The sequence below is a fragment of the Mya arenaria genome, chromosome 1 (genome assembly GCF_026914265.1).
Source record: "Mya arenaria isolate MELC-2E11 chromosome 1, ASM2691426v1".
NCBI classification, from domain to species: domain Eukaryota; kingdom Metazoa; phylum Mollusca; class Bivalvia; order Myida; family Myidae; genus Mya; species Mya arenaria.
In genome coordinates this window covers 3,734,256-3,806,344 of record NC_069122.1, presented here as the reverse complement: position 1 = coordinate 3,806,344, position 72,089 = coordinate 3,734,256, and the positions used below count along the sequence as shown (strand labels likewise).

Here is a 72,089-nt window from a genome sequence, read left to right as displayed (position 1 = left end):
TAACAAATCATGATCTGATAAACTAACCAAAGGTTAACAGATCATTAACTGATAAACAACCCGAAAGTTAACAGATCATTAACTGATAAACTGACCGAAATTAACAAATCAGTAACCTATATAGTATATACTAACCGAAATTTAACAAATCATGAACTGGTATACTATCTGAAAGATAAATAATAGCAGATAATTAACTGATAAACAACCCGAAAGTTAACAAATCATTTACTAATTAACTAACCGAAATATAACAAATCATTTACTAATTAACTAACCGAAATATAACAAATCATTTACTGATTAACCAACCGAAATATAACAAATCATTTACTAATCAACTAACCGAAAGTTAACAAATCATTTACTAATTAACTTACCGAAAGTTAACAAATCATTTACTAATTAACTAACCGAAAGTTAACAAATCATTTACTGATTAACTAACCGAAATATAACACATCATTTACTGATTAACTAACGGAAAGTTAACAAATCATTTACTAATTAACTAACCGAAAGTTAACAAATCATTTACTTATCAACTAACCGAAAGTTAACAAGTTATAAACTTATCAACTATCTGAAAGTTAACAAATATAAACGTATCAACTATCCGAAAGTGAACAAAACTTTATCTGATACACTAACCGAAAGTTAACAAATCATGAACAGATATACTAACCGAAAGTTTTTTTTTTTTTTTTTTTTTTTGAGACATCAATGAAGTCCCTTTTATTTTCCCCGAAACATTTGTGCTTCCAGGGATCGGGGCACCCCTGACAACACTTACAATTATACATAACAAAAATAACCAAACAGGAAATGTTTTAAAGAAATATATCAGATATACATGATTTTTATATATTTTATCAGCAATACATCAATGCAGTGGTGGAATAGATATGGTGTAGTGTAGCCCCATTCACGGGTTACTTCCCTTATCTTGAACATTTCTACTTCCGTTAAATTTACATGTGCTTCGAATTTATACCTTATTCTTTTTGTCAAGTTCTAGATGTTATTTTCGTTTGTCATGCAAAGATTCAATTGGAATACGCAGGAAGAATATTTGGATCTACTTCATCCATTAAAATCTACTGAATATCTTTGTGAGTAATGACTTTAATTGTAATACGAAATGTATCAACATTTAACAGTTTAACATTATCATATAGAATGTACATAGTATTATTAAGACATTGATATTTTTCCAGCTATAATAAAATATTTACAGAGTATCATAAATATGTAAGCTAAGATCAGATTTTGTGGCTTTGCATCGTTTTAAGTGTTAAATTTTATTTAAATTCATTTTTTCTGTCTTTCAGGAGAGTCCCAGGGATGTTTATCTTTGATTCTTTTCGCCATTGTCTTAGTTATCTAAAACAAAAGCAATGGTGAAATTATCAAATTTACTTCATGGAGTATTGACACTTGTCGCTGCCTTCAGGTGTGGAACGAAAACAAAAAAAATGAAAGCGTTGATGTGTGACTCTTAACCTAAATTTAATTGTGAGTATTTAAAAAATTATTTCATTAAAGAAAGAATTTTTACACTCATTTTCTTAAATTTTATTTTTTAGCTTATGCTTTTATCTTTTTTATGAGTGTACATAAATGAATTCTTTAATCTTTGATATTTCGTATGACTTATTATGCATGTACAATATTCTAATATTCCACCTTATTTTTTTTAACACAGCTTCTTCTGATATTCCTGTTGCCCCATTAAATTTACATTCATTTCTCTGTTTCCATATTTGCAATTTTGTTTCAAAAATAATTGTATTTATAATGTCTTTTATTTTAGATTTTTCAACCCCTAGAACAATACAGTCATAGTTCAGTTGAATACTGTTTTCATTGTTATATTTGAGTATCTGATTCACTAAGTTGTTAATTTTGTTCCAAATTAGTTTAACAACTGAACAATCTTAAAAGAGATGAAATAATGTCTCTCTATTCTTGAGACATATATTACATAATCCATATCTTGCTACTTTCATAAGAGCAAGGCGATGCTCTGTGAAGATTATATTTAATAGGTACTTCCAAATTTTTTTCCTAACCAAAAGATAACAAATCAAGTAACTAATATACTAACCGAAAGATAACAAATCATGAACTGGTATACTAACCGAAAGTTAACAAATCATGAACTGATATACTAACCGAAAGTAAACAAATAATGAACTAATAAACTAACCGAAAGTTAACAAATCATGAACTGATATATCAACCGAAAGTTAAAAATCATGAACAGATATACTAACCAAAAGTTAACAAATCATGAACAGATATACTAACCGAAAGTTTAGAAGTCATGAAACTGATATACTCACCGAAAGATAACAAATCATGATCTGATAAACTAACCAAAGGTTAACAGATCATTAACTGATAAACAACCCGAAAGTTAACAGATCATTAACTGATAAACTGACCGAAATTAACAAATCAGTAACCTATATAGTATATACTAACCGAAATTTAACAAATCATGAACTGGTATACTATCTGAAAGATAAATAATAGCAGATAATTAACTGATAAACAACCCGAAAGTTAACAGATCATTAACTTATAAACTGACCGAAATTAACAAATCAGTAACCTTTATAGTATATACTAGCCGAAAGTTAACAAATCAGTAACCTATAAACTAGCCAAAAGTTAACACATCATTAACTGATAAACTAACCGAAAGTTAACAAATCAGTAACCTATAAACTAGCGGAGAGTTAACAAATCAGTAACCTATAAACTAGCCGAATGTTAACATTTAAGTGACATATAATCTAGCCGAAAGTTAACATTTCAGTCACCTTTAAACTAGCCGAAAGTTAACATATCAGTAACCTATAAATTAGCCGAAAGTTAACATATCAGTAACCTATAAACTAGCCGAAAGTTAACAAATCAGTAACCTATAAACTAGCCGAAAGTTAACATATCAGTAACCTATTAACTAGCTGAAAGTTAACATATCATTAACTGATAAACTAACCGAAAGTTAACAAATCAGTAACCTATAAACTAGCCGAGAGTTAACATATCAGTAACCTATAAACTAGCCGAGAGTTAACATATCAGTAACCTATAAACAAGCCGAAAGTTAACAAATCAATAACCTATAAACAAGCCGAAAGTTAACAAATCAATAACCTATAAACAAGCCGAAAGTTAATAAATCAATAACCTATAAACTAGCCGAAAGTTAACATTTAAGTAATCTATAAACAAGCCGAAAGTTATCATTTAAGTAACCTATAAACAAGCCGAAAGTTATCATTTAAGTAACCTATAAACTAGCCGAAAGTTATCATTTAAGTAACCTATAAACAAGCCGAAAGATAACATTTAAGTAACCTTTAAACTAGCCGAAAGTTAACATTTAAGTAACCTATAAACAAGCCGAAAGTTATCATTTAAGTAACCTATAAACTAGCCGAAAGTTATCATTTAAGTAACCTATAAACAAGCCGAAAGTTAACATATCTTGAAAAATACCATTAATCACGGCCCTTTACGTCCGTTCCTTTGTTAATATTTGTAATTGGCTACGTGGCTTCAAATTCCACAGTTACAAAAACGCCAGAATATCGCTTATATTTTTATCAACACATAAATCGTATGTTTTTGTTTTGGTCATTAAAGTCAAATGAGAAATACATGATAATGCTTTATATTTGCATCAACCTCAATTGTTCGCCTTTTATTGATTAAAGACGTAAAATGAAGTTATATTTTCATCATACTTATGTTGTATGTGTGTGAATTTATCTTTAGCTACTATTGCAAATAGACACAAACAAAAGGTAGTTCAATTAAAGGTAGTTCTTCCTTGCTAAATATTTGTTCTTGAATTTATGCTATTTGTTCTTGAATTTATGCTCTTCTTATACTACATTAATGTCAAATATGTTTTATATTGCCACCGTGAATGTATACACATGCGTTTGGCTACGATCATGTTAATGTTTATGCCTAATAAAAGTTCTGTTCTGTTCTGTTCTGTTCATCTTGTTGACATAACTTACGGCGCTTCTGCAGATTTTATTCAAATTGTGTCTATTACGACCGTTGATGGTGTGACCCGATTATCCTTTGCTGAAATGTGCCCATGTGCCACATGTGCCACGGAAGAGCCATTAGAATAGTTTGTTTTGCATACTGCACTGAAAAAAAATACAAGTCCGACATTTTATGAGCAGATCGTCTTAAGAAACCTTTTAAATAAACAGATTAATAAAAAAAACTTCTATTTATTATTGAAAAGAAGTGTCCTTGCTATTTCAGTCCATTTGTCGTGTTATTATTTATTTTATGTTTAAAATGCATTAAATAATTTGAACTGGTAACATTAAAGTGTTTTTCCTTTTTCTAATATGACAGTTTTCAATATTTTACAATAATGAACCAATTTGAAAAATAACGTAAGATCATTTTTCTGCAATTTTAAAGTTTATTGGGTTATTAACTAAACATTATTTATTTATTTTTCGCGCATAAAGTTTAATAAAAGACGATATTATGTATAATTTTGATAGAAATATAACAAAAAAAATGTTCGAATAAAATAATTAAGGTCTTTTAATTTTGAATTGAAATTCAGAAAAATATAAAACAGCCCAGAATAAATAAAAACTACTGGCCATAAACTTCCGAACCTCATAAATTTTCAACTTATTTGCACTTTCACAGAGGAGCAATGTTAACATTCTTTCCGAACGAGGAAAACAGTTGTATCAGATCAGGTAGCAACGTCGTCCAGAGAAATCGCCTTTGGTTTCAAGAACTGAACACAAAAGGCAACTCCATCCTATATTTCTCTGAAACTAACCGCCATCAATGTAAACTGTTTGTATTCTGTAGTGTGTTTCATGTCCGCATAGCTTAATTATATAATTGTATTGTATAATTTTGCAAATTTGTCTTTGTTCTTGTTTATACATTAATTCTCATATTACAGTCACAGAAGGGTAACTAGACATCATGACCAACCTCACTTCAAAGTTTGGTGAACCTAGATCAAAGCATTCTCCTGATATTGCACGGAAATATTTTTTTACATTAGAGGTCACAGCGACGTTGACCTTTGACCTTGTGACCCCCCAAAATATAGGAGTTTTCTAAACCTCATGATCAACCTCCCTACCAAGTTTGGTGAACCTAGGTCAAACCATTCTCAAGATATTGAGCGGAAATGTTTTTTACATTGGGGGTCGCCGCGACCTTGACCTTTGACCTAAAGACCCCAAAAACAATAGGGATCTTCTACACCTCATGACCAACCTCCCTACCAAGTTTGGTGAACCTAGGTCAAACCGTTCTCAAGATTTTGAGCAGAAATGTTTTTTATATTGGGGGTCGCCGCGACCTTGACCTTTGACCTAGTGACCCCAAAAACAATAGGGATCCTCTACACCTCACGACCAACCTCCCTACCAAGTTTGGTGAACCTAGGTCAAACCATTCTCAAGATATTGAGCGGAAATGTTTTTTACATTGGGGGTCGCCGCGACCTTGACCTTTGACCTAGTGACCCCAAAAACAATAGGGATCTTCTACACCTCATGACCAACCTCCCTACCAAGTTTGGTGATCCTAGGTCATGCGGTTTTCCAGTTATCGATCGGAAACGAAGTGTGACGTACGGACGGACTGACGGACTGACGGACTACCGGACTACCGGACTACCGGACTGACGGACAGGGCAAAAACAATATGTCTCCCCCAGAGAGGGGGAGACATAATAAGAAGACTAAGCATTTACAGTTCAATATTGAGCGTGCGGACAAATTACGAAGTCGAAATATAATTCATAAAATGTACTTATATGATTGTAACATTATAACTATGGTCTCTAATGAGTTCATATTAATAAATTTACGCTGGTCAGCAGTGTAGTAAAACTGGGACACTTCTTACATCAGCATTTTTCAAAAGTGGGGTGATATACAGAAAAACATCTTACATAAATTAACACAAAGGAATGACGTAAAGTTTGGCCTGTCAGGCCGGGATAGCCGTCTTGCTCCCAGACGAGCTGCCTCCACACCCCAAAAACGGCAATAGTATATAAGAAGCGCCCACTCTAGATCGGGCGCGCTTCATGATTTGGCAATACCAAATTCGCCACGGTTTTGCGGGCTCTAGGACCTGGAGAACAATTATGGAAATACTACATTTTGTTTCTATTGGATTTGAAACTTTAAGTAAACATTTTATATAAAGCTATAAGACAGTTTAAGTATTGTGTTAAAAGTTTTAACACTAAGTTTATTTGAAACTTGACATCATTAGATTATTTTACTAAAATACCACTATTCAATCATCGGTGCTAGGTGAATCGGTATGTATGTACAACTTAATAAATGTATACAAACATACGAACATACATTAGTGTGTTGTTTTCATTCAATTATACTCAAAAAGGACACATAAACGTAAGGTGCTGCTACATGGTGGAACGTGGCAACAATCTTTATAAAGACAATTTACTAGTGACAAAACATTTAACGGCATACTTTAGATTTACGACAAATAGCTTGAAATTGAAGTACGAACGCTTGTGAACTAAAGGCGATTCTAGTGGCATTCCTTTGAGGCACGATTTACATAAAAGCTGAGAACCCGGTGTTTTTTCGCGATAATGAGAGACACCATTACTTATAGCATTGGTATTTCATCGTTTTCTCGTTATAACAACTGCCTAGCTCGGGCCATATTGCTTCGTATAGGCTTGCGCATGTCTACGCGACAGATCTCTGACATTGATACAACCATTAATAGCTTTGTACTGCTATGAAATTGCGTTATATAGGTTTAAAAGAAAACTCTTTCTCTATGTCTATAAAAGTTTTCTCCGACTTCAGGAAATCCAGGGCAACACAATACCTCCAACGTGTTCATAGACTCATACTCAGTCTCTCTAAATTGACAAATAAATATTCCTTGTTTAAATAAGAATATTTAAGATAATATTTTAGCCGTAGAAAGACATTTTCTAAATTCAAATGTATAAACAATAGTAGTAGAAATAAGTGGAATCTTGCAATGGATGTTTCTATGACTTTAATACCCTGTTCTTTGTACCTTATGCATTTTATTCGCATTATAGATCTTTGATTATTGAAAGTACTGGGTTGTTAACGTTATGTGGCTGTGAATGTTGTAGAATTTAATACCAAATTAAAACAAATAACATGGACGATAATGTCTAGATGTATTTGGAAATAATATTTTAACTGTAAACTGTATACCAGTCGGTTTTCATTGCTGTCTCACGCAAGCAACTACAAACCTTTGTCTTAAATTGTTACCTAAATCATTTATTTCTAACAAATATCAACAAGATGAGGAATTACATGCAATCGTTGCGTTTAAAAAACACTCACTAACAAATGTTGAATAGGCAATAAGACAAAGCATACGAAGACTTCATTGATGTTTAGCTAAATAGAGACATTTATTGACATCAATATTTATATGAAAAGCTCACTAGCCTAAAGTTTTAAACATAAATACTGTTTAATGGCACAGGTTAAACACCAAAGACATAGAACACAAAAACAAAAATCACAAACAAAAACACGGAACAACAGCACAAAACTCCATAAACAGCACAGTGCACAAATTATATACTATATAAAAACTAGGTGTGTTTATCAAAGATTGTTAGGTACCGCCTTGGAACGGTCAGTAAAATAAATTTACTGGGGGTTTTAACCAGTTTGTGTGCTCAACCTCACTCTTATCCCAACAATCATGAATAAAGTAAAAACGCAAAAGGTAGATCTTATCAAAGTATGCATTAAATTTAGGAAACTTAATAATAAAACAAATAATAATAATACACAATAGGTAAATCCCAAGTACTTTAATGATATGGGATCCCAACTCTATCTGCAGACGAAAGAATACAATTCAGAGTACCTAATGCGAACTTTGATACCTAATATCAAACCTTTTTCTTTCGTCAATTTTGCTTAAAGATAATTATTTTTATGCAGATTCTATCATGCAATTGCAGTATAGTAATTGTTTAAAGATGGACATAAATCAACACCAACACTATTTAATCAACCCCTGTTTCAAACCATGGACATTTGCAAGCTTACAAACAGGGTTTGCACAAAACCTCATATCAATTATAAATATACAATGAAATCAAGTTAAACTCTTCTGTTCTATCATAGTTTCAACAAAAATGCAAGGCATAATGACCTTATTTGCTGCACTGCAGTCGGTCAGGCACAAAAACCTCTATCCATTGATGAACGGGGCTAACAAAATCTACATTTGCATACTCCTAGCCTTGTTTGTTAGAACATGCATGGCCGAAAATTAACAATTTATTCGGAAGCACTTTTTGTCTGGTTGTCAGCTAGTGTCTAAGTCTATACGAATATTAGCATAAGACATTATTCATTGTTTGATTAATTACCAAGTTTCAAGATATATTGGCAAACCAGAAATCATCACGCAATGCAACATTACAAACAATAACAATTTTCACACAAGGAGTCATAAGAGATAACCCTAAGAGGCAATGACAAATTGAAATAAAACGTATTTGATTGTAACTAGAACTGAGCAGACAACATAGCACCAGCATTCATCTAGTTATATTAAAACGGTATGAAAGCTCACAACATCTGGGTTTTTTAATGATTCGACTGTTGAAGTGTTTTATTCGATAGGCCCAAAATGGAAAGCGGTGCATATAAACGATGTGCCATATAATTAGAAATACATATTCAACACATCCAAAAAGGTTAAGTTCCCAAAATTAGGTCCCGCAGTCTAGATAACAAACTACTTTCGACCTTTTGTGGTTCTCTTCCTTAATTTGTGTTTTGCCTTGGTTTATGTGTCTTCTAATAAGAATTTGGTGAAATCAGGGTTAACCGTTTTCCCTATAGCGTCCATTGATGTTTAAATGTATCATGTTTGCAATCATTATACATTCAGGACTTAGTCTTCAAGACTAACTGGACCATAATCAGACTCATCAATTTCATATCAATTGAACTGTGATTCAATCATAATTTTATCCTATATGACGGTGCTTACAACTGGCACCAACATTAAATCAAAATGACTATTTTTGTTTATGTATAACATGTTAAAATCACTAATTTGTTTTTATTTACGTGTCTACACAGTTAAAAAGATCACTGACTTGTTTGTCAACAGTGTTATGACGCCTGCATTAGATTCCGAGATATAAGCAGAAGACCAAAAACGATATTTCCTGGTTAACAGTGTTATGAAACATGCAGTGGGTTCTGTGATATAAGCAGAAGAGCAAGGAGAGTATCTCCTGGTTTGAAAATCCTCGTTTTAACAATATCTTCATACATCACATCATTTTTAAAAAATAAACCGAACGATACTGAGAAAATAACATGTAATTTCCGTGCTATTTAAACATATTTTTTATAAACTGTATTATGTTCCGAATACATACATGTGCTGTCATTTTGTTTTAAATGTTTTTTTGTTTAATAAAGAAGTATTATAACGAATTATTTGTCAATTATTAAACAATAAATATTTTTGTATTCGAAAGATAACTCAAACCTAGTGTTATATTGGTAACGTGTAACCGACATTGCAATCATCACGACTTAGTATTTCACGTCATCTATAATTTGCAAATATTGTTAATCCGAAACACCGCTATTCCGAAGTTATTTGTTGGGTCCCTACGATTTCGGATTAGCGGTGTTCAACTGTAGTTTTGTTTAATCTTAGTCAGTAACATTTTGGGATTGCATCGTTTAAACCTCACATGCTTTTGACAACTTATTCCTAAAGTCAGACGTATACTGATAGAACTTTACTAAAGTCTCATAATTGTTTATTAGGAACTTCTCGTTCAGAAGTGCAAAGGGTCCACTGATAGCAAGGCCATACAATCTTAGACAACCTGCATAGATTCACTTATTACAAATACTAGGAAATAAAAACCCTTGACCTGGTCTTTAGTGCTCACGTCTTAGTATAAAATAGTTTAACCGTATTATATTTTTGAATGACTGGTCAAATCTTTCTAATTCATCATAACTTTCCGGGTGATTGACTTATGACCAATACTTTTTGACGAAATGTTTAAGTCCGAAGTACGCGCTGAAATGAGAATCAAACATGCTGGTTCAAAAACTCACTTTGGGGAAAAAAACTAGCATATAAGGTTAAATTTCTTTGTGCATGATCATGCTTTCAAAACAGCAAGTATTAAAAGGTTAGACGGAGTAAAGATGAACACAAATATTCATGGCATGCAAGGATCAACAGACATTTATTAAGAGACACAAGGCATATATCATATGTCTCCCTTGATTTTGTCCATGTTTAAACGCACCGCTTTGAGGTTAAACCAACGAAACTGTAAAACTACTTTTCGACAGTTCCCGGAATATCAATGTCGGGAGTGACGTAAAAATTCGTCGCATGTATGGTTTTGTGTATTTTTTAAAATAATTTAAACCTTATATCAGCAATTGAAACATTTAAAAAAAAAAGAGACATAGTACATTCCTAAAAAGAAAGTTACTGCAAAAATATTACTCGTCGCATGCTTAAAAGCTTATACGGATTTTGAAAACGACAGAAGCGTGATACGGATGGTTTAATACGATGTACGGTATATTCACTGTTCAATACGGGAAAGAAACTCGAGCATAGACGAAATTGAGTGTTCACGGGGTTTTAAAAATTATCTGCCGCTTCCGTTGTATGTCTAAATGAGAATGAAACATAAAACAAAGCGCACTTGCGGACATTCCCTTTTATTTTTTTGACAAATGAATCATCTGGTGTCTAGCCCCTTTAAGTGGCCAAGGACGATTCATGTATATGTATGTAAGTAGAAAAAAACTAGTCAAATTTCAGATTTTTTTAAACTGGCCATCTTTGGACAACATATTGCTAGCCGAGTTGCCTATTCAAATGTGGAGGTCTGCCCTACACAGTTACGAATAAAACAGCCGACTGTGAACAATTTTAGCAAAAATGTGGCATTTCAACTGAATAATTAGCATTATAAAATTTGTGAGAGACATTTGTAGTTGCCCTTCTCTTTATTGCAATTAAATTTGGAATTTGAAATTATTTCCCATAAAATGCCGTGATATAGAGAAAACAAGTCAGTTATTTTCCTGTATGCGGTAAATATAGCAAAACTCAGTAATCGGATGATTGCGTACGTTACAAAATACTAGTAGGTCAAACTGTATATCTAGTTCATATTTTGAAATTTATTGAATATGTCACGGCGCTTTTAACGCTCGCTTTTGAGATATTACATAAATTTCAAAAATGAACAATAACTATAGAACATAGTGCCTTAATTGATATCCATTGAGTTTAGCCAGAAGTTTGACATGTGCAATTCGAAACGTCCACCATCCTACTGTTTCGTTACCATAAAACAGTCAAATGAATAATGAAATGTGACGTTCTACTAATAAACTGATCCTAAATTAACTTCCCCTCAATACCTCAGATGATTTAAGCAAATTTGCTTTATTTTTTATTTATAACAAACGTCAGCTTGATGTTCATCGTGTTTTTAATGTATTCAATTCATATAGTTTTGTTTTCCCGTTGACAATACTTTTTGCTAGCCTTTGTGAAGTGGAACTTTAGAATAATACATAATATGAATTATTTACATGGCAACATGCTAATATTACCCGTTGATGAAGTGGCTCTATGAAAACATTGCAATAATTTAAAACTATAAAATAGCTCTGACAACCTCATACTATGGAACAAGTTTGAAATAAGTGCTCATTATGTTTACCTCATTTGATTTTAATGATCAAACAAACAAAGCACATGACATGTATACAAATAGAAACTATCTTACCAATATTAATGGAAAATTTCCCAAAAAGAAGTCCAGACATCGTTTTGCAAAATTCAGAAAATAAAGAAGTTTTTGTGATATGTAAAGAAAATCTGTACAAAAAGCCAATTCGCAGTTTGATATTTTATTAAAATAAACAGGTTTAAATGGCGAGATTTCTGTGACTACACATTCTTCTTGAAACTGCCTCAACTTTAGTTGATTCTACAGTTCGTGTTAGTCATATTATTACAGAAAATTTCAAAATTGAAGAAAATAGAATTTTGAGAAATCTTTTAAACGGAGGTCCTTAATACCGAATATTAATTTTGATACCTGCGGTGGTATTTGATATCAATCTTACCTGGGTCTAAGAATGATGTAGCCAATCGGACTGCGTGGTATAATTAACGGACCAATCCCATGAAGGAAATTAATACTGAATGGCCATAAAATGAATGAGGTAAGAGATGTATTACCATAATATTGACGTAAGTTGTATATTGAATACCAGCCCCTTAATAGCCAAATTAACAGATACTTTAATGAATACTGCACTAGCTGTAGAAAAAGAGGTTATCTAATGAATGCTGTGTTGCCCTGGTTGAAGGAAATATCATTATTGATAGAAACCAAATAAATTACTTGTTTTTCAATAATAACAATCCGCTGGTTACCCAACAAAATCTATAACATTTCCCTCTAAAAATAATTACAGATGTTAAAGCTGCACTCTCACAGATTTGCCGTTTTTACAACTTTTTATATTTTTTGTCTTTGAATGAGCAAATTGTTGCGTAAATATCTGCGAACGTGTGATAAAAGACTGCTGACATAAGGTCAAATCGCAGATTTTCATATTTCCGTTCGAAAATTGATGTTTCATGGCTAAAAGTGTTACTAACGGTTTAAGAAAAATGCATAAATCATCATTTTTTTAAACCTCAAAATAAAAATCTGTGATCTATTTTTTTTCAGCAAGCTGTTCAACGAAATTGTTCAGAAATTGTTAAGGCGTCTTCATTCCTCTTAATTTTCGCAAACTTCGTGGACACTGAGCTGCTCTTCGAAATGGACGTTACCATGATTTGTCATTCGCTGCTGCAGCTCGTTGCCTTTGCAATGGGTACTCGTTTATTTTCCAATGTCTACAGGAGATACAGTGGAAGTACAACCTTAATTGGCAATGCTTTGGAATTCACCACCGCACCGTCGGCCGTCCAATGTCTGGCGCTGTGCTCTGGCTATGAGCACACGTCCAGCGAATCTTGTGACGCAGCTCGGTACAACGAAGTTACTTGCAGCTGTGAAATGACGACACGCAAAAGCACGGGAGCGGTGCAATAGCAGGTCGGGAACCAATGGGAGGTCTTCGTAAGCAAGGTTTGATGATGTTTCCATATGTACGTGCGGGTTTTCTGGTTATTTAAGTAAATGGAATGTAACCTTCCATAATTTGAAGTTATGAAAACAGAATTGTTGTTTGCACATGGTTTTGAAAGCGATTTAAAGCAGATATATTTATATTGTTTACAAACTTGTACATATCAAGTGATGTTTTTTTTTCATTGCTGAAGTTTACGTTATGTCTTGTGAGATGTATGTTTTGTGGTTCCTGTAAATGCTAGTTCAAAATAGCAATTTTGCACCCTATATTTCCAATTACGGCGCTTATGGCTTAATAACTATGAATAGTCTTTAATATGTAAAGGTGCAGATTTGTATTACTTTCGATGGTGAAAGGAGACATGATTGACCGTGAATCCTTGATAGAACTCCATGTAATAGATAAAAGTAAATAACTAATTTTGTAGAACACAATCTAATGTGTAGAAGAAATTAATGGGCTATTTTTTCATTGCCAAAATTAAAACCTGGTTTCGTCGCAATGCCACGTTTAATTTATTATTTTTGCATGCTTATGAACCTATAATATAATTCATGACCATTTTCTTGATTTTTTCAGCATGGTAAATGTAAAACATAGAAAATGATAAATACTAAGTCTCAAAATTAAAAAATACTTAGTAAGTATTTTGAATAAGGCCTTAGGTTGAAACGACAATAAAAGATTGAATACGGCATTATACTCCCTGAGGAATAATTATAGTGTTATAGCAATCAGGCAGTTTGAAAAGAAACCCATTTCAAAGAAGTATTGACACCGGATGAATGCCAACTACATGCACCAGCTATTGAAGACTTCAAAACTAACGTATGAACTCAAAGAAATCAATCATTAAACAAAAAATGAACTGCATAATTTATTGTAGTTTGAATACATGAAAACACATTTGTGGTTTGATCTATATCCGCGGTTGCCAAGGCTGCAACGAATCGCCATACACTGCTGAGGCGGGTTGTCGCTTTCAGTTTGGAGCAAGCTGTTCAACGAAATTGTTCGGAGATTGTTAAGGCGTCTTCATTCCTCTTAATTTTCGCAAACTTCGTGGACACTGAGCTGCTCTTCGAAATGGACGTTACCATGATTTGTCTTTCGCTGCTGCAGCTCGTTGCCTTTGCAATGGGTACCCGATCATTTTCCAGTGTCTTCAGGAGATACAGTGGAAGTACAACCTTAATTGGTAATGCTTTGGAATTCACCACCGCACCGTCGGCCGTCCAATGTCTAAGGCTGTGTTCTGGCTATGAGCACACGTCCAGCGAATCTTGTGACGCGGCTCGGTACAACGAAGTTACTTGCAGCTGTGAACTGATGTCACGCAAAAGCACGGGAGCGGTGCAATGGCAGGTCGACAACCAATGGAAGGTCTTCGTAAGCAAGGTTTGTTAATGTTTCCACATTGTGGTACATTTCAATAGATAAATAAACGTGAACACTTTATCAAAGTAGGTGTAGTTAATATGACGGTGACAGAGGCAGTGCTCATATTTTCCTCTAATGATATTGTTCGAATTCATATCAATATAATGACACAAACTATCTATATACGGTGCAATATATGTACTTTAATTGCGACATGAGTGTTCGGCTATATCCCTATCAAGTTTTAATGTCTATGCTCTTATAACTTGTATGTTTTGGAGAGCATACGCTTTGATATTGACGTACAATCATTCAAAAACTAAATGTTAAACATTTTTTACAACGATTGAGAAAAAATTATGGCAGTAGTAGTAGCGGCATCAGCAGCAGCATTAGCAGTTATAAGAGTAGTAGCTAAAACGTTATCGACCATAAAAACAGATGATAACTAGCGCCCTGGCAATTCAGAATTTGAAGCTAAGGATTTATACCTCAACGGAAAAGGATGTTTTTATTAAAACATACAATATATAACTACAAATGCAATCTAATAAGATCACCGTGTATACTTTTTTTACAGTTTCGAATCTGTTCCATATCTTTTTTATTACTTTTTTTTAAGAAAACATAATTCTAATTCGGATCCCGAAATATCCAACACGAAATGGAGAGCTATCAATTACGTCGTCATTATGTCATTATGTACAACTACATGTATATTCGATTACGTCATTATGTCATTATGTACAACTACATGTATATTCGATTACGTCATTATGTCATTATGTACAACTACATGTATATTCGATTACGTCATTATGTCATTACGTACAACTACATGTATATTCGATTACGTCATTATGTCATTACGTACAACTACATGTATATTCGATTACGTCATTATGTCATTATCTACAACTACATGAGTGTTCGATTTATGAACTCAAAACTATTGAGAAAATTGACATCAATGAATAGCGTTACAAATGTGCGCGTTTTATGCAACGTTTTTATGTATTTATGAAATAAGTATTTATGATATTAATATAATATCACATATGTTGTAATTCAAAAGGAACTTTATTACTCTTTTTATTAATTATAAGAACACGAGTTTAATAAATGTCGAATTTAATGTCCACTTAATATGTGATATCCTCGATTTATTGTATTAGTTTCCGAATTAATCTGAATTGCATTAAAGATGCACTCTTACCCTCAGATAAGATTTACCACAATTAATACTATTGTTTTAATATTCCAAAAAGGATTGATATATGTCGAAAACAATTGTTCTTATGAAGGATACCGAGTTTAATTTGAAAGAAACGTGCATACAACACGGTATTTCTACCTTATGGGACTATAGTAGATCACAGTAAATATTTTAGCATTCACCAATCAATTAATATTTTTGCGTTTTCTGTTATCAAATACATGGTTTCATCCTTTTTATAGGTAATCTGTTTTTTTCCATAAATGCATTATTTAGTAAGTAGTTAAAGGTTTATCAGTCAAAATTGATGTTTGTAATACATGTGTATGATTTTGAATAAGAGTGTCACTTTAAGTAACACTTTGACAACTCACGTTATACAAATGGAGAACCTAAAATATCTTTAATATAATGAAAAACGAAACGAAATGCTAGATTTATTTGAAATACTGTAAACATAGAACTCAAAGCAGAACAAGAGTACTGGGGTTCGAGCTTATGTACGATGAAATGACAAACTACCGCCCAAGTTCTCGTTCCTGTGCTATAACCATTACTCTATATCTTCACATACCGATTTGGATGTCACAATTATTTAAAAGAATGCAAGCTTAACTGTTCAATACAGTTTCAAAACTGATGTTTCTCATTAAAAGTTGACTTTTACAGCTAACCTTATATCGTTCAGATCTCGTAGTTGGACTAAAAATATTGTGTGCAAGTCACCGGGGTAAGCAAAAAATACAAGTTAAATTAACAAACAGTATTGTTTATTAATTGCTATTCATGAAATAGTTGTATGCACTCTATTTCGTTTATTAGCCTACTAAGTCGATTCCTAAGAACGTGACTGACGTAAAATTAAATGATTTACTTTTTTGAGTGCCAACGCTAAACCATAAGTCCTTTATAGGTTGATGCAAAATATATTTTGTTTAATTTATGGCATAAGTATGTTTAACTCATTGGTAATTATGATCGAAATAAAGAAAAAAAAACACTCATATTTATATATGTGGTTTTTATCTATTAATATCTTCGTTGCCACAAGTGTTTCAATTAAAAAACGCCAACATATCCCTTACATGTTTTTATCTGTACACACAGTTTTTGGTTTTTTCTGTTATGACCATTAAACTGCATTCTCACAGATTTGCCGTTTTTACAACTTTTTTAATTTTTGTCTTAAAGTGAGCCATTTTTTTGTGTAAATATCAGCTAACCAGTGATAAAACACTGTTGGCAAATGATCAGATCGCAGATTTTCATATTTCCATTCAAAATTTAATGTTTTATGGCTTACTTTCGGTTTAAGAAAAATGCATAAAACATCAATTTTTGACCTTGAATATAAAACTCTGCCATCTAATTTTTGTCAGCAGTCTAATATCGCTAGTTTGCATGGATTTTCGCAAAAATTGGCTCGTTCCAAGACGAAAAATAAAAGTTGTCAAACGTTCAATTCTTGAGAGTGCAGCTTTAAAGTCAAATGAGTTAATCATGCATTGTAACTTAAAAAAATGCATTAATCTATGTTGTGCGCATTTTAAGGGACTCGCTCAATAGTCTGTAAAATAGACTATAATTTTGAATGACGAGATAAAGTATGGCAAATCAACTAAAATAATGACCGCTGGAGCTCTTCAAAAATGTTGATATATGCTTAAATATTTTCTTTGAAGTCCACGATTTTGAATAGCGTTAGTAGGCTTAAAGGTTAAGATATCCTTATTTGTATGTATGAGTCCTTGTGGGCGTGTGGTTTTGTTGTTAGTTTTCTAAAGTTTCCTTGACTGTTCCGGCGTGCGTTTGCTCCCCTCTAAAATCAGACCTTTTATACTTGTATTTGTTTTTGCAATATTGGTATCAAAGAGTAAAATATTTATAATATAGGTGTTTTCAGATACATTACGGGGAAAGCAATATGGTGCGAAAACATGCGCGAGTCCCAACTGCCACTAATAAAATGTAAAAAAACAACAACAACTACAGGCTGTGCTTGTAACAAACAAGTTTCGCGATCAGTTACACATATAAATATTTATTTTCTCGTTTCTAAAAGCGTGAGGCGGGGCGGACTATGTTCGACACACCATGCTATCAGCTATTACGGACCAACACTAATTGAGACTTATTGACTAAGTTTTAATACTAATTTACATCGTATCAACACGACTTGACACTAATTAATTGACTATAAAAGACAGCTTGCAGTTAACCGTGGCACTGCGGCTGATCTGTGGTCTAGTGGTAACAGTTAACTGTCAATCCAGGGGTCGTAAGTTCGATTCCCCGCCGCATCTCTAAAATTAATTCAAAAAGTCTTCCGGGATAGACGCTTAATGGCGGCCTATGGGACAGTGCTATATACTGATGCATGTTAAAAAACCAGGGTAGCTCGGACCAGGCTTACATTTTATCTATGTACTATGCTGAAACAACATAATATGACTAAAATCCTAATCGTGGCACTCGCCGAATGGGCCTTGCTCGAGTGCGAGTATCAATTTAATTTAAAACCACCACCGTGGATAAACACACACTACAAATAGAAAAGCCCAAACAGTAAAGTTGATGGGTTGCTATCCGGTCAAGCATCCACTTAGGTTAGGGTTACGGACATAGATTTGTTTTGTTTTTTTCGTCTCCAGCTAACATTCCATAATCATCGTAAGACATTAGTGAACATATCTGTATAGTGAACTTAACTTATGAAAGGCAAAAAACTTGGGCAATTTTGATGCCTTAATTAGAACGTGATGTCATACTTAGTTATTTATATACACCAGTGCCGTGATATAGCACAAATCAGTTACAGTTCATTTGTTACAAATTAAACTTCCACAAAAGCTCATACATACACATCTATTTTTTTCGTTTCTTATAGTGTCAAGTGGATTGGACCATGTTCGACGTATCCTGTTATTACCTGTTTCATATTGGCAGAGTCTGGGACGCTGCAAAACACGCATGCGAGCAGATTAACGCATCGCTGGCTTCGATAACAAGTAAGGAAGAAGACGACTTCATCAACGCAATGCTTTATGAAATAAGTGGTTATATCTATATCGGAGCTAAAAAGGGGGCAGTAGGACAGTGGAAGTGGGAGTCAGGTGAGGTCTGGGCGTATGAGCATTTTGCTGCGGGACAGCCGAATGGAGGCACGTCTGAAGATTTCATTGCAATTCTATGTAACAATGGATGGCATGACGTGGCTGGCTCGACTAATTATCAGTATTATTTATGTGAAAAGGGGATATGGTTTTAATTATTCTTCATGCTACGCTTATAACATTTAAAAGCGATTTTTTTCCCGTAATAATGTATGTCTTCAAAAGTGGTTTCAATATTAAAACTGTTTTTTTAGATTGAAACATTTCTGTTAGTTCTAAGGGAAAATACAAAAAATCTTAATCATAGCATTGTATAATAACGTATAAGGTTGTTTCTAAGGTTACCGTTCTTAATTAAAATAAAGTTTTTTATAACATTGTAACTACTTGAAAATTAAGCCGGCTTTAAAAACAAATGGACTTTATTATTCAAAGGCTCAAAACCGTGTCAGAAATTGATGTGATAAATGGAATGATAAATCGCTGAGTAAATTGCTTTCATACAACCTAATCACTGGCACCGGATTTTCAAACTCAAACATTTTTTTAAAAAATCAAAAGAAATCTTATAATTCCTCCCTAAAAATATATATTTTTTTTAAAATATGCACTTTGTACTACAGTGCGTATTAAAAAAAAAAAATCTTCAATAGTTTTTCACATATTCGGTATTATAATTTTTAGTGAGGAATTACAAGATTTTTTTGGTTTTTTAAAAAAATGTTTGAGTTTGAAAATCCGGTGCCAGTGAACCTAATTGCTGATTAACAAAACTTTGCAAATATCAATGAAAAAAAAAAACACTTCATATCAAATGTGTATATACAGAATCTCAAGTGAGAGGCACAAGTGTGTGTCTGAATCTCAAATGAGATACACAAGTGTGTATCTGAATCTCAAGTGAGAGACAGAAGTGTGTGTCTGAATCTCAAGTGAGAGGCAGAAGAGTGTGTCTGAACCTCAAGTGAGAGGCAGAAGAGTGTGTCTGAATCTCAAATGAGATACTAAAGTGTGTGTCTGAATCTCAAGTGAGGGGCAGAAGTGTGTGTCTGAATCTCAAATGAGATACTAAAGTGTGTGTCTGAATCTCAAGTGAGGGGCAGAAGAGTGTGTCTGAATCTCAAATGAGATACTAATGTGTGTGTCTGAATCTCAAGTGAGGGGCAGAAGTGTGTGTCTGAATCTCAAATTAGATACTAAAGTGTGTGTCTGAATCTCAAGTGAGGGGCAGAAGTGTGTGTCTGAATCTCAAATGAGATACTAAAGTGTGTGTCTGAATCTCAAGTGAGGGGCAGATGAGTGTGTCTGAATCTCAAATGAGATACTAAAGTGTGTGTCTGAATCTCAAGTGAGGGGCAGAAGAGTGTGTCTGAATCTCAAATGAGATACTAAAGTGTGTGTCTGAATCTCAAATGAGGGGCAGAAGTGTGTGTCTGAATCTCAAGTGAGGGGCAGAAGTGTGTGTCTGAATCTCAAATGAGATACACAAGTGTGTGTCTAAATCTCAAGTGAGAGGCAGAAGTGTGTGTCTGAATCTCAAATGAGATACACAAGTGTGTATCTGAAATCTCAAGTGAGAGAAAGAAGTTTGTGTCAGAATCTCAAATAAAATACACAAGTGTGTGTCTGAATCTAAAGTGAGAGGCAGAAGTGTGTGTCTGAATCTCAAATGAGATACACAAGTGTGTATCTGAAATCTCAAGTGAGAGGCAGAAGTGTGTGTTCGAATCTCAAATGAGATACACAAGTGTGTGTCTGAATCTAAAGTGAGAGGCAGAAGTGTGTGTCTGAATCTCAAATGAGATACACAAGTGTGTATCTGAAATCACAAGTGAGAGGCAGAAGTGTGTGTTCGAATCTCAAATGAGATACACAAGTGTGTATTTGAATCTCAAGTGAGAGACAGAGATGCAGAAGAGAGTGTCCGAATCTCAAATGAGATACACAAGTGTGTATCTGAATCTCAAGTGAGAGGCAGAAGAGTGTATCTGAATCTCAAGTGAGAGTCAGAAGTGTATTTGAATATTAAGTGAGATACAAAAGTGTGTATCTGAATATCAAGTAAAAGACAGAAGTGTGTTTCTGAATTTCAAGTGAGAGGCAGAAGTGTGTGTCTAAATTTCAAGTGAGGGCAGAAGTGTGTGTCTGAATCTCAAGTGAGAGCAGAAGAGTGTGTCGGAACATCAAGTGAGAGGCAGAAGTATGTTTCTTAATCTAAAGTGAGAGGCAGAAATGTGTATCTGGATCTCAAGTTAGAGGCAGAAGAGTGTGTCTGAATTTCAAGTGAGAGGCAGAAGTGTGTGTCTGAATCTTAGATGAGATTCACAAGACTGTATCTGAATATCAAGTGAAAGGCAGAAGAGTTTGTCTGAATCTCAAGTGAGATACAAAAGTGGGTTTCGGAATATCAAGTGAGAGGCAGAACTGTCTGTCTGGATCTCAATGAGAGGCTGACATGTGTATCTGAATCTCGAATGAGAGGCAGAATTGTGTTTCTGAATCTCAAGTGAAAAGTTTAATGAACAAGAGTTAACTTATTGTATAACTGTCTCTTGAAGACTGGACCTTAAGGTTTCATCTTATGTTTCGAGGATGAGCTATTATAAGCATGCTTTTAACTTTCCATCTTAATACGCCAATATCATTTTAAGCATTTCAGATTTAATACTGGTTTAAGCTCTTGGGCAACCACATGATATGTACACGTATAGTAAAACAACACAATGATAATTATATTGAAACTAAATAAAACGGGTATTAATTTTAATTCATATAAACATCATCCATGTTAAATAACTTATATTCATGTTATAAACGTATTTCTACCGATTCATTAGTAAATTTCAAAACAAAATATTTAACTTTGAAATACACGTCGACTGCACACAGCTGAATGACAGTTACACTTAATTTTTCGTGCACGAAACCTTAGTCCGCCACCTAGCAGATATTACGCTACCGTAAAACGGAAATTTTATTTTATACTAGTTCATAGACATTCAAACTTAGAAAACAAAACTTTCATGCCTTATCGCCCAGCTATCAGTTCTGAATCAATCCATACTTCGGAGTGTAACAATGTATTGTATGCGTCACACCTAAATCATTCATTGAAGATACTGATGCTATTTTGACCATTTATCTACTAAGGCAACATGTTGCAACAGCTCGGACACAAGGTCAGAATATTACATATGCGGAGGTTAATCTTTATTGTCATACAGCATTTAAATAAATTGGTTAAACTTGGACTACATGTTATGATCATTAAGACTACACGAAGCACAAATGTCAATGTAGGAACCGCTTTGGTTCGATGTTGATGACCTTGCCCTAGGTCCAGGGTTTTAATATTTGGTACCTCTCAACATGTAATCTTGGTTAACATAACATAACATAACATAACATAACATAACATAACATAACATAACATAACATATCATTATATAACATATCGTTCCTTAGCATTAAACGGCATATGCACATTTATAGCTATACTAAACAATGTAAATACAACATAGAACAGTGTACACACAGTTTTTACAGAGAGGTCAAGCAAGCTTTCTAATTAATAAACGTAACGTTACGAAAATATATGGTAACAATTTACATATTCAAAATCAAATAAGTTAAAATTAACATTTTGACAACTGATCAATTTACTGACGTGGTCAACTTTTCAAGGCTTCAATAAAACATATTGGAACCACACCTGATCAAAGTCAAGGTCACAATTCTCTGGTTTGTCCGTTTCATATCACTGAAAATAATGATACGCTGGTTTTCTGCTTAACTCATACTGGCGACTTGAAAAACCCATTACAAGTAATAAGGCGATGTGAATACCGCTAAGCTGTGTGTTAGCAGCTGAGGCTGGCCTTCCAGATCCACTCATTATATCTTTACATTCACCGACGATTATATATTTAGGTTATAGTCTTATATATAATATTGTATGTATTAAACGAAAATACTGAAAGTAAGAGATATGGAGACATGATTTAGATGTAAAACATCGTTGTTTTTATTCAAGTATTTATTGTTTATTGCCATGCGAGTGCGTGTTTTAATATATTTAATGTATCTATTGCAAGATATTTGTTAAATACACATTTCGATTTATTTCACCTTGTTTCTTATATCTTGATCTGCATTTTATTGATGTTGCTATATAGTGTAAATCTATGAATTGTTTACTTACCTGTGCGTGCCTAACATTGTTTACATTGCTGTGAATATTTTATTTCATTACTATTGAAATTTATAGTTCTAATACAAATATACTTTTAATGTTATTAAGTAAAAACACAGTTTGTTTGTATCTTGGCTGCATTACATGAAATATGAAACAAACGGTCTAGTAGTGAAAATAACTTGTTGTGTTTTATACTATATTATATATAAATAGAGGATATTTGTTTATTTCAGTGTAAGATCGTATTTTATTTCACGAGTGTCATAGAAAAACATATTTTCACGAGTAGCGAAGCCACGAGTGAAAATGTAGTTTTTTATGATCACGAGTGAAATTAAATACGATCTTACACTGAAATAAACAATTTTTCTGTTTCTTTTATGCTTATTTTCGGAGTTTTATTTGTTTTTTTATTTATTTCTGAATTACCCCCTTTTTTGAAAAGGGTGGGCTTTACGCCGCTACCCGTGGGGCGCCCCTCATGCATAATTATAGCTGTCAACTTTTCTACTTTCGGTTTGCTGAGAAATAGTTCTCTGCTATTCATTCTTATTGCTTAATATTCGCTCGTTTTTTTATTGCAAAGCTTTATGAATAGTAAATATGAAGTATTATTAGTGCACTAATGTTCCAAACAATAATTAAAACACTTTTTATTTTAACCAAATTACTACGCCGCTATTTATAGAATGAAAATTTGGAAGGTCAATTGTGTTAGCAAAACAAATGTGGATACTCATTGGATTTTAACCATTCTTCTTAGTTTAAGACTGCATATACGCGTGTTTTTAAAGTAAGTTAATATTCAGTCATCTTACTGTCAGAGACCAGTCTGTTTCGCTTTAAAATGTTTGTTTTCCGGAAGAGTAAATTCCACGCTAGTTTGATGACACATTTTGAGATGTGGGTGGGGTAAAAAATATCGGATCTATCGGTAAATTGTTGTGTGAATTCTCCAGGAAGCTCATTTTACGTACTACAACGGTTAACAGTTCAAAATACATTTGAACGATGCTATAAAATTTTATTTATGTTCGAACAGTTGTTTTTGTCTGTAATTTGTTTGGAATGAAAGCAAATGTTCGAACATTCAGCTTCAAAGATCAGTAAAATGTTTGATAAACGGGATAACCGGTAATAAACGGTAAGTTGTTAATTTCCAATTATATATTTATTTAAATTTATAAAATATTTCTTTATTTTTTTAAACATTTTTTGACATAATTTACTGAAGTCCAGTGTTCTGTTTTGACCAAGGCAAGTACATGTAACAACAAAGGATTTTAAAAGTAGTTCTGAAAATTGATATTTTCACTCCTTATTTTGCAGTGAAAATATCAAATTGATATTTTCACTGTTGTTATTTCACTGTTAAAATCTCATATTTTATCGTAAAGCATGAAAGAATATGTTTTCGTTTACATAAGCAATGTTTGCATATGCTTATATACTGCACTTTTTTGTCTTTGACGCCACATACAATGTACTTGTTTGGTTATTTCCTTGTGAATAAAAGTTAAGTTCAGTGTTCTGTTATGTTTAGTTATAGGTATGCATACTCGGCCTAGGTGACGTAGACAAACAAGATGGTAGAAATGGTTCAAAATCGCTCCCCTGATATAAAGGATAATAAGTTTAAAATTCGTGGAGAATATTATTATGCCTGGTGTGAAATGATGTTTAAAAATTAAATAATCCTGTAGCTTGCTGTAGATTTAAAAAAAAAAACACCCAATATATATGAATATGTTTGAAGAACTTTATTGTGATACTATCAAATAGATAGGAAAAGAAATGTAAACTTGACATGGTCGAGGTCATCGAAATGACACTTTCGAAATTTGTTTGTAAACTTAGAAAGTATTACATATAAGTTCACGGTCAATGCCACCAAAGGCCAGTTAGAACATTATTTTGCAAAACTGGTCACATGGTCCATCTATTATTTATGAATCGTTGCAGCAAAACGTACTCAAACGTTCAAGTCAATGTGATAAACAGAAAGAACAGTTGCAAAATTGTTTACATTGTCCAATCAACTATACTGATAACAAAAGCTTTGTAAATAAGCTTTGGCTTTTATTGGACCTAGTGACCTCTATTTTGGCTGGACATGAATCATATTCAAGTCAACATGATTATATATATCAACACGATAAACATCCTGATTATGAACATAGAATAACAGATATAGTCCCAAGAGATTATATTTACACCCCAACTTCCATTCCTTAGATGAACTGCCTTTCGGCAATTGCGTTTATCAATCGATGAACGCAACATCTTCGGATATGTTCGGATCGTAATTCATTGCATAACAATATACATGTACATGAAAACTATTGATCTTGTTATTGTTTGTATTGGGTCAGCAGGTCCCGTAAAATATAAATCAACATTTATAAAAGTGTTAATTTATTATATTTTAAATGTATTGTTGCAAGCAGTGTTTCAATTTTACGTTTTAAAGTGGTTTCAAGGGGTTGATCTTTTCCCGCGTTATTGTGACGTCATTTGAAAAAATGTTTCCGGTTACAGTCGGGTCGTTCTATTTACAGAATGGGTAAGAACGGATTACTGAAAGGTTTTCTTGAATGAAATGAAGTATTTTTTAAACAATTGTTGAATGAAATAATGAATTATTGGTGTAAATATAAGGAATGAATTGCGGAGTTGATGTCATTATCGGGGATATGAACTCAATTGGGTTGGTCAAAGTACGCGTGGAGTCCTTCGGACTCCACACACATTAACCAACCAAATTGCGTTCATACCCCGATAATGACATCAACCCCGCAATTCATTACTTAAGTAATACACTTCATAGGGTAAACTCACTGCCATCGTAGTAAAACATATTCCCTGATGAAGGTCGCCCAGTATTATCATGACGTCTTATTTGTAAATATTGCAAGAAAAATATAATTATGCAATTTAAAGGAAACTTACAGATAGCGTAGCATAATAACATTTGTATAAACAATTTGAGATATTTATATATCAATATTACCGTCATCTCACACATAAATAAAACTCTATGATTACTGACAACCAGATCTTGCTTTTTCTAGCAAAGATAAGAGATATAACTTCAGCCCAATGACAGAATATTTTATGTAAATAGCTCTTGAAAACTGTTCTTACAACACATACGAATATGCATTATTGTATGTTTTGGATACTACATGCGCACAATATAAGTTGATGTAAGATGGAAATAATTGATTTATAATGCATTACCATGTTTAACTCAATCGACTTTAATGATCAAAACAAAAACGGGTATGATTTGTGTACAGATTAAATAATCAGCTTTGCCTTTATAAATGGGAATTTTGAATCAATAGCTACGTCGCCCCAGATTCCCCCGTTTAAAACGCCAAAAATACTTTTTATCAAGACACAAAACCATATGTATTTTGGTTTTGATCATTCAAGTCAAATGTGTTCAAAATGATAGTGGATTAAAAACTTGTTTTTTTGCATCAACCTATGTTCTGCGCCATTAACATTTAAAGCAACACTAAAATGAAGTTACGGTGATAAATACTTTGAACGTAATTTAATAGGCTATATAACAGTTCAATTCAAACGAATGTTAAAAATAATCAATGATTATGTACTTAATAATTACCATATTACCTTGTCACCGAGCAGGACACGTTAGCATACGTGCTTACCTTACAATTCTTGTTTATTCAATGTCTAATATTAACATCTCAACTTCCATTCTTAAATAAACTGCCTTTCGGCAATTGCGAATACTTCTCGATGAACGCAACATCTTCGGATATGTTCGGTTCGCTAAATAACATTGAAAAAATTGTTATTGTTTGTATTTTGCCAGCAGATATATAGAGAAACTTAAATCAACATGTTTAGAAAATGTTAATTTGTGGTAGGTAAAATGAATTGTTGTCATTTGCGTTTCATTTTTTTTAAATGATTTCCCGCGTTATTGTGACGTAATATGATACTGTTTCCGGTAACAATCGGGTCGTATGGATGAGTTACAAAAACTGTATTGTTTTGTTAATATATATCCTTCATTTGATTTAAAGGCCTTCTATAAGTGACCCCCATCCAAAAACAACAACAACAACAAAACCCCCCCAAAAAACTGTGTACAGTACACAACCCCTGTGTATTGATCTAAATTTACTTGCCTTGATCCCTCTTGATAGATCTCCGATCTGAGTATCCTGCTGTGCTATTTTGGAAGTTTTATTATAGAAATAGACCCTAAATGGCCCTCGAGCCAATAAACGAATACACAGGAAATTGGCCCCTACTATGACACCAGTGCAATTAGCAGGACATGCACAGCAGGGGATTATCATGCACTCAACTCAACTCAACTCAACTCAACTCAACTCAAAAACTAAGAAAACATTACAGTTCAGTAAAGAGCTACTCGCAATGTTCGATATATGTATATGTGCGCTGAACAAGTGAGATACTTTCCACATGTTTTCGTGATACAGCTCGTCAGGCAACTTTTTATCGTGTGAATAATAACCCTAACCCCGTGATAAAGATAACAAAGCAAAGGGGTGATAAGTGTTGGCATTGTCGGAGAAGAAAAAAAGACAACTGGTCTACAGGTTCCAGCTGGAAGCCCTTTAGAAAATGATAGTATAAGGGAGGTTCTTTCTGCGATAGGCAGATATTTTGTTAAATGTTACCCGAATAAAAAATAATCAGCTGAATTACGCCTCTTCATCTCCACAACCGGATAGCAAAATATATATACAATTTTTTTTTTTAACTTTCTTTCCTTTTCCTGTGAATATAAAAATGAAATCTTAAAGGTAAGTAAGTCGATTGTGACGAGGCAATTAGCTTATAAAACATGTTCCAGTCATTTTCTTGGGTGAAATCAAGAACAATTTTTAAGGGGCCATGAGAGTGCTTCGTTGGTGGGATTGGAACCCATAGTATCGAGGGTGAGTGGCTGACACCTTTATAACAAAACCTTTCACATGCTTTTGATAACTTTTGCTGCAATTTTGATAACACTCCGCTGAAATAAATAATTCTGTTTTAATATACAGTCAAACCCCGTTGGCTCGAACTCGTTTGGCTCGAATTCCTCGTTGGCTCGAACTAGATTTAAAGGACCGATTTCTATAAACTGAAGGTAAACCATCCCGCTTGGCTCGATTTTTCTGAGGCTCTAAGTATTTTCGCCGGTCCCTGTGAGTGCGAGCCAACGGGGTTTGACTGTATCATGTCAAATTTTCGCATTTACATTCTGTCTTTATCGAGTGGCTAGCACATTGGACTACAAAACTTGACGTCGTGATTCCGTTGACACTTCTTTGTTTCTTTTTAAGTCAGCGAAAAATCTAACGGTATAGTTGTTCGCCTCTCATCCAAGCGGTCCTCACCCGAGGTGCGTACTTTGTCGATGGCATCACAAAATAAGCACAAGTACTGGTTTTTACCCAGGAAGCGGTACATTGGTTCAACACTATTAAGGTCAAAACACTGCTTGAGACCAGGATTTTCCCCAATGATATAGTCTAAAATGAAGTTATTATAGCTGACTTGAATTAGTCATGGCAACAGACCGCCGGATCAATCATGTTCTTTTTGGGCACACTCTGATGAAATATTTCCTTTCAAGACTTATTTAGCAATTATATTTTCCTTGCAATATTAACAAAACTAATGTTGCCTACAATCTCCATTACAATATTTTGTTACTTTTTGTATGACCCTTGTCTCTTGGAGTCAGCCAGTGCGATCAAACACTACAAATGTTGATATAATGTTCGTTTCCCTAGATTCTTGTTGTTTGTTTAATAGCAAAATGGCCACATGCCTGCTTTTCCTTAGTTTTCTTACCACTGATATTTCCTCAAAATGTTCGACTAGGATAGCTATCATTTTGACTGTAGATATTGAAACTTTTTGAATCCTTTTAAAATAAACTTACATAAATGTTAGTGTATCGATTTGGTAGAAAGTATTTTGTTGTAGTTTTATTGGAAAACAACTCTAATCTGATGTGAATTTATTACGTAGGAAAGAGCCAATGCTAGGGTCCAATTTGAAAGTCTAAGGAAACGTTTCTTTAAAGGGTTCGAACACTCGCTCTTTATGGATTATGGATTTACCTATCTTATTATGAACCTTTAGTAAATTGGTGTTTACTTTAGCTTTTTTTATTTATGAGTATAAATAAACCCGATGCATAACGGGTGTCAACTCAACATTTAAGAAAAGCATAAATAGATACTGATTGTCCCGATATAGCACGCGACTTCATATCAACGGTAACAATAAACATTTATAAATGTGTAAACGCGTTTCCCTGCATACCCCGAGAAATAAAGTGCAGTGTATGTTCAAATTCATTGATCTTTTGACTAGCAAAAATGAGACTGTATAACTCAAACTATTAATTTTGCTTATAAAGGTTTTCTACGTCAAGTGTAATGTTGCATATTTTAGATAAGCAATGAATATTTGTTACTGTTTGAAAACAAGAGCAAATTTCAGTTCCTGGTATGCACATGCAGAACTTTTTCTTATGAAAGCTGTTAGTTAATTGATAGATACTCTCCAATTTGTTAATAAGCCCCTTTAAACAGCATCCATTACCTAATGCACTGAACAATGCGTGATACGTGTAGCAAGAAAATATCCTATTGTAATATTTCATGTATTATATGTCTCCTTAGACTGTTTTCATGCTAAAACGCACCGCATTTAGTTCAGTGTGATGCAGATTGTTGAATACCGCGTTCTGTATTTTCACTGTCGGATACGGAAAAGGAAATCGATACATATACTTATACATATACTTAATAAATACATCTCGAGGTTTCCAAGTATTAATTATATGATATTTTAGTTGGATGTCTTTATGAATATTTAACGTTAAAACCAGGCGAAGTTGCAAACGTTCCGGCAATACCAGGTTCCTAGACCACTTTATAGAACAGGAAATGTTTAGTAAATGTTTCATATTCGCTATGCAGCAACGAACATTGACAAATGCAACCGTCAAGAAAAAATACAAAAGTAAACGACAGCAGGGAGAACTTTAATTACCAATGGTGTTACTTCCATATTCCAGATAATTCACATGGTAACATATAAAAGTTTTTAACAAACTCATTTAAGTTTGATAAACTAGTCATGATTGATATACAGATTTGTATTGTGAAACTGTTCAAAGTAGTTAACGATAATAAAACTAAACTTGTATAACCATTGGAAACCTTCAACTAGTTAGATTGAGGTCTGATACAAAAATAAAAAAAGTGAGACGTTCCCAGCAGTTACACACACATCACTTAGCAAAGGATTCGACTAACTGTATCAAGGCGAAACATACACCAAACAAGAGACACTACGCTTCAGGAATACAAACTTTAAACAGTTCCCATCATATAGTAATCAATAAAGCTTCGGGCAAACGTCTGTTTAAACAAATAAAAACCTCACTAAGGATTTAAACACGTATTGAGGGCTCTAACTATCATTTGTACAAACATAAACTAATTATTAAATCGATAGTGCTCTGACAAGACTAGTAGCGAACAGTGTAACAGAAAGAATTTAAGTCTAGAATGAAAACTGCAAGGACAATCCCAGTAATCCAAAATTCAAATATAAACACTGTTTAGAGACACAAGGTAAGGGCCCAAACGACAATGAACGAGAGACGGAAACAGACGACAATGAACGAGAGACGGAAACAGACGACAATGAACGAGAGACGGAAACAGACGACAATGAACGAGAGACGGAAATAGACGACAATGAACGAGAGACGGAAACAGACGACAATGAACGAGAGACGGAAACGTACAACACCAAATTTGGCCAAGAATTGAATCATTAAAATACAAGCAAATCTAAGTATTTTATACGTATATAAGCAGAAAATTATTTTTTTCTTTTTTTAGGCTAAGAAATATTTTTATTTATTTTCTGACGTAAAAGTGATCTAGAAAATAACGTCACTTACTTGCCTGTAGCCAGACAAATATGCTTTAGATATAACAGGGATAAAACGTCCAGGAGTCAATACATTGAACATGATATGGTTTTAAGGGCACAACAATGAATGTTAAAACAGATGCTCGACGAGAGACATACAACGTCACAAGACAACAAACACAACGAGTAAAGTTCATTCAACTTTGTTTATAAATATTTGAGATCATGTCATTGAACGGTCAGTGAAACAATATTTTCTCTTGTAAGAGTTTAATGCGCAAGAGAATGACAATCATACACTACAAAATAAACTTATAAGAATGATGTCAACACTATAGGGCTTTAATGCATACTGGTCGTTCTGCGATGTTGACTTCACAATTGTTTGGGCAAACCAATCAATTGAGGCATTCCTGGAAAAAAGAATAAATTACTGTACTTTGATATGACAAAAATGAATTGTGTTTAATAGTTTTATTTTCTTTGGTTAAATCAGAGAAATCAAATTCCATAACTTTTAAACGAGGTTCTGTAGGAAATATGTCATGTTGTCTTAAGTTATTTTCGACCTTGCCTATTTCAGGATAGTATCGAATGTATATAACTAGTTCCGTTTTAAAGCATCATTGGCCATAATCCTAAATGTGCATGTCCGGTGATCCCTTATTATGTTGGTGTCGTTTGATGCTAATGAGTAATGAAAGATTATGAAAACACTATTCGTAAATGAAATGAATATCATCAAAACAATTGGCCCTGAATGAGTATGATATTACGTTCTAGTCCAGATAAAATAGATAGCAAAATACACCCTGTAGTAACTTAATGAAATGAAATAGGGTTATGTACACATTAGTAATCGGTAAGGAATATCCTCTTTAAATGATAAAAAAAAACTATATGGGGTAACAAGGCAGACAAAATCAATGTACAGAAAATACGTTTAATGTGCATCCTTTTACATATCAACCCAGACATGCTGCTGAAGATTGAACTATCCATCAACATTTCCGGGTGAAAGTCATCAACCTGCCTACATGACAATATTGTGGCAAATGATTGACAAATGATTGACAAGTTCTTAACTCTACTACAACTACAACTAAATAATGCTTCGTACAAAAAACAACTTAGGAGAACAGATTTTGTGTATGCAATTAACCGTGATTACACTCAGCTGCGATGACAAACAGGCAACCGGTGATGAACGATTGTTAAATCGTCAAGGAATGTCCACAATCATGCTGAGCTATTAGGGCTTGTGCCTATAGCCTTTGTTTAATAAAAGCACAGGGTGAATTTTATGTAAGACTGTTTGGATTTCAGACAACTGATTTGTTATAATTACAATTTGCAATATGAACTGCATGAAGACACATTTGCTTCTATATAAAAACATGTATTTATCAAAATAATTATAACTGGCATCTATAAAACTATCAGCTTAAATCTCACAAAATATTCAACGGCAAGTTTGAATTTACGACAAATTGCAGAAAATTGAACTAAGGACGAAAGCTTGTGAAATAAATTATCTTCTAACAATCACTTTTTCTATAGAAAATTCTAAGGGCATCCCCTTGAGAAATGATTTACATAAAAGCCGATAACCTGCTGTTTTTGTGATAATGAGGGACACCATTTGGTTTCCAATTCCGCCGTTTGCTTGTTAAAAGAACTCCATTGCACACGTTACATAGTTTGTTTATTCAGTAAAGTGCCTGTCTACGCTTCAGACCTCATATTCGTGCACAGATTTGAAAACCGATGGAGGTGTTTTTGGTTGTCTCTGGCATTCTATTTCTAGTTTTAACATTGACAGGTGATTTATTTTCAAGAATAATGCTTTTTCTTTTGTTTCTTTACCTTGAAGGCCAAATTGAAAATTAGAATATATGTTCTCATATGTCTAAATGTGTAACATTTGGTAAATAAAGCTTTTATTATTATTATTATTATTATTATTATTATTATTATTATTATTATTATTATTATTACTATTATTATTATTATTATTATTATTATTATTCTGACATAAAAAAACATAGTTATATTATAAAAAAATAATTAATTGTATCAACAATTACAAAATAATTCGAATGCTTTTTGATCCAAAATCTGATAAAATATGATTTTGTTACATTTGATCAAATCCTTATCACCCTAAAATATGTCGCAAAAATGTTAGTTTAACTCATGAATTATTTGCATAAATTGAACCATTTACAAGGCGCAATTGTCTTAATATCTTTGCTAGAACCAACCTTACGTTATGCTGTTCTGCTGTTTTTACGTTCTGTATGATATTTTGAAGATATATTGTATAGATTGAACGGTTGCATAGAGGTGACATCAGCAACACTTTATTTATATTGTGGTCAGAACTTAGTAACTTGTGGCCACGACTTAGTTTAGCCAATAAAAACAGCCATTTCATCTTTGAATCATTGTAGCTCTTACCGGTGATACTACGGTTGATTTGGGTTTGACTGGGTATTTGCCCTAACTTACACTTTGAACGGTGTTTTACAGCTGTATTGTTCAAAATATTTTTTTAGCTATTCACAACAAAAGACTTAAATGGTTTCAACCACGCCCGCTGAAAATGTTCTCGGCCAAATTCTGTCGAACAAACATAGTGAATTGGTATAGCCGCATGTGCGTTTATAGTTTTCGATAGTTTTAATTTGATACATAGGGACTGTACACATACTGCCTACACATCGGTGAAATATTTATGTTTTTACAAAGTCATTACAACATCTGTCACGCAAGCATGTGCTGAAAGTAAAACAAGCACTTCATGCATTGGGCTATCTTAACTGACTTATAAATGCCTTTAATCCTATTTTACATAGATAAAGATATCAAGAAACACTCCTACAGGTATAACCATTCGTGACCTTTCTTTTCAAATAAATCTTCGGAAACAATTGCTAAAGGCGAGATGTGTCTTGTTCGCGGATACTTTTTGACCACGCAGATGTTAGATAGGCTACAGAAGTTTTCACCAATGCGGCAAACGGCAATGACTTTATCCGGTTGAACCATGTGTTTTGTGTTTAAGAAAAGAGATTGGTACTGTAAAAAAGCTTTTCGAAAAACAAATTACTATAAATCAGATTGATACTGTGTAGCTTGATATAAAAGTAGCGTAATATCCTTTATAAATGTACTAGTTCTAAATTTATTTATACATTTTCATTTAATATGTTGTTATATTTCGAGTTCACTTTTTATCAGATGCTGATAAGGGTACAGGTTTTGAATCAAATGTCTAACTTGGCAATGAGTTCGTGCGAAATGTTATTTCCCTGAATAACACTCTATAACCTCCTATAGAAAACAACAAAATCAATACTTTTCAATGGTATTATTTTGGACGTCTCACTCAGAGAAGCACTTGGGAAGCCGATACACACAAACAACATGAACTTGCAACATGAGCAGAGTATGTCTAGATAACAACATGCCTGACAAAACATGGAGCTTACAGACATGGTCGACTGGCCGAGGAAAAACTGAGATAAAACCCTCCTTCTGGGGAAAACTCAGAAACCTCTGCCCGTTTGTCATCCATATTGACAGGATTGGTCTCGTACCACAAGATGTCGGGCCTCATCACCCATAAGTTCCTTAACAAAGATGTATAGAAAACATATCATTTTCATGATTTATGTATACGTACTATATAAAGTTATGCAAATGTATATTACATTGCTATGTTCTTTGGAGAAAAATGAAAACAAATTGATCATCCATATGATGAAATTGCAAACTAACAGAAAACGTTCGCAACAAAAATTTATACCGTAAAATTTAACAAATAATTGGATCGATGTGAATGTATCGGCTCCCCAAAGCTGAATACCTTTACATTCATATGCACACGAATTACTCGTGCTTATAATTCGCCACCTGGCGGTTTTTTCATTAGAAACAAGGGAAAATAATTTCATTCTTATTCGTTTTACTCAAACGTAGGAAATTATATATCTATCTAAAACAGTCACCACATGGTGAAAATAATATAGATACTATGTGTTTCATGACACTTTCTCGTCCATAAATACAAGTACATAAATCAAAATCTAAACAGACCGGTTCTTATAATGATAGTCTTAAAATGAATACATTGGGATGTCGCAAACGTAAATACTAGCTTTCCCACATGGTTAACCGAATTTTTATAAATATTCATAGACCAATTATTGTAAAACACAAACCCAATGCTGTGAGAGTAGTATTAGTTCATGCCAGTGTAGCAACATGCTTATTTATATCCTTAAATACATAAATATAAATAACGTATTGATGAGACCTGCTTTAGAAATAACCCTTGTGTATAAACCGTTTCCATGGATTTAATTTATTTTCCTTGTTTCCACCTTAAGAACAATGGTCTTGTGAAGTATTGAAAACGCGTTTTTTTTATTTATTTCCATTATATTCTATGTAAAAATTCTAGGCATAATGACCTTATTTGCTGCACTGTAGTCGGTAAGGCTAGAAAACCGTTATCTTGTGATGGACGGGGCTATCAAAAATCTACATTTGCATACTCCCAGCCGTCATTTGATAGAAAGTGCACGCAAGAAAATTAACAATTCATTCGGAAGTACCTTTTTCTGGTAGTCTGCCAGTCTTGGTCTGTACGAATATTAGCATAAGTCATTATTTATTGTTTGATATTGTTTGATCACCAAGTTTCAAGATAATTATATTGGCTAATCTCCAATCATCACGCGATGCAACATTACAAACAACAACAAATTTAACACTGAGAGTCACATGACTCTCTTTGAGGCAAACAAATATTGACATCAGTATTCGGTTGTAAATAGAACTGAGGAAATAACATAGCACCAACATTCAACTCGTTATATGAAAAACAGTGTTAGACAGACCTTCAATAGGAACTTTCTGCAGCATTAATGAATATTTATGACATCTTAAAAAACGTAAATGCATTATAAGAAACACAAACGGCTTTAAACATCGCCAGGAAAGGGAAAACCCCGGTCATATCTAGTTTACTTAATGATACGACAGTTGGAGTTTTTTTTGAAAGATCTTAAATCGAAGGCAATGTAGATTATCTGTGTGCCAAATTATTAGCAAATACCACACATCGGAAGGGGTAGAGTTACCAAACTTAGTGATATAACAGTTCAATGCGAGCGGACAAAAAGTTTTTTTTAGAATAAACGAACGCGAAGATTTTGAGGTTCATAGTGTTGGGCATTCAAAAATACCCGCAGAAAACCTACTTGTCGGGCTTCACAACCACCAACCTGACTAACATAGGTTTAAATAAATATGTGTCTGTTGACTACGTGACCGTCGTGTTTCTTATGAAAGTCCGGTACTGTGTAGCTCCTAGAGATTCTGTATCAAGTCATTCATACTTAATACGTTAAAGTAGTAAAAAGTACAGGAGCCAATTCACTGAACATGGTCTTGTTTTTCGGCACAGCAATCAAAGCCAAAAAAGATGCTCGATGAGAGACATACAACGACAACGAGTATACGAGTTTATTAAACTTTGTTAATAAATATTTGATTTCCTGTCAGTGAAACATTTTTCACTACCAATAGCTTAAAAAGCATGATAATACACAACCACATACTAACCAAAAGAATGATATCAACATTAAAGGGCTTCAATGCATACTGGTCGTCCTCCAATGATGACTTTTGGAAATTCTATTCAATTAAGGCATTCCTGGAAAAAAAAAATTACATGTAATGTGTAATGTGTTTTAATATAACACAATTTTGTTTAATTCTTAAATTAATTGGGTTAAATCAATGAAATCAAATTCCATAACCTTTAAACGAGGCTCTGCAGGAAATCTGTCATGTTGTCTAAAAGTAATCATCGACCTTGCCTATTTCAAGGATAGTATCCAATGTATATAACTAGTTCCATTTGCCTTCCTATTAATGTTCATATCGGGTGATCCCTAACTATGATGGTGTCATTTGAGTATAAAAACACAATTCGTAAATGAAATGAATATCATCAAAATAATTGGACGCAAATGAGCATGATTTTACGTTCTAATCCAGATAAAATAAATAGCAAATAACATACTGTAGTAGTTTGATTTACCACTTATTGGAATGGGGTAAATTATGTTACACGTTATATTAATTAGTATATCCTCTTTAAATGATAGAAAACTATACGGGGTAACCAGGCAGAGAAAATCAATGTGATTTATACAGAAAATACCTTTAATGTGCATCCTATGACATATCAACCCAGACATCTGCTGAATCGAGATCTATCCACCAACATTTCTGGGGGAAATTCATCAACCTGCCTACATGACAGTAGTGTGGCAAATGGATTGACCAGTTCGTATCCGTGTCCGTATCTTAATAATACTACAACTAAATAATGCTTCATTTAAAGTAAGGTCATGTGAACACACATTATGTAGGAAATTAACCCTTATTACACTCAGCTGCCATAAAAAACGGGCCACCGGTGATGAACGATAGTTAAAGGCCAACCGAGTTGTTGTTATTACAATATCCAATATGTTCTTAATGACGTCTCAATTGCGTCTGTATAAAAAGCCATGTATTTATTACAATAATTATAATGGACATCCATAAAACCATAAGTTTAGATCTCAAAAAATATTCAACGGCACGTTTGGACAAATAGCAGGAAATTTAACTAAGGACGAAAGCTTGGGAATTAAATTTCCTCGTAGCTATCACCTTTTCTATAGGGTGTTCTTAAGGCAATCCCCTTGAGAAATGATTAAAATAAAAGCCGAGAACCTGCTGTTTTACGTGGTAATGAGGGACACCATTTGGTTTCCCATTCCGCCGTTTTCTCGTTAAAACAACTCCGTTGCACGCGTCACATAGTTTTATCATTATTTATAGTGCCTGTCTTCGCTACAGACCTCATATTCGTGCATATGTTTAAATAGTTATGTTGGTGCTTTGGTAGTCTATGGCATTTTTGCACAAAACAATACTTATATATTGACAACAGACTTTTCCAAAATAATTCAAATGCTTTGTGATCCACAATCTGATAAAATAAGATTTTGTAACATTTGGTCAACTCCTTATCACCCTAAACATGTCGCAAAATATGTCATTTTGCTCATGATAAGATTGTTCTCCAAAACTAAATAAAAATACACTTTTGGCTTTCCATACCCACTTTCGCACTGTGGAGGCCGTTAACGGTAAACATGCATCTATTGGTGTTACTGGTTTGTAAATGTCTTAACTCTCTACATCTAACATAAAAAACGCTATAAAGAAACAATTCTACAGGTATAACCTTTGACATTTGAAACCATTTTTGTCACTTCTTTGCAAATAAATCTTATGAAACAATTGCTGACGACGAGATGTGTCTGGTTCCAGGATAATAAGTGACAACGCAGATGTAATACAGGCAACAGAAAATGTCACATATGTGATAAAAGGCGAAAATTAAATGCGTGAACCATGTGTATTGTGTAACATACTACGGAGTATAACTTGAAAAACACGTTTAGAAAACAAAGAACTATTGCTAAGAATGTTATTGTATAGCTTGATATATAAAAGAAACATTGATTAATTTGATATCATGAGTGTGCTACATTATTCTGTTTTCATTTTTCACTTATCTGATTAATGAATCTGTTTTTGTAAATTGAAAAACTACATGGACAGGCCCAGTTGTTAAAAACTCAAAAATAAACATTGTTAATAAACACAAGGCAAGATCAACGTGTAAAATGAACTAGAGACCTAAACGGTTTAACGCAACATGCACACATACAAACAATAAACAGGCCACAGACGCAGTACAACAGATTTACCAATCCATAATGTGATTTTTGTATTTTTGCAGTGTTTTTATTGTTAAAGTCAATTATATTGTGTCGAAAAATGACAAACAGTACAATTTCCCAATCAGCCTTTGTCTATAATTTCATGTTGCAAATACTGGTTTGTATAAAATGTTTTGTCCCAGCACTATAATGTAAGAAAACACTTAAAGCAGACACATAAGATTTTAATGATATAGATAACTGTTTCTCTCGCTGTAACATTTCCATTAATTCAAGTACATCAATTTTTACAACCCGGTATTTAAATTGATTTTTGTAAAATGAATACATTATTATGTATCATATGTAAATACTAGCTTTCCATTATGTTAAACTAAATATTTATAAATATTCATACACCAATTATTGTAAAACATGTATGAAATGTTGTGAGAGTGGTATCAGTTGATGTTAGGCAAGCGACATGTTTTTATTTATATCCTTTAGTGTAAACTCAAAGAAATTCAGTCATTATTCAGAAATTACCAATGTGTATAAAAAATACACGTAGTCGATATACGTTCCCTTTTTTCAGCTTCAAGAACAATGGTGGTGTTAATTATTTAAAAAAAACATTTTTTATTCGCATGTTTATATTAATTAAAAAATATTTCTTGCAAGGGATCTCCCGACTTCTTTGATGTTTTATAGAAATAAATTAATAAGTCTGCCTTTAATTCAGTAGTAAAAGCCACATTTGGAAACATATAGAATCTTTGCATATACAGTATGCGCATTTGCATTGGTTGTAATGGCAATAAAACATAACCAAAGAAAAATACATTGATATGCAGGAAATACAGACATTTCTTGAAATCCGTTTCTGTCATTCACTCTTTTCTGCTATTTATATTCAAGCAATTTCAAAAATATATTGAAGGAAACCGATCCACAAATGAGGCACTTCTCGGATAGTTTCATTGAACTTAATGATTAACATTCATTCCTGATGACTCCACGACTTTTTGGTATGATTTGCAAGGTATTTGTGTCCTAAAATCTAATATTTCAGAGAACTATCAGAGATTACATTATGTATAAGCTTGTTACAGTTGATACATTTTCAATATAACATACTAGATAGCAGACGGAAATGACACATATCTGTGAAAGCCAACCAAATATCTTTTGTTATTTTTTAGTGAAACGTTTAACATTAATTTGTTTCTGTACAAGAACTATTTTCAAATGATTACACAATATTATGAGATCAGCAGACTTCCAAATTTTACATATTTGAGAATGGAATAACTGAATTCATTAAGCTACCAAGCTGGTTGCCAGGAAAGGTATTAACAGACATAAATCTTTGGAATACGTTAATGTTAGCCAAAATAGTTCTGCTGCCTCTGTGTATGATCCTGTCATTAAGTGCTTAAACGTGGACCCCAGTAAGACCTGTGATACAAGGATTGTACCTTAGTATTAGTTTCTGTGGTTTCTAGATGATCAAAGCTCAACATCAAAACACCTTAATCAACAATGTTTCAAGCTTTTATTTAACGATGAACATTAGTATGCTTTCAACAGGGATTGCACAATACCGAGCTATCAAAACAGGGTTAGCTCAATACCGGCATAACAAACACAGGGTTACCACCGTCCCGGCCGAACACAAATACTGGTCTTTCAAAACATGTGCATGCTTATAATCAGGGTGTGTACAATACCGTCCTAACACAAAATTAAGAAATACTGAATGTACTTTAACGTTGAAATATTCGTTTTCTTCAATAGTTTAAACAAAACTCATAGCGTAATGACTTGATTGCTAATTCCATTGCTGCACTCTTGTCGACCTATTCCGAAACAACGTATCAAATGATTGGCGACGATACAGAAATAGCAACATTTGAATATTCTCTGTCGTTATTCGATTTATCATGCACAGTATAAAACTACATCACAATTAACATTTTAGATACTTTTTGTATTAAAATAAGATAAGCTTTGTTTATCCTTCATCATTCTTTTTTTTTGTGACACATAGCAAATGATCACGCGATGCTACATTACAAATAATAACACTTTTAACACTAAGAGTCACAGGAGAGAGCCTTGTGAGGAAAGCAAGTATTGACCTTATAAAAAACAATTCCATTGTCAAAAACAGAAAGGACGAAATAAAAGTACAATAATATTTGACTATTTTTATCAGGGAGATATACTAAAAACGATCTTATAACAATGAAACATTATAATTGGCTTGTTAATTAGGACAAAAAGGTCATACTGTTTTCAGGAACTCAATTGGAAATGTTAATTGTAAAAAAGAAAGTAAACAATAATAATTATTATATTTCAACGTTTGTACCATTATTTGCTCAGCCAGTTGTATATTTTACGGAACTGAGTCGTTAAACATCAATTGCAATATGTCATTTCCTTAACATTCCCTGCTATTCAATGCAGATGACATATATAAAACATTATTTCAATACCAAAACATTCATCTTCACATCACTTTCTTACGACCAAGCTCCATTCCAGCCAAATACTAGATTTTGATATACATATCCAATCAAATTAAATTCAAAATATTTTTTTTTCTCCTGGTATTTGGTACACGCATGATATGTTCAGCGAATTTAACACGGACTCTGTAGTGACAATGTCGTGCAAAACATTAATACGTGTTGTGAAATAATTTTGAAACAACCGTTCATGGTCTATTTATGTTTGTTAGTTTTTGGCGTTGTTTGTCTCGCTGAATGTTCATATATGTCTGTTGGGGTTTGTAGCGTTGTTTGTCTTGTTAGGTGAACATGTACGTTGGTTTGTGGCGGTGTGTGTATCATTGAGTGTACATGTTTGTTGATTTGTGGCGTTGTTTGCCTCGTTGAGTGTACATGTACGTTGGGTTGTGGCGTTGTGTGTCTCGTTGAGTGTACATGTTTGTTGGTTTGTAGCGTTGTTTGTCTCGTTGAGTGTACTTCTTTGTTGGTTTGCATCGTCGTTTGTCTCGTTGAAGGTACATGTTGTTTTGGTTTGTGGCGATGTCTGTATCGTTGAGTGTACATGTCTGTTGGTTTGTGGCGTTGTTTGTCTCGTTGAGTGTACATGTTTGTTTGTTTGTAGCGTTGTTTGTCTCGTTGAGTGTACATGTTTGTTGGTTTGTGGCGTTGTGTGTCTCGTTAAGTGTACTTGTTTGTTGGTTTGTGGCGTTGTGTGTCTCGTTAAGTGTACTTGTTTGTTGGTTTGTGGCGTTGTGTGTCTCGTTAAGTGTACTTGTTTGTTGGTTTGTAGCGTTGTGTGTCTCGTTAAGTGTACTTGATTGTTGGTTTGAGGCGTTGTGCCTCTCGTTAAGTGTACATGTTTGTTGGTTTGTAGCGTTGTTTCTCTTGTTGAGTGTACATGTTTGTTGATTTGTAGCGTTGTGTGTATCGTTGAGTGTACTAGTTTGTTGGTTTGTGGCGTTGTGTGTCTCGTTAAGTGTACATTTTTGTTGGTCTGTGGCGTTGTTTATTTCGCTGAGTGTACATATTTTTTTGGTTTGTTGCGTTGTGTGTATCGTTGAACCTTGCTTTCCTACTAGTCGTTTAATCATGTTTTTCAGAGAGTGAACCTTGATAGAGATATATTAGACGATTTGTGAACGAACCGTTCAAAGATGATGAAATTAATAGTTTATATTCTAGTTAAGATTTCACACGTGTGATTTACAAAAAGTACTTACTGATATTATTCATTAAGCAGCGTCAAGTTTTAGATATAACAATGCAAAAACTTTTCTATTATCTGAATTGTTTCCACAAACTGTGATTTCTTAATTTCAATCATTTCGACTCTGTGCATATTCGCACGTTAAAACTGACATCGAAGACATTAGAAATTTGCATAATGATCATTCAAAGTCAACGATGGCATAATTCAAATATTTTCAAATAACGAGAGTCGTGCATTATTTTAGCAACTGGAGAATGGCATACCTGTTTTGATGCAACATTCAAATGTAGGACATGCTTAAGAATATATAATACATTGAAGGAGAATATATTTAAAATTAACTTTTGACTAGAACCATTACAATAACTCTGGATTAACTCATTTTCTGCAATTCTTTCGTTTAACTCCAATGCTAAAAAAATATACTATTTACAATATTCAACTCTAAGGTATAAAAAGATGAAAAATGATGACTACAGTAAGCAATATTCATTCAATATTTATCGTTGATATTTATTGCTCCAATTGTTGAAAATATCACGTATGATAAATTATTGGTGTCGTAATTCAACAATCGCGCTCTTACATTTCTTGGCCAAATCCCACAAATCAAAGTAATGATATCAATTGAACACGATTTCGAGACAAAAAACATTCCACACAACGCTCCGGGGACAAATAGGTATCATGTCAAAAGATTGGAAATTGATAAGCATATATATATTCCTCGGAAATCATACTTTTTAGAAATAACGTACATGCTCAAAAGATCATTCGTTGTTCTTATCAAATTAACTTTCAAGACTAACTAAAACTACCACTCCTGTTATTAAGTATGTACACTCTCAACTTCTAACAGTCTATAAAAGTACGAGGTTGAGTCAAAAAGTTACCAGACTAGTTATTATATATTTGAAAATGCCTGAATATGGCATTACTTGTCACACATAAATCCTATCATTGTTTTACATTTTGTAAGCAAAATTAAGAACATAGCATCCATATTTTGATATAAAAATATGTTTAGTATAGTATATAACATACGCTACGGATCACTTTGAAATATTAACGATGAATGATATATGTACAGTCCTGTATAATATGGTTCGATGCAATTTTATTTTTTTCCAATCCAAAAACTGACAACAGTACAAAGGCAATCCGGGAATCTTTTGACTGCACCGTACATGCTCGATTGGAAATGACGCGGCTAGGAATACAATAACATCATATTTAGAACAAAATATGAATTGAGAAACTAAACATCAAGATCCAAACCTTACTTAGTACGCATATGTTGCATATAATTGGGTATTTATCATTTGACTGTTTCAATCACAGATTCGATTGAAAAATAACAATCATTATGGTGTGTGGTGAAAGTATAGTTCATAAAGTTTAGAAATGACACAAACTAGTTTATAAAGTAGGTCTAGCCGGTTGAACATATAGTTCTTCGCTAGATGATCCACAAGCTTTATGCTATTTTATTTATAAACTTATTATTTCATAGAATATCAGTGTACTAAAACGAAATAATGCATCTAATATGAGCAGAATCTCGGACAATCCTCGTTATACAAAGATTTCGTTTTTAATCTTGCTCTATCAGGTTTAAATGTGAAACAGTTATGATCTTGAACATGCCCGGTTAATTTCTGCTAAATACTTCACTTGGTCTTTTTGAAGTTGTTACGTTCTTTCGCAAATCATAGACATATCATTTTCATAAAAGGCATTAATAATATTTACCTGCCTTTGCTGGGTTTGTGTTCAGATATAACACTATACTAAAAATTGAAAATGGGCTCATACTGAATAAGCATTTTTTTAAAATGTATTTAGAATTTTTCCCTTCCATTGGTATAAATAATATACTATACGGAAGACTGTAAATATATCTCATACTGAAATAATATTCAGCTACCTAACCAATCTTCTGACAGTAGCAGCCAACCGCATCTTCTTCTTTCATATCTATATTTTAGTTCTAAAATAGTTTTTTTGAACGATGCATTTGGGGTTTAATTTCATTTTGACATAAACCATCTCAATATTCACTCTCTTAAATAACAAATTACATAAAATAAACAAACAGTTGTACACAACAAGTGTAATCTAAGTTGTTTGGGAATATGTTATAGATGCGTCTAGTGAAAATAATAGGTACTTTTCTTAGTTAGAATCTAACAAATTGTAAAAATATGAACATTTGTTTCCGCTTAAACCGACCTATCTACCAAATAATTGAGGTCTTAAACACATTTACATATCGCAAAAATCCGTTTTAACTGACGTAGTAGTAGCCTATAGATAATAAACAAACCCTTATTATACAAAGCCTGATGTCATACACAAATATTGCTTAATAACGGTCTTAAATCTGCCTGCTAAGAAAATACTCAATTAATATTGCCGTATTTTTTGTTGTGGTTTTGCAATGCTCCTTAACATAAAGATGTTTCTTGGTGTTCAAGACTTTGTCTTTTCTAATTAGGAAATTCAAGATAAATGCACAAGCCTGGTCGCAAAAGCAATTATTTAAAGAGCATCAGAGCTGCTTAGAGCGTCTTAAGAATGTTGATTTAATTGGTATGATCCTCAATGACAAGTAATGCAAGCGAAACCCTTTGGACAGCTCATGGAAATATTGTTTCAAACTCCACAAACAACACAGTGCATACATACTATATACAAATGTCACATGCTTATAAAGGATTGTTAGATACCGCCTTTGAACGGTCAGTAAAATGTAAATTTACTGGCGGTTTAAACCAGTTCCTTCAAGACATCTTTAAGCGATTGACACTATATGTTGTTAACGATAGTAAGCATAAATGGCAAGAAAACAATGACAAGCAATGTCAAAAGAAAAACAAAACAAACATCTTCATAATAATTGTTAGGGTTTCTACACATGAATGGTCAGGGTAGGGGTTTAAACAGTTTTATTTAGTTTACCATTCCAAAGCAGTTACCCTAATATGTATTGATAAGGATAATGTACGTACTCTTCTCAATATTTATATCAGGAACTACACGCAAAAGCAAAATTCATCCTGTAGTTACTTTATTTACCATAAAATGGGATATCGTAAGTAATGTTACATATTATTGATCGGTAAAGAATATCCTCGTAAAATGATAAAACAACTATATGGGGTAACCAAATATTCAAAATCAATGTAATCAATGTAATTTGTACAGAAAATAACTTTAATGTGCATCATTTTACATATCAACCCAAACATGCTGCTGGATCGTACACTATCCACCAACATTTCTGGGTGAAAGTCAATAACCTGCATACATGACAGTATTGTGGCAAATGGATTGACCAGCTAACAAATGAAAGTGTCGTTGTCCGTATCTTACCAATACTACACCTAAATAACGCTTTATATAAAGTAAGGGTCATGATAATACCTTTTATGTTTGTAATTAACCATGATTACACTCAGCTGCGATAAAAAACGGGCCACCGGTGATGAACAATTGTTAAAAGGCCAACCGAGTTGTTTTTATGACAATATACAATATGTACTTAATGACGACCCCTTTGCGTCTGTATAAGAAAGCCCATGCATTTATCACAATAACTATAACGGGCATCTATAGAACTTTTAGTTTATTAGACAAAATCTTCAACGGCACGTTTGGTCATATGACAAATAGCAGGAAAGTGAAATAAGGACGAAAGCTTGTGAATTAAATTACCTCCTAACAATCACTTTTTCTGTAGGCTGTTCTAATGGTATCCCCTTGAGTGATGATTTACATAAAAGCCGAGAACCTACTGTTTTACGTGACAATGAGGGACACCATTTATTTTCCCATTCTTCCGGCTTCTCGTCAAAACAACTCTATTGCACGCGTCAGATAGTTTTATATTTGTTATAGCGCCTGTCTACGCTACAGACCTCATGTTCGTGCACTGGGTTAAATAGCTATAGAGGTGTTTTTGGTAGTCTATGGCATTTTGACACAAAAACCATAGTTATGTAATTGTCAACAGACTTTTCCAAATGGTTTTCAAATGCGCTGTGATCCAAAATCTGATAATATACAATTTTGTAACATTTGGTAAACTCCTTATCACCCTAAACTTTGTCGCAAAAGATGTTAGTTTTACTCGTAAATAAGATTGTTCTGCAGAACTAAAAATACATACACCTTTAGCTTTCCACACCCACTTTTGCACTGAGAAGGCCTTTCAAAATAAACATCTCATGGTGTTTCTGGTTTGTAAATGTCTTTAATATCTACATCTAACATAGAAAACGTTATAAAGAGCAATCCTACAGGTATAACCTTTGAAATAGGATACCATTTTTGTCACTTCTTTGCAAATAAATCTTATGAAACAATTGCCGACGACGAGATATGTCTGGTTCCAGGATAATTATTGACAACGCAGATGTAATACAGGCAACAGAAAATGTCAAATATGTGATAATGTGCATTGTGTAACAGAATACAGAGTTTAAATCGCAAAACACGTTTTGAAAGCAAAGAGCTTTCCTTAGAATGTTATTGTATAGCTTGATATATAGAAGAAACATTGATTAATTAATATTTTGAGTGTGTTACATTATTCTGTTTTCTTTTTTCACTTCCCTGATAAATGATTCCGTTTTTGTAAATTAAAAAATCTACATGAACAGGCCCAGCTGTCAAAAACGCAAAAATAAGCCTTTTTCAGAAACACAAGGATATTGCCATGACAATGAACTACAGACCTAAACATTTCAACGCAACATGCACACACACAAACAACAAACAGGCAACAGACGTATTAAAACAGATTTACCAATACACGATGTGATTTTTTACTTTTTGCAATGTTTGTATTGTAAAAGACACATTTTTATGATCCCTAAAAATATCAAACAGTACGATTTTCCAGTCAGCCTTTATCTATAAGTTCATGGTGCAAATACTGGTTTGCATAACATTATTGTTCTAACACTATAATTCTATAATGTAAGAAAACACTAAAAGCAGACACAGACGATTTGAATTGTGAACATAACTGTTTCTCTCTTTCCATTAATACCAGAACATCAATCTGAACAACCCGGTATTTAAATTGATTTTCGTAAAGTGAATACATTATAATGTATCATATGTAAATACTTGCTTTCCCGTATGGTAAACTAAATATTTATAAACATAGATACACTAATTATTGTAAAACATGTACGAATTGTTGTGAGTTGAATTGTTGCCAATAAAGGTATTAACAGACATATTATGTGTGAGATAGGTTCATGTTTGCCGCAATAATTCTGCTGCCACTGTTTATGACCCAGTCATTATGTTCTTTAATGTAGACCCTAGTAAGATCTGTAATACAAGGTTTGTAGCTAAAGTCTTAGTTTCTGTGGTTTGAAGATGATTTAAACTCAACATCAAAACATCTTGATCAACAATACGGCAAGTTTATATTTTAACGATGAACATTAGTATGTTTTTATCAGGGCTTGCACAATACCGAGCTATCAAAACAGGGTTAGCTTAATACCGGCATAACAAAACAGGGTTAGCACCGTACCTGTCGAACAAAACTACTGGTCTTTCAAACAAGTGCATGCTTACAATCAGGGTGTGTACAATACCGGCTATTAAAAAAAGAAATACTGAAATGCACTATAACATCGCAATATTTTTTTTCTAAAATAATTTAAACAAAACTCATGGCGTTATGATCGCATTGTTTATTCCATTTCTGCACTCTTGTCGGTCAATCCCGAAACCACGTATCTTATGATGGACGACGATACAAAAATAATAAATTGAACCCTCTTAGTCATCATTTGATTCATCACGCACGGACGAGAATCAACATACATTTTTAGGTACTTTTTGTATCAAAATCAGATAAGCTTTGTTTATCCTTCATCATTCTTACTTTATTTTGTGACACATAGCAAATGATCACGCGATGCTACATTACAAATAATAAAACTTTTAACACTAAGAGTCTCAGGAGACAGCCTTTTGAGGAAAGCAAATATAGAACAAACAATTTTATTGTTAAAAACAGAAAGGACGAAATAAAAGTACAATAACATTTGCTTCTTTTTATCAGGGAAATATACTAGAAACGATCTCATTACAATGAAACCGTATAATTGTCTTGTAAATTAGGACAAAAAGGTCATACTGTTTTCAGGAACTCAATTGGAAATGGAAAACAAAAACGCTTTAAAAGATTGCCATTTGATTGGAGAAAGCACGGATATGTCTGGTTCATTAATTGATGTGAAGTCAACTGAAGTGTTCAATTCATTTGTCATGTAATTGGGAAATACCAAAGTTCGAGAAAGGTTTAGTACCCGAATTAATGCGAGTCCAAGAAAACAAGAATTTCAGTAGGAAAAAACCAGGATTGATCTGGATTGAAAAATACGCGTGATTGCAGCAAGCGTAAACTAATTTTGTTACAAAACAATATTCTTGCCAATGATGTCAAGCTATAATCAATAAGATAATATAATGAGTAAATTGTAAAACAAAAGTAAACAATAATAATTATTATGTTGCAATGTTTGTACCATCATTTGCTCAACCAGTTGTATACTTTACGGAACTGAATCGTTAAACATCAATTGCAATATGTCATTTCCTTAACACTCCCTGCTATTCAATGTGGATGACGTAATTCCCAGATAAAAAAAAACAAACAAAAATACATTACATTACTCCCTCCCGAGCAAGCTCAATCCTGAACAAATTCTGAAATTTGATATACGTATTCAATTCAATTCAATTCAATATATTTATTTCCTAAGTAAAGGAGGTAATTGGTACATGCATAAGGTCTATTTGATTTAAACAAATTTTTGTTTCAACATGATCGGTTTGTACAACAATGATATATAAGTAGTAAAATCAGCCAATTTAACACACAATGAGCGTGGTGACGATGTCGTACTTGATTACTGAAAACAAGATGTGAAGTTTATGCTTATGCCTATAATAAAAACGATTGGTTTACTTACGTTACGAGGGCGAACTACGTTTCTTGTTATCGATATTTTAATATTAATTTGCTCTGTTTAGTTGCCTTTGGTGTTATGTATCGCGTCAATTGTACATGTATATTGTCTCACTGAGTGCATTTGTGTGTTGGTTTGTGGCGTTGTGTGATTCGTTGATTATACTTGTTTGTTGGCTTGTGGTGTTATGTATCGCGTCAATTGTACATATATATTGTCTCACTGAGTGTATTTGTGTGTTGGTTTGTGGCGTTGTGTGACTCGTTGATTATACTTGTTTGTTGGCTTGTGGTGTTATGTATCGCGTCAATTGTACATGTATATTGTCTCACTGAGTGTATTTGTGTGTTGGTTTGTGGCGTTGTGTGACTCGTTGATTATACTTGTTTGTTGGCTTGTGGTGTTGTGTGTCTCGTTGAGTGTATATGTTTGTTGGTTTGTGGCGTTGTGTGACTCGTTGACTATACTTGTTTGTTGGCTTGTGGTGTTTTGTGTCTCGTTGAGTGTACATGCTTCATGGTTTTGGCCTTTTTGTGGCATTTAGTGTACATATTTAATGGTTTGTGGCGTTGTTTGTCTCGTTCAGTGTACCTGTTGTTTATTTGCGGCACTGCGTGTCTTGTTGAGTGTACATGTATGTTGATATGTGTCTCATAGAATTGACATGTTTGTTGGTTTGTGTAATTTTGTGTCTCGTTGAGTGTACATGCTTCATGGTTTTGGCTTTTTTTATGGCATTTAGTGTACATGTTTGTTGGTTTGTGGCGTTGTTTGTGGCGTTGAGTGTACATATTTAATGGTTTGTGGCGTTGTTTGTCTCGTTCAGTGTACCTGTTTTTTATTTGCGGCATTGCGTGTCTTGTTGAGTGTACATGTATGTTGATATGTGTCTCATAGAATTGACATGTTTGTTGGTTTGTGTAATTTTGTGTCTCGTTGAGTGTACTTGGTTGTTGATAAGTGTCGTTGTGTGTCTAGTTGAGTGAACATGTATGTTAGTATGTATCTCTTAGAGTTGACATGTTTGTTGGTTTGTGTGTCTAGTTGAGAGAACATGTATGTTAGTATGTATCTCATAGAGTTGACATGTTTGTTGGTTTGTGTGTCTAGTTGAGTGAACATGTATTTTAGGCTGTGTTTTTATTGTATGTTAAGAAATTATTCTTTATCAAACAAATTGAACGTTACCGGAACCATGCTTATCTTCTAGTCGTTTAATTGTGTGTGTACCTTGATAAAGAGACAATTTGCGATTTGTAAAAAAGGCCGTTCAATGATTTCCTAATAAATACATTATTTTCTAGTTACAATTTCATACGTGTGATTAACAAAAAGTACCGAACTACTACTACGACTACGACAACTAACAGTATCAGTTGCAGTAGCAGAAGTAGTAGTAGTAGTAGTAGTAGTAGTAGAAATAGTAGTAGTAGTAGTGGTTGAGGTAGTGGTAGTGATGGTGGTGGTGGTGGTGGTGGTGGTAGAGGTAGCAATAGTAGTAATAGAAATAGTAGTAGTAGTTGTTGAAGTAGTAGTAGTAGTAGTAGTAGTAGTAGTAGTAGTAGTAGTAGTAGTAGTAGTAGTAGTAGTAGTAGTAGTAGTAGTAGTAGTAGTAGTAGTGGTAGTAGTGGTAGTAGTGGTAGTAGTGGTAGTAGTGGTAGTAGTGGTAGTAGTAGTAGTAGTAGTAGTAGTAGTAGTAGTAGTAGTAGTAGTGGTAGTAGTAGTAGTAGTAGTAGTAGTAGTAGTAGTAGTAGTAGCAGCAGCAGCAGCAGCAGCAGCAGCAGCAGCAGCAGCAGCAGCAGCAGCAGCAGCAGCAGCAGCAGCAGCAGCAGTAGCAGTAGCAGTAGTAGTAGTAGTAGTAGTAGTAGTAGTAGTAGTTAAATTGTTAAATTTTAAAAGTCTGTGATGTCCTGAAAAACAAGAAAACAAAATATACTTTTTTTAATTTAACAGTCTTACAAGTAGAGTTTTCTTTTAGTGTATAATATTTCTATTCATATCATTTCCGAAGAATGATATTTGTATTGTGTATGAATGGAGAATATTCGGGAACAAAATTATTAGGCCACCGCTTTTTTCGCAGTGGTGTATCTGTTCTGTAAGTATTAACATTTGATATCTTTAACATCATCATTTATCGGTAACGCTATGTTTAATATATAAATATATATATATATATATATATATATATATATATATATATATATATATATATATATATATATATATATATATATATATATATATATATATATGTTTTATGTTTTTGGTATTTGTATTTGTGTATGTGGTGTTTATACGTTTGTGTCTCTTGTTCATTGTCGTTTGATCCCTTGCCTTGTACCTCTTTACAGGGTTTATGTTCCCGACTATTGAGCTTGTCCCTGTAGTTATCAATGTATTGTTCAGTTCAGCTCTGCTCATACTTATCATTTGTCTAACAAAATGTTTCACATAAACCGAAAAAATAAAATTGTTCCAAGGCAATACTAATTGATATTTTAACTCATTAAATGAAGGAATTATATGGTCAAAAGAAACTATTTATGTAAACCCTTGGCAGTGCTAAATATAAAAAAAATGTTAACATTATTTCTCGGATAATTAGTACCAACGTCGTCTTATATATTATCGACAATTCGTACTTGGTTTATTATAGTACTGTACCGATGTAATCGAACGTTTATCAGTAAGTGGATGATTTATAAGCACTGTATCATAATTGTTATCGTTGTATAGACAATCACACTTTTTAATTTCAATCTTGGCACAATTACATATGTATAGTTAATATGTAATAACATACATGGATATCTGTTTGACTGTATTAGCACCCCTACAAGCATGCATACCAGTATCCTGTGAAGTGAATGTGTTTTGTAATGTGTGCAATATCGTGACGAAAGCATTTGTTTGCAACGCAATTGTAGATCTCACTGATAGGAGTATCGCCGAAGATGGGCTTTTATGAAAGGCGTAGAACTGATTGACAAGTCAGCCATTCCAAAATAAGTAAAACACTGTACATAAACATTAATGTGATAATGGCTCAACACATTAGGCTTTACAAATATGCATTTAATCAATATAAACCCATTGTCTATGGCCTTTAACGTTCTTTAAAGGTACAGGATCTGCTCTAGTTGTTTTTATTGAACGGGGGCCCTTCAGGGCCACGTTCATAGTAGGCACATCAGATCGTTACTACAAATGATTACACGGTGATTCGGTCGTAATAATGCGCTCATTGAATGCTTGAATACACATGACATCTTTAAACTTCAACAAAACTGAATTGATGTATAGTAATGTACACTTGAACTTGTACATTTTGCATATCCCTGAAAATGCAGCTGAAAAAAAATCACAAAATGAAGACAACATATTTATACGCAACCACTCGAAAACGGCGAAAAACTAAGTGTATTGTTACAGGTGTGAGTCGGTTATAAGAAGTAGTTACCATAATTGATTAATCGATTCCAAACAATTCAAAAATTGCCTTAAAAATGAAATGATATGTAAACACTATTTCACTGATCAATAAACAAACAAACGAAGTGAATGCTTTTTGGAAATCGTATATCGATAAAGTATATCATACAGATTACGCCGCCTCTATTTAGCATGATCATTTCACTGTTCGACCGTCGCCATTTTGTAAGCGCCCTGCCTAAGAGTGTGTCATGGACTTCAGCTGGATTAAATGTGTATTGTAAGTATCTTATAATCAGATTGTTACACATGAACGGCTCTACGTGTGCATGACATGACAGCTATTGAAATTGCTTCATTATTTGCACTGTATTCATATTGTTCTTTGTGCAAATATCTGTGTTTTACCTGCGTTGTTTATGTGCGTGACCTACATTAATTGAGAGGCCTAAATCATGAACCTGCGTGTTTATTTTATTATTTAATTTGTTTAGATTACGATGTGAATTTGTGTAGTTCATTTAGCTTATTTTGATGACGTATATTATGCTTTTCGTTAATTTATGCATTCGTGCCGTTCGTGACTCACACAGCTTCGTGACCTTAGGTGACCTACTACGTAGTTACATACCATGAATGTACTCAGTAGCGATGCCGAGTCGATTGTAGTTATCTTCCCTTATGAATATAAATTTTTCACGGAAGGCGACTCAATGCTGGTACCGGTTTTATACACCCTTTAAAAGACGTATATCAACATTTGCGGAGAACCATGTAGCTATTTATAGAATAAGATGATGAAATATTCTGGGATCCAGTCAGAGTTCACTGAAAACGAAAGTGAAAATTTGATAAAACGTTTTTTCATGTTTTAAGGCAAGTACAAAGGATTATTTGGTTTGTATTTAAGTATGGGAGTGGTCTCTCATAGTTTTTATCACTTTTGATACGAAAACAAAGACTATGAACGTTCTTAGACCATTTATAGACTACGCCAAAATGTAAACAAAAATCCAAAATGGCTACCTGGTACAGTTTTCACTTAGTCAGATGTTTGATGATTAATGCATGAAGCAGTTGCTGATAGCTTCAAAATGCAAGTACACCTTGTGTAAATAGGTGTAAACATTAAGAATGAATACATTTTATGTCTGTTCTTTAAATATTTGTTAAAAAAAACATGTTTTTTCACAAAGTTTGTGTTCGCCCCAGTTTCGTACCGTTTCGTTCACAAATATGTTTACAGTATGTAATAAAGACGTGTTTATATAAGATAAAGCCCGAGAAAAATTCCAGATTTAGGTTACATAAGTAGTTTTCTAACTGAAATGTGATATTGGGTTCATCTTCAAGTGTTGGCTTCATCGCACCTGTCATGGGCAGCTTTTGGTCGTGGTGGATCACTTAAAAGTTGAACCCATCAATTTAAACTGGTATGCCAGGGATGTGTTAATTGAGTATGTTGTGTAGGCTATAAATGCGTCAATGATTGTGTATTTGGGTGTTGTTGATTTATCTATTTTCCTTTCTTATTATTTTAAACAGACCCGGGAGGAACTGTAAAGAACCAGCCAGACAGCCCGCCCGCCGAGCTGCCCACCCGGCCGAGCTGTACTTTGTGTATGCCAACATGCCGACATGCTGTAATTTGTTAGTACTTCAAGATCATATAATGGAAAATTGTATCCAAACTGAAATATAATTTGAGTAAGTTTGGGTCATATAAGCCTATTGATACTGTTTGTTTCTCGATCATTTCTGGTGCGGCTTTGGTAATAATATTATTTTCTAATGACACTGCTGACTCGTATACGTCTTTGGTCTGTATTATGCATCTATTCGCACATTTTGTTTGCTCTTTTAAGCAAACATTACATTAATTTAAAATTCTATAAGCAAATAAACAAAACTTACTGCACATTTGATGCAGAATGATGTTTTATTTAGTGTGCATATAAAAACATCTACTTCAACAATCACAGCAACACAATGAGATCCCTATTTTAAAGAAATAATGCCACCTTTCATTAATTCATTAATTCATTCCATTAATCATTCATATATATTCATTTATTTATGCAGTTTATACATTGAAAAACTTGACATTTCTTAAGGCTAAAGAAATGAAAAGTGAACTGCTTTCATAAAGATTAGAGCCTTTTCCCTTCATGCATTTAAAAATTCAACCTTAATACATTATAAATGTCCTAAAACCCTAATGTATTGTTTATTTCAATAGCCAGCCTGGTTGCTGTAGCCACAGGGGAATTTACATTTCTTAAGGCAAAATAAATAAAAACTGAGCCACTTTCATAAAACTTAGAGCCTTTTCCCTTCATGCATTAAAAACAACAACCTTAATACTTTATAAATGTCTTAAAACCCTAATGTATTGTTTATTTCAATAGCGAACCTGGTTGCTGTAGCCACAGGGGAATTTTCAAGGACAAGAACCAGTGCTGGTAAAAATGTGGTCTCATGTGGTTTTGCATACCGGCATTCAGCAAGGATTTCAGAGAAAGGAATACTGTCTCCAAGTAAGAAGAAATTCTAAGCATGTCTGGTTTTAATGCTTTCAAAATGCATCTGGGTACTCAATAAGATGAGATTAACCTTTGAATTATTAAAATCTGATAGCATAATGTCCAAAAGACTTTATATTTTATAAAATGTGTCCTGAAAATCTTTCAATTCATGAGCTTTTCTGCAGATTTATCACATTTATGACCACATAAAAGGTTGTGTATGCCTCAAATGAGTGTTTACCTGCCTTTTTCACGCTTTAACAGTATTGGCAGATAGTTTTATAAGTGTAAAACATTGCTTTTGTGTCTTGCTTGCAGATCATGATGTGCCAATAAGCTCCAGTTAGCTGTGCCTTTTTCCTCCCACCGGTAGTCCTTCAATCTGAATCCAGGAGATGCAGCTCTGAATCCAATATTTCAGGAGAATGAATATGTAAGTCAACTCTGTAGTACTTGTTTGTGTGTAAATGATCACAAGAGTGAGATTTATAGCAAATCAGGTGTAAATAAGCAACTTATAGACATTGGTGAAGTGCTGTACTCTGATTTTAATGCCAAATCTAGCCTTCAAAACAGATACTTAAAGTAAAAATGATTAAAAATGGGCATATTAATGCTATCTCTGCATTTTCTACATCATGTAGCCACCTCATACATGAAAACATTAGCAGTTGTCATGAATCTTTCAGTTTTGTAGTTGTTTTTTATAATTTCTTTTGTTGCGCCATTTGTCCCTGAAGCAAACAGTTTGGCATATAGTGGTGTTTAGACTGTCTATAAACACATTATCACTAAAATTCTTTTGTTAAACTGAACAGTTCTGTTACCTTTATATAAGTGGATAAGAAAAGCAAAATTTTGACAAGTTGAAGCATTTCAGTTTGGCTCTATGTCATTTTAGCTCTACTGGCCAAAGGCCAGATCAGCTCATGCGATTGTAATTTGTACGTAGTATGTGCGTCTGTAAACAATTCATGTTTACACGATACAGACTTCAGTTTTGATGGTATCTTGATGAAACCTCTACAGTATTTATCCATTAGAGCTCGGTTTCTTTTGAAAACCATCCAGATCCAACCATGCTTGATTAGATATGGGCCTTGATCGTATAAAAATCCTGTAAACAATTGCTTATTAACACGATACAGCCTTCAATTTTGATTGTATCTCGATGAAACTTGTACAGTATCTACATATCCATAAGAGCTTGGTTCCTTTCGAAAACCAGCCAGATCCGCTCAGGCATGCCTAGATTATGGGCCTTGATAGTATAAAAGTTTGTCAGTTAGCAATTGTTCGTTAACATGATACAGCTTTCAGTTTTGATTGTATCTCGATGAAACTTGTACAGTATCTACATATCCATAAGAGCTCGGTTCCTTTTGAAAACCAGCCAGATCCACTCAGCCAGTAGAGCATATGCCCTTTTGGACCTCTTGTTTATATAAAACTCTAAGCGCAAAAGAAGTGCTTAGAAAAAAACTTCTAAGAGTAGCAGGTCATTTTTGTGGTGCTGTTCTGTAGACACCATTGAAAGCAACAAGGAAAACTTTACTTGGTCAGATTATTCCAATGCATAAGGAAATAATGGCTCCTCAAAGGTTTGCAGCTTACCATTTGAGGGAAATGGCTGTTTCTGCTTTTTATGAAAATACCACAGGTGCTAATACTTGTCTCAATCATTTATTGTTTAATATATCATTCCCAAACTTTCAGTATGTGTTCTATATAGCCTGCAGATGAACTATATGAGTTTTGAAGTCTTTTTCCCCCTCTATCATGCAATGAATATTAATGACTATGTATGTGGTACATGTACTTTCAGAAAACTGAAGCCTTCAGGAAGTCAATGCCACCATGATATTGATTTATTCATCTCTGATGTACTCAGCAGTGATGTAACATGCCTTCAAGCCACTATCCGAAGAACATTCCGACGTTCTAAATGGACCATTGCCCTGTTGCCATGGAAATAATTATGAGGAGGAGCAAACAAACTGTCACTTGTTTTGGATATCAGATGTACCACGAACTGACCGTAAACTTTTCAGATGCTCTGTTTATTTCATCAGCCAATTTCGATGTAAATTTCACTGAATAATGACAAACAGTCTTACTCATAAGCATCTCTTACTCATTCGTATTCCACAACTAAACATGCATGCAATTACACTGTGCCATCTATCATAATATAGCAATGCTGCAATGTCCACATTTTTGTTGTTGCTTTATACTGAAACTTTTATTGAAAATGGTGCATAAACACTGACAACATCAATGTTTCGTTCATACATTTGTCCATGTTCTTTCAGTGTTGATAATGTTGACATATTTCATGTACATTTACACATGTGTTTATTGCCAACCTCATCAAAACATGCATAGTTTGCTCACATACATATTTCCAAAACAGACATTTACTGAATGTATTACTACTTTACGTTGATTTTGATATGTAAATAAAACATTGTACTACTTGTTTGTACAAAACACTTTTCATTTCTATGTTGTTTGTTTCCATGTTCTGTCTGCATACAGATGGTATTATCATATCAATTTTTAGCTCGACTATTCGTAGAATATGGAGAGCTATACTACTCACCCAAGTGTCGGCGTCACACCTTGGTTAAGGATTTGCGTGCAAGCACACATAGGTTAATATCTCAGTTACTTCTTGAGGTATCGCATTGAGACTTGATACAATGGTACTCAACCATCCAACCTACTTAATTAACCAAGTTAGATAACTCTACTTTGCATTTAATGCAAATTATAGGCTTTTATTATTTGACTTAGAAATTATGGTTAAGGTTTTGCGTGCAAGCACACATCGGTAAATATCTCATTAAGTACTTGAGGTATTGCATTGAGACTTGATACAATGGTACTCAACAATCCAATCTACTGAATAAAAAAAGTTAGATAACTGTAGTTTGCATTTAATCCAAATAATAGGACTTTATTATTCGACTTAGAAATTCAGGTTAAGGTTTTGTGTGCAAGCACACATAGGTTAATATCTCAGCAGCTACTTGAGGTATTGCATTGAGACATGTTACAAGGTACTCAACCATCCAGCCTAATTAATTAACCAAGTAAGATAACTTGACTTTGCATTTAATGCAAATGATAGGCCTTTATTATTCGACTTAGATATTTTGATTAAGGTTTTGTGTGCAAGCACACATTATATAAATATCAAAGCAACTGCTTGATGTATTGCATTGAGACTCGTACAATTGTACTCAACCATCAAACTTCCCCATGTAAGATAGCTCTAGTTTCATTAAATGCAAATAGTTGCCCTTTATTATTCGACATAGAAATTCTAGTTAAGGTTTTGCGTGTAAGCACACATAGGTAAATTTCTCAGCAACTACTCCATGTATTTCATTGAGACTTTATAGAATGGTATTCAACCACTAAATGTCATTGAATAACCAAGATATATAACTGTATTTTGCAAATAATTGCCCTTTATTATTAGACTTAAACATTCTGGTTGAAATTTTCCATGTAACCACATCCCTTGGAACGTTCAAACATATTCTACATACATTAGTTTTTATCTTACGCTGTATATATATGTTCTATATGTATATATCACGCCTAATAAAATTGAAGCCTGTCAACTCGTACGTTGTTGTAAAACATATGAACCCCACCTTTCAACTTCCCTGTGTGTTCCTATCAATTCGTTTCTGAAATTCCTGTCATCATTTGAATAAATTGCTTACTCTCTCGGGGCCACCGTTCCTCAGCGCTTTCAGCGCTTTGATTCCTAATATTGCAGCAATATTATATTAATAATTTTAGAAATGACTACAGCTTAAATAGATTACGCTATGTCACGTTATCATTTGGTGTGGAAGTTTCTCCTCATCACACAAGTATTCCGCAGCTGAAAAGTCCGCAAATCGATAAAACTCCCCTTCAAACACAAAAGTGTTGAAAAGCCTGTCCTTTCGGTGTTTTGCTTAAGTTCTTAGGTACTTTCCTTTGCAATTTGAACTTAAATTTTACCAAATGTACGAAATGCTCATTGTTATGAATGTATGCCAACTTAAAGAAGTTTTATATTAATATCTCATTTTAATTTGTTGAATGTTGTTTACTTTATCAATTTGGAATATGATATATTACATAGACAGAATAACTCACGTTCCTGTAACACTATAATTAATATATGTACACCTACATGGGTGTAGAGGAAACTCATCTTTTCCGGCTTGGTTCCAGTAAAACCCAACCATGTAGCTCAGTGTTTGACATTACACGATTCCAAAACACAATTACCCTCCACGACATAACAACCTTTAAGCTAACCTTCGAACATAACATTGCATTACAACGGATAATCCTGGAGCAAATAAAGATTATTGAATCATGGCAGAAATAAGACGATGAAATTCTAACAACAGGTCATAACTCCAGGACCCACAACACCACATTTTTCTTATTAGGATATTGTGACCATAGCAATGTCCAGGACGCCACGACATCACCAAACTCACAGCAGTGTATCTACGGCGTAAGTACTGTAAACAGTTATTATTTATTGATCAGTGTTAATTAAGTTTTAAATATAACACTGCAAAAAACATTTCTATCATCTGAATTGTTTCCACAAACTATGATTTCTTAATTTCAATTAATATCGACTCTGTGCATGTTCGCACGTTAAAACTGACATCGAAAACATGAGATATTTGCATAATGATCATTCAAAATTTACGATGGCATAATTCAATTATCTTCAAATAATGAGCGTATTGCGTTTCTTAAGCAACTGAAGAATTGCATTTCTGGTTTGATGCCGCATTCAAATGTAGGACATTTTAAAGATATTCTTCTGCAAAATATGATACATTCGTTGCAGGAGATTATATATAAAAGTAACTATTGACTGGAACCATTACAATAACGCTGGATTTTCCCATTTTTTGCAATTCTTACAAGAAATTTGTTAAACTCTAATGTTAAGAGAAAATTTTGTTGTACAATATTCAACTTTTAGGTATAAAAAGATGAAAAATGACATATACCGTAAGCAATATTAATTCAATATTTATCGTTGATATCTATTCCTCCAATTGTTTGACAAAACAACATTCCACACAACGTTCCAAGGAAAAATAGGTATCATGTCAAAGGATTGGAAATGGATATATATATATATATATATATATATATATATATATATATATATATATATATATATATATATATATCCATTTCCAATCCTTTGACATGATACCTATTTTTCCTTGGAACGTATATATATATATATATATATATATATATATATATATATATATATATATATATATATATATATATATATATATATATATATATATATATATATATATATATATATAATATATTCTTTGGAAATCATACTTTTTAGAAATAAACGTGCATGGTCAATATAACATACTTCGTCGCTATCAATAACAATTTCAAAACAAAGTAGTACCCTAGACTCCTATTGTATGCAACTGCTGAATATTTATATCCCATACACGCTCAGCTTCTAACAATTTCCCAAAATACATAACATAGAACATACACGAAATTGTCAAAATTTACGCTGTACACATAAATTGTGTATAATTTTGTATTTATTATCTAACTGTTCCATACATAGTCTGTAACGACTCGATTCAAAGTTATACTAATAATCACTATGGTGTGTGTGATAGTATAGTTTACAAATTTTAGACATGAAACAAATTACTTCATAAAGTAGGTCGAATAGGTTGAACATAATGTTCTTCGCTAGATGATCCGACTAGCTTTACCCAATGTTATTAATAAACTTATTATTCCATGGATTATCAGTATACCACAACGAAATCACAAAACTTTTCTGGATTTCATCTTAAGCTTATTCAATACAGATAATTCATACAACAGTGCGCGTATACGCTAACACCACGAAAAGGCGTAGCAAATCCGCAGTACTTTATCAGCAGAATCTCAGACAATTCTCATCATACAAATAATGTTTTAAATCAAAATAAGCCGAATCAAGTTTGTATGAAAACTGATCTTGAACAGCCAAGTTAATATCTGTGAAATACATCACTGAGTCGTTATGGAATTGTTTCTTTCCTTTGCAAATCAAAGACATATTTTTTTCATAAAAGCTATTCATGATAGTTTCCTTTTTTCATGTGTTTTGGTTCAGATTTAACACTATACTGAACATTGTAACAGTGGCTCATACTGAAAAAACATTCTCTTAAAATATATTTAGAATATTTTCCTTCCGTTGGTTCAGATATTATACTATTCGGAAGTATGTAAAGATGTTTGGAAGACTGTAAAGATACCTCATACTGAAATAATATTCAGCTACCTAACCTATCTCCTGACAGTAGCAGCCAACCGCATAATCTACTTGCATACCTACGTTTTTAGTTCTAAAAGTGTTATTTTCAACGATTTATTTGGGGTTTTAATTATTTGTGACATATATCATCTCAGTAATACTCTCTTTAATAACAATATATGAAAAACTAACAGCCAGTTGTGCACTGGAACTGCTCATGTTTTGACATCTAACCAAAGAATTGTGGTCTTAACCACATTACATATACCACACATATACAGTTATCTATCGTTATAGTCACTATATATAATAAACACTCCTTGTTTTACGAATGAAGTCTTATTTCATACACAAGTATCGTTTAATAACGTCTGTGTGCAAAGAGAATACTCAATGAATATTGCCGTCTTTTTGTTGTTTTCACAAAGCTCCTTGATATAAAGCTGTTTCCTGCTTGTCAAGACTTCGTCTTTTCTAATTAAGAAAATCCAAGATAGATGTACATGCCTGATCGCAAAAGCAATTATTGGAAGAGCACAAGAGCTGCTTATAGCGTCTAACGAAGGTTGATTTAATTGGTATGATCCTAAATGACAAGTAATTCAAGCGAAACCCTTTGGACAGATCATGGAAATATATTTTTTACAGAGTGAAACAGCTTTATATCAAGGAGCTTTGTGAAAACAACAAAAAGACGGCAATATTCATTGAGTATTCTCTTTGCAACCTTAGACTATTTCAATTATGTTCAATTTGCTTTACCGCTATATGATGGGATTACCGCCTGAGAACGGTCACTGGAACTCGAGTGTACAGGGGTCTTAAACTAGCTAGCGTGGCCAGAACATCACATGTGTTCAATTATTTATCAAAATAATGAAATAAAAATATATAATCATCACAAGAGCACGCATCAATTTAAAAACAATGAAAAAATAACGCATAAAAACTTAACTGATAAAGTAATTTCAAGTACTAAACGATCAGATACCAACATCCCTTGTAAACGAAGGAATCAGGCCGGAGCAATATTGATAGCTCTTTAGAGTTACGAATAAAGCTATTCAAAGACAACTATCACACATATCTCGCTTTAACAAGGTTTAAAATTATGTCTTCATTTAGTCGAAAAATGCAAGTATTAGGCCTGATAACGACTGAAGACCATACTTGTGTACGATATAACGAAAATATGCCACTGGATATATTTAGTTAGTTTTCTTTTAAGTACTGCGGATTTGCTACGCCCTTTCGTCGTGGTGTAAGCGTATACGCGCGCTGTTGTATAAAATATTTGGATTGAATAAGGTAATGCCAGGCTCTAAAACAGCTTGGGAAGAAATCTAGGAAGGTTTAGTGACTAAGATAGAAGATGACAGGTAGTGTGGGGGTACAACACCTGACGCCCTACGCTGTAAGTGGAATCGTGTGCTCTTTAATATAACAATATGATATTTCCCCTACATAGACTCTTTAAGTGTAAAGGCCACTCTCCGTTTCATGATGGGTTTTAGGATTTTGCAGCTTTGACATCCTGCTTTTATCTAGGAATTGCGGATGGTCTATACCCTTTTGTTGATGCCCTGTGGATCTTGCATTTGTTCCTGGTACTGCTACAAATGTATCACAATCATCATATGTTTTGAGCACATTGATGCTGGTGTAACGTGATTCGTGTGTATTCAATCAGTGTCGTAGATCTCACATTGATTGGTCTAATACATCATTTTCCTAAAGATACCTTGCCTCATGATTGAAATCTGTAAATTGAGAAATTGTTGAACGCTTCTAACATGAATCAACCAAATAATAATTATTACTTTGTTCATTGGTCAAATTGACTTCAATCACTTAAACAACTTAACTGGCTTCTTGAACACTTTAAGATATAAAAAGTCAAGTAGTATGGTACACTGCTATCTCTCAGGGTTTCTTGTCCATTTCTATCCAACAGATAGATTTGCAACCAGATGGTCAGAAATCTTATCGTTCTTTCAGTCTGTGTCTTCGTTGTAACCACGATAACGGACAAATGCAGCATGACACAATTCCTTGATTGTCTTAACATACTTGAAGATGTTATTAACGGAACAGAACATATCATTTACCTAGATACAATCATATACAGCTCATTATAATGAAAACAATCCTCCTAGCATGCCCAACATAATAGATAAATTAACATGATTATAAGCAAATAATAACAAGAAAGCCATAACATCCAGTTAAAGTTAGACTGTTATGTCCGTTATATAATATCTTTTCTGATCAGTCCTTGTAATACTCGGTCGGGTTCGATAATGATTAGGTATAAAATGTTCTCTTAATTGTTAATATCTATCACATATTAATACAAAATGATAAAATGATATCCATCTTCATTGTCATTTAATGAACATAAATCACATCTCCTTTCATGACGGGGAATGTTCCTATAAAGGCCTTCTCAAGCCTGTGTCAAGACAGCCTTAATTTGCTTAACGCATGTCTGTGTTAAACATTGTCAACAATGTACAGGTAGCAGGACATTTCAATAGTGGTTTCCCTGCACGAAATATAATTTTTGAGCTATTAACACTTTCATTCATTCTTTTTTCGTAGTATAGGTATCTTTCAGTCTAAATTTTAACTGACTTATAAACCATGGTATATTTATCCCTGAGTCTCTATACAACTAAACATCATTAAAACCAGTTACTTGTAATAACAGTTTCACTTTGGTTAACCAACTTACATGACCTTTTCACTTCTCAAATTTGTCTTAAATCATAAGGTAAGTCTCATACAAACTACAATTTGAATGCAAGCTATCATAAGATTAAACCAATGGTTGACTTTTTTCACTTTTCAGTTTAGAATTTAAATGGATAGCGTCTCGTTTCTCCATGTTAGCAAACATTATTTGTCGTATCAGCTTCAGCAAAACCCCAATACTTTGAGCAATGTTGGAGATCGGGAGTACATATGCATCAAATCAAATTGTATATATTCTGGTATATACCCTCCAGACGTAATACTTTTAAGTGACATGACTGATTTGATAGCTTTACTTGCGTCTAAACATTTGCGAAAAGTACGATTTGAACTTGAACCTTAAATAGCAAAAATGTTCAAAACTTCAATCTGTTTGCCATTAACATGAAAACGTCGTTAATCCTTCCTTGACCACCTCGTTTGAAAATCATTATTATAGTCATCGCATTTTCCGTCGATCACAGTCATTCCTTAAACAGTCTAACTGTTTTTGTAGTCACTCGGCGGTCTCACTTAATATAACACAATCGTCGGCAAACATAATATTAAGGAACATTGTTAATTGGTCCCATGCTAGTCCTTATAATGAATTTATGTTGCTGCATATGCAATTCAATGTCATTCACGAAGAGGCAACATATAATCGACGAAGTTATCACCCCCTGGAAAAGACCTATATCGATATTAAAGAATTTTGACAAGCTATTACAGTGTTTAACACATGAGTGAGGAGTTTTGTAAATTTTAATATTGGTTAAACGGGATTAGTATAATTTGCAAACATCGTAGGAAAGGCTTTTAAATTAACAAAATCTCTTGCAAAAAACTTAGTTTCCTTGTTAATTGATATCCTAAAAACGAAAACAAATTTTAAAGCATACCTATCATTAATGTTTAGCTTTTCTCTTCCTAACAACTCAATACTCTAAATGTGTATGTGAAACTACGGGAAGATATTATGCGGAACGCGATTGTGCTATACATGCAAGGACTCCAAAAAGCTATTTCAAGGATTGATACACAGGTGTGTAGCTTTAAGACTAAATGCTCTTCAGAACTACAATTTTACAAAAAAAAACTACAGGGACAAGTCATTAGTCCAATAGTTGAACGAATGGCCCAAACGCCAATGAACTAGAGACACAAACATAACAAAACACCTCGTACACATATGCTAACAGCACAAACAGTCCACACACTCTTTGGGCTGGTACTTATATCAATATAACTAATTTTGCGCAAACACAGATACAACCACAACCGCATTCAGCGCTGAACAGTGCTTCAAAGATTGTTTGATGGGCTGTGTAGCCAGAGTATTCATTGATGTGTGACCTTTGTTATCTGCTACATTCACCTCCCTTACATCAAAAGTTTCCATTTGCAAGAAAATGTCATTGAACAACCGCACATTTAAGATACAGTGTTGATTTTGACAAACGACAAGACGGTTTTAAGCAGGTGCCCGTTTATAAAATAACGTCATATCTGTGTAGTTGTTTATTTACATGTTTTACAACTACAAGATGCTGGGTTAGTAACAATTTAGAGGATGTTTTCAAAGAAATCAAACAGTGGGAACTGAGAGATAATGTGCAGTATGTGACAGACTACAGTTCGAAGAAATTTGGAAATAACGGTATTGAGCATTTTCTGTTTAATATGCGTTAAACTGTTATTTAATCGATGCAAGTTTTGCAAAGAAGACTGCACTGTATTTTGCCATACACCTGAAACCAATACTACCAATCCTACTCCCAGCATACACTTAAAATATAGTACACTAAGTAAGGGGGACTATAAAAATAAATAAAAAGGAAATGTAGTGAGACAACCGGCCTTTATCTCTGTACTGGTGACCATAGCCAGTATTCATGTTCTTAAGCACTAGTCTGACAATTGGCCATCTATCTCGATCTATACTCGTGTTCATAGTTGAGGGACACGTTCTTAAGCATTGTAGTTTGACAAATGGCCATACATCTCTATACTGGTGTTCATAGTATTGTGACCCGTTCTAGAGCACTGTAGTTAGAAAACTAGCCATATATCTCTATACTGGTGTTCATAGTATTGGGACCCGTTCTAGAGCACTGTAGTTAGAAAACTAGCCATATATCTCTATACTGGTGTTCATAGTATTAGGACCCGTTCTAGAGCACTGTAGTTTGACAATTGGTCATATATCTCTAAATTAGTGTTAAAAGGTAAGGGATCCGTTCTACAGCACTCTTGTTTGACAACTGGCCATATATCTCTAAACTGGTGATCATAGTTGAGGGACCCGTTCTAATGCACTGTAGTTTGACAATTGGCCATATATCTCTATACTGGTGTTCATAGTTGAGGGACCCATTCTAAAGCACTATAGTTAGACAATTGGCCATATATCTCTATACTGGTGTTCATAGTTGAGGGACCCGTTCTAAGGCACTGTAGTAAGACAATTGGCCATATATCTCTATATTGATGTTGTTAGTTGAGGGACCCGTTCTAAAGCACTGTAGTTTGACAATTGGCCATATATCTCTATACTGGTGTTGTTAGTTGAGGGACCCGTTCTAAAGCACTGAAGATAGACAATTGGCCATATATCTCTATATTGGTGTTGTTAGTTGAGGGACCCGTTCTAATGCACTGTAGTTTGACAATTGGCCATATATCTCTATACTGGTGTCCATAGTTGAGGGACCCGTTCTAGAGCACTATAGTTTGACAATTGGCCATATATCTCTATACTGGTGTTCTTATTTTAGGGACCCGTTCTAATGCACTGTAGTTTGACAACTGCCCAAATATCTCTATACTAGTGTCCATAGTTAAGGGACCCGTTCTAAAGCACTGTACTTTGCCAACTAGCCATATACCTCTATACTGGTGTCCATAGTATTGGGACCCGTTCTAAAGCACTGTACTTTGACAACTAGCCATATACCTCTATACTGGTGTCCATAGCATTGGGACCCGTTCTAAAGCACTGTACTTTGACAACTAGCCATATACCTATATACTGGTGTCCATAGTATTAAGACCCATTCTAAAGCACTGTAGTTAAACAACTGGCCATATACCTCTATACTGGTGTTCTTAGTTAAGGGACCCGTTCTAAAGCACTGTAGTTTGACAACTGGCCATTTATCTCTATACTGGTGTGCCTAGTATTTGGACCCGTTTTAAAGCAATGTAGTTAGACAACTGGCCATATATCTCTATACTGGTGTCCATAGTATTGGGACCCGTTCTAAAGCACTGTAGTTTGACAGTTGACCATATATCTTTATCTTTATACTGGTGATCATAGTTAAGGGACACGTTCTAAAGCGCTGTAGTTTAACAAGTGACCATTTATCTCTATACTATTGACAACTCTAAATAGCTGACTTTCTTATGCACTGTAGGAAGTCAATTGACAGATGTTCATTTATGTTTATTTGTTTAGCAGAATTGGACCAAAAAGACACTAGAAGCACACTAGCACAAAATGGCCACCACCACTATCACCATAAAGTTTGTGCTGTGTTGTCTGTCTACACCAGCTTGCTTCTGGAATGTAGAAGAATTCAAGAACGAACCATGTTGAAAAGCCAACTGGTAAGACTGTGCTTTGTGTTTGTAATTTTGTATGATACCACATTTTTTGTTTTTGCCAAATGTCCATACACAAGTACAGGTCTTATACATAAGTACAGAATTGAAATAAAAACAATGATTTAAAGAGCATTGAGTTGATGAGTGAGAACAAAACTGATATACCCATGTACATGTTTAATAAACAATGCATCTCATACTATGAATTATTAATGCTATTAGGAGCTGGTCATGGACCTATGCCTGCCATTCATCCAGAGCCTGCCTCAGTGGTGGTAGGTATATCCTGCTTGGACCAACAGCTGACCACACCATTGAGTCCATGATCTCAGTAGCAGCCATGACAACATCTACAGACTGACACCTGCAGTAGGCCTATGGATGCATACAATCTGCACCTCTTACCTTGGGTAAGAATAAACCTTTCCAAGTCCTCAGCATCAACATTTCTGTAATTAAAACTAAAAATAATAATCTTTTTAAACATAGTTATAAATAATTATATACAGACAAAGTAGATTTTATCATTTGTTTCATGAATGTGTTTTCTTTGAAATGCTGTAAAAGCCATAGCTTCATACCTGTAAGATTATTGTTAATGATAGTTTGTTTAATCATTACATAATATATGGGCAACATTTAATGTATCATTACTTAAAGCTGCACTCTCACAGATTGAACGTTCTTATTTTTTGTCTTGGAACGAGCCATTTTTGGCGAAAGACATGGAAACCAGTGATATAAGACTGCTGACAAAAAATAGATCGCATATTTTTATATTTAAGTTAAAAAAAATCATGTTTTATGCATTTTTCTTAAACCTTAGTCAAGGTTTTAGCCTTAAAGTATCAATTTTCTAACGGAAATATGCAGATTTGCGCTCTGATATTTTGTCAGCAATCTTATATCATTAGTTTGCAGATATTTACGTAAAAATTTGCTCTTTCCAAGACAAAATATTTTTTTTTTTCTAAAAACGGTAAATCTGTAAGAATGCAGCTTTAAGGTAAAAATATATATATATAAAAAGTCACTGCGAATATAAACTGTTTTTAAATATGTACATTAAAATTGCAGGCTGTCAGTTTGAAACATCTCAGCTCAGAAGGAAGTGAATGAATCCCCAAGATTGTTCCTCTGGACATTCTCTTCAACAGGCTGTTAACAGTTTGCAAGCTCTTTGGATGGAATTACCTTAGCTTGGCTTGTAGAGAATCTGTGATATAAAAGACCTTTTTTGCGCTGCTTTATGTTATTGATTAATTGACCTTAAATGTAGTTTATATGTATTTTGCAATTATTGTAAAAAATGGGCATATGTACTAGCATATGTTTGAAAACAGACGCATTTTATTTTTTAAATATCTTATAATAATAATACATTTTGTAGGTTGACCTTAGCCCATGAAACATTAATGGTAGGATATCTTTGACCAGAACATGACCAGTATTGTATTTTGAGTTTGTTGGTCAAAGGTGAAGTTCATGGTAAACAGTGGTTATTCTGCACAATGACTCTTGAATTCTTTGACCTAAGACCATTAATCTTTAGTGATTGCTATCACTCCAATGCATATAAACAGGGTCCTGCTGAAATTCAGCTAGAGCTTATTAATTAGCATTGCAAATCATCATTTGTGTATGTATCTATAAATACAGATAGGCTTTGTGTCAAAAACTTGACCATCACAAATTCGGGTCATTTTTGATCTTATCTTGTTTCAGCCTTGGCATTTTTTTAACACTTGTTACAGCAATCAGGAACAAAGTTTTGTGTTGTTGACTTTAAGAATGTACATTACAGCTGCACTCTACAGTTTTTACATTATTTTGCATGTTTTGTCTCAGAAACATCCTTCAATTTAAATTATTTAAGATTAAACAATAGAACAGATCTCAATTGTGTGAAAAACTGCTGACATTTTTTCTTAAAGCGTAAGTAACTTTTGTAGCCATAAAACATCGATTTCCAATTGGAAATTAAAAAAAAGAATACATGATCTGATCTTTTGTCAGCAATCATATAAGATTATCACTGTTTTGCACAAAATACCTCATTCCAATACAAAAAAGATGTCTAATTGGTCGATCCGGCTGTGAAAGAGCAGCTTTAACCCTTCAGCGTATGTATACGTGATAGGCTGACATAAAGACTTTACGATATATTAGGTTTCAGAGCCAATGTTTTTGCATAATTATATGATAAGTTTTCCATTTACATGTTATTAAACCTGTTAAATTTACTCAAAGTTTCGTAAAACATTTGATGGATATAGAAATAAAACTTATTTGAAAGTTGATTTTGTTAGGGATAATTTACTGAAACTTTGGTACAGATGTGTAGGACTGATATTAATGTTCAAGGGGATTGTGTTGTTGTGTCACTGGTTAGGGTTACATCCATCATTCAGTGTTATAAAAAATGTTTGCATAATAACTATTATGTTTTGTTAATAACAGAGTTATTTGTTTGAGGACCTTGTAACTTTGTGTTAGTTTGCACTTAAACAGCATACAACCACTAGCTGATTCAGCAGGGGTACTTATTATGTCAATATCAAAAAGGGTAATAAAATGGGCTAAATATGCAACATTTCAAACGTGGTTTGTTTAAAATTTCCCTGAACCCCACTGCAAACATTTAAAACTGTATCATTTTCGTCTCTGAGGGATAGGCGTGTGTCAAAAGGTTGCGCCCTTAATCATCCCCCTCTTACATCAAGTCCTGCTTGTTTTTGAAACCAGTAGATCAAAGTCACTGTTAATGCTATAAGTAAAACATTCTTTTTGTTTTATATCTCAGACAGTTAATACTTTTTTAGTATATTTGACTTGACCAGTCGATTATCCTTTATGATCATTAGGTCAAAAGTCAATATTACAGTGCTGATATATACCTTCTTTAATATAGGACATTGTCTTTAAACATCTTTTGTTTAAATGTTTTTATTTGTTTAATGCATGTACTATTGCATTGTGCAATTGTTGATTGGAATTTATGTTCAACGTGTGTACATTAGCACAAGTATCTTTTTAACTAAAATAGCATTATGTACAGATGTATTCTCTTTAATGTTTTTTAACCACATTATTTACAAGAATTTTGCATATACTGACAGGTATTGGTCTTAATTAGTTAAATGAACAATAAAAGGTTACAATGCAGTCATATTTGACAAACTTTTAAAATAGCCAACTGTGTGAAAAAATATTTTGTTTGTTTCCACTAACCTGACTGATCACTTTTGCTGTAGTGTGTATTTGTTTTCTTTATTTCCTAAAAATGTGCTTTTTTAGGGAACATGTTATATTTTGACCATGTTAAGCTCGAATATTGGAAGAATAAGGAGGCTTTTTTACTTGCCCAAGTGTTGCTGTTGGCGTCCGGTTCAAGGTTTTGATAAGCACATATTATATTTGTAACCAGGTTTTCACTGTGAAGTGAAACCTGTTTATAAAAATGAAATTGTTTTGTGGGCTGGTCAGCTTTTCTGCACATTTATCGCATTAATGCACCAGTTAATTGTAACCTTGGACCCTCCAGGTCCAGTGGTAAACCTGGGATAGCCGGGGAAAAAGGGCTCTCTTTTTACCATTCAGGTGTCCCAGCAGTGTGAATGCGGTGGTTTTGTCTTGGCGCAAAATATAGCAGTGCGGGGGCATTTGGCGGGTATTTTAACATCATATTTCCCTGCAGGGCGGGGATTTTACCCTGGGTTGGCTGGACTGAAAGTCAAAGTCCCCGCTATTCCCCAGGCTTGGGAGGGGGGTGTTTACAATTGACTGGAGCATAATTAATAGTGGTCTCTAGAGGTCA

General features: G+C 33.6%; 1 long non-coding RNA gene across 1 annotated transcript; it reads left to right on the top strand.

Moving 5' to 3' along the window:
* The first annotated feature begins 55,474 nt into the window (after window positions 1-55,474).
* LOC128240091 (uncharacterized) lies at window positions 55,475-57,507 on the top strand. Its single transcript, XR_008262046.1, has 3 exons — window positions 55,475-55,605; window positions 55,912-56,026; window positions 57,419-57,507. It is a non-coding gene; the product is annotated as an uncharacterized LOC128240091 (long non-coding RNA).
* Window positions 57,508-72,089: the final 14,582 nt, after the last annotated feature.